This window comes from Caretta caretta, chromosome 1 (assembly GCF_965140235.1).
Source record: "Caretta caretta isolate rCarCar2 chromosome 1, rCarCar1.hap1, whole genome shotgun sequence".
Lineage (NCBI taxonomy): Eukaryota > Metazoa > Chordata > Testudines > Cheloniidae > Caretta > Caretta caretta.
Window position 1 is genome coordinate 336,043,179 of NC_134206.1, and position 72,089 is coordinate 336,115,267.

Sequence of the window (72,089 nt, forward strand, 5' to 3'; positions counted from 1 at the left end):
TGTTGTCCAAACAACTAGTTAAACAACTGATGAATCTGTTAAGCAGTGAATAATTAATTGGTGAGGAAATCACCTGAGCAAAGAATAAATTAGTCAATTAAATATGCAGAGAAACAATAGAGCAATACCTCAATAAAGTATGCAGGGTATCAATTAGGCAATTTAAGCAGTCTGCTGTAAAACAGAAAAGAAGCTTGTTAAAAAGAATAGGACTAGGGATTGGTCAAGCAACTCGATATGATTATTCAGCCATTCAAAGTGGAATAGGACAGAACTGAGACCATTACCAGGGAGGAATATCCCAAGGAGAGAGTGAAGTGAACCCAGTAAGCAGAGCTGTAGAAGCTAGGCCCTTTGTTGCATTGATTGCTGGCTGCCCTGCTAGAGGTAGGTCACAGAGGCTGCAGTAGTGCTAAATGGAGACTGTACAGCAGTGCCTAGGGCTGTGCACTGGAGCCTGAGTCAGTACCTGCCAGCAGTAGGGGGCTCTGTGGGGCTGTGTAGGGGCCATGATCTAGTGATTGTGTCAGAGACCACCAGTTGGGCTGAAGAGGGGAACGCATAGCTATGTAGCTCTCTAGCATGATGATGAATAATACGGTTAAAGTCGTATCTCCTTTTTGTCCCTCGACCTCTTTGTTACCCTGCTTGTTCGCGTGTAAGGTTGTAGGAGCACAAGCAGCTTCAAACTTCTACTAATGCTAACTCCACTTCTTCCTACACTTGCCTGGGATCACAGCAGACTAGCATCGCCTGCTGTGCACTGCGGTTTCACCATTAGAGGGATAAGTGGGACATCAAGATTCATGAACTCCCATCCAACTGTGGTAATTTCAGCCACTTTAAGGAGCAGTCCATTTGTGTCTACTTCAGTTGCAAAGGCTACCAGCCAGCCTGTAACACAATCCTAATCTATTACATTTAAGTCATCTGAGTCATCTTTTTGAAGAAAGTCAAATGTAGAGATAGCCATAAGGAAACAATATATGTTTTCCATATACCACATATGTTATATGTCTGCACACATTTTTTTAAAAAAATATGTGACAGTATTACAAAATTGACAACTTTTCACAACCTTTAATTTAGTGCATTTTAAACAGATGGGGGGATGCTGTTCTTTTCAGGGAAGTGGTAAGTGCACTTTGAACATAGCTGACTTATTTTATGTATGTGCACAATACATTTGATTTAAAGAAATACAATATAAAGAAAAGCATCTATTTTCCTATTTGGAGTGGGAAATTAGCTGTCATTGAAAAACATTGGAATGCAGATTTAGCTAGGATCAGTGAGCCTAAAGAGGCAAAACAGAAGGTGCGACATTGTGGTCTGGTGGATTGTGCACTGCACTGGAGATCTGTATATTTTTTTTTCCAGGTTCTGCGACTGACCCTTCAATGTGATGCTGGGCAAGTCACTTCACCTCTCTGTACCTCTGTTTTTCCCCGTCACTTCACCTCTCTGTACCTCTGTTTTCCCCCTTCCCTCCTTTATTTATCGTGTCTATTCAGATAGTCCCTGCCCAAAAGGGTTTACAGTCTCTCATTATGCATAGAGCATAGCATGACGGCATCCCAGAAGAACAGCCAGACTGGGTCAAACCAATGGTCCATGTAGCCCAGTATCTGGCCTTCTGATAGTGGCCAATACCAGGTGCTTCAGAGGGACTGAACAGAACAGGCAATCATTGAGTGATCTGTCTGTCCCTTGTCGTCAACTCTCAGCTTCTGACAATCAGAGGGTAGGGACTCCCAGAGCATGGGGTTGCATCCCTGACCATCTTGGCTAATAGCCATTGATGGACCTGTCCTCCATTCTCAGTGATCCAGTAATAGCAGAATCTATTATTATTTGTATCAGAACTCCATGGTGGATTTCACCTCTGAAGTTCTGCTCTCCCTACATGCACAGATTGGCCATGGCTGGTGATGTTGTGGTGGGATATTTATATAGAGGGGGAGCATTATGTGGGGTTGTGTACTGAAGATAGAGGGGCTGTCAAAGTTTACCTGAGTTTTGGGCAAACATCTAAATGATGATCTCAGTCTCTGGAGATTCAATCATCCTAAGTCAAGATCCATGGCGTAGATATGAGAGGAGAATATTGCCCATAGAATGTATGTTTGACTATCCTCCAATGACAATATTAGAATTTTTTGTTTGTTTTTAGGCTTTGTTTTTGCTCTTGATGGTTGAAAACTACAGGCTACCTTTTGCTTATTCTAGTGGGGATGGAGGTGGGAGAAATCTGCAAGAAATCTACTACACTGGAGAAGAGACTTGAAAGTTGCCTGTTTTCCTTTCTCAAATTCCTATTCCAGTCTGTTTTCTTGGATGTATGCAATGTGTAACTCTCTGCCAAAATCTTTAATGCAGAGTTAAGGCTGACCAGCAATGTCTTGTGCTCTTCCAGAACATTAAATTCACCCATACTTAAACCTGTGAAAATCAGAAAATACAGTATTTAAATACACACCAGCCCCACTCACTATGCATGTGGATTTTATTCCAATCTTATTATTAGAATCAGTTCCTTACTGTGGCAATTTTACTTGTGGGGCCCCTTGATCAAATGACTCCAAATATTCAGTAAGAGGTAACAGCTTGCCCCTGTTTTTGTATACCAATATTCCAGATAATCTCAGTATGCCTGTGGATTTTAGAGCTGTTGAACATTAAGAGAAGCTTTTATTGGAGAGGGAGCTGTATCTGAGGAACCCCTTGAACAAATGACCCCAACTTGCACCACTAAGTCTATCTCTGGCCCTAATGTAGAACAGCAATTTTATGATGGGGCAATAACGCCACCACTGTTAAAGTTGCCCCAGGATTTCCATTTTAACGGGGCAAAAAAGGGCTATAAAATGCAGTCTTTTGTGTTGGAATATCCATTTTAAATGCTTGTTGAATTGTGTGCACTACTTGATTCTTCTATAGCAGGTTGGCAGAGGGAGAGAGAGATCATTTGAGGATTAATCGGACTGTTTTTAAAAGGATCATATGACTAATTTTTCTAGTGCTTGACATTTCCTTCACAACTCTTTTTCATAAAAACTACAGCATGTTGCGGGGTGGACATGATAAATGAGAAGCCTCGGTTTGTGTAGATTAGATGGATTATTCTAGAAAGTTGAGATTTTTCTGTGTTTATTTTCATGATAAACATAAGATTCTGTTTTGACTGACAACAGAATCCTGGTGCCACGTTAGTCAATGTGAAACTTATGCCAGTCCTCAGAATAAGCCTCTCTAATATGGGTCTGTTTCCTGAAGCTCATCAACCCCTCTGATCTTGCTGACACTGATGAGAGTGGCTTGCCTTTTTCTTTGATCACTTTCAGTCGCATTGATGAAGAAATGGAGGAGGAGAATGTGAAATGACTACATTACCCTATGGACAGGTCTCAAGCATGTGGAGTGCCTATAGATAGAGGTGCTAAAGCTTTTAGAGTACAAGAACTTTTGATATATTTTTTAACTGGTCCTTGGTACCATAGATTCATAGATATTTAGGTCAGAAGGGACCATTATGGGACCATGCTCTTTCGAACCCCCCTTCAGGTAGCTAAAGGCTGCTACCAAATCCCCCCTCACTCTTCTCTTCTGCAGACTAGATAAGCCAAGTTCCCTCAGCCTCTTCTCATAAGTCATGTGCCCCAACCCCCTAATCATTTTTGTTACCCTCCACTGGACTTTCTCCAGTTTGTCCACATACTTTCTGTAGTGGGGGGTCCAAAGCTGGACGGAATACTCCAGATATGGCCTCACCAGTGCCGAATAGAGGGGAATAATCACTTCCCTCGATCTGCTGGCAATGCTCCTACTAATGCAGCCCAATATGCCATTAGTCTTCTTGGCAACAACAGCACACTGTTGACTCATATCCAGCTTCTCAACTACTGTAATCCCCAAGTCCTTTTCTGCAGAACTGCTGCTTAGCCAGTCTGTCCCCAGCCTATAGCAGTGCATGGGATTCTTCTATCCTAAGTGCAGGACTCTGCACTTGTCCTTGTTGAACCTCATCAGATTTCTTTTGGCCTAATCCTCCAATTTGTCTTGGTCACTCTGAACGCTATCTCTATCCTCCAGCATATCTACCTCTCCCCTCAGCTTAGTGCCATCCGCGAATTTGCTGAAGGTGCAACCCTCCCACCATCCAGATAATTAATGAAGATGTTGAACCAAACCGGCCCCAGGACCGACCCCTTTGATACCGGCTGCCAACTAGGCATTGAGCCATTGATCACTACCTGTTGAGCACGATGATCTAGCCATCTTTCTATCCATTCATCCAATCCGTACTACTTTCACTTGCTGGCAAGAATGCTGTGGGAGACTGAATCAAAAGCTTTGCTAAAGTCAAGGTATATCACGTTCACCGCTTTCCCCATATCCACAGAGCCAGTTATCTCATCACAGAAGGCAATCAGTTGGTCAGTCATGACTTGCCCTTGGTGATTCCATGTTGACTGTTCCTGATCATCTTCCTCTCCTCCAACTGCTTCAAAATGGATTCCTTGAGGACCTGCTCCATGATTTTTCCAGGGACTGAGGTGAAACTGACCAGCCTGTAGTTCCCTGGATTCTCCTTCTTCTGTCTTTTAATGATGGACACTATATTTGCCTTTTTCCAATCATCCAGGACCTCCTCCAGTGACCACGAGTTTTCAGAGATAATGGCCAATGGCTCTGCAATCACATCAGCCAACTCCCTCAGCACCCTCAGATGCATTGCATCCGGCCCCATGTACTTGTGCATGTCCAGATTTTCCAAATAGTCCTTAACCTGTTCTTTCACCACTGAGGGCTGCTCACCTCCTGCCCAGTGCAGCAGTCTGGGAGCTGACCTTGTCTGTGAAGACTGAGGCAAATTAAATCGAGTCCTTCAGCTTTTTCCACATCATCTGTCACTAGGTTGCCTCCCCATTCAATAGGGGCCCCACACTTCCCCTGACCACCTCCTTGTTGCTTACGTACCTGTAGAAACCCTTTTTGTTACCCCTTTTGTTACCAAATGGCCCTAAACTCACATCACTAGCACTACCTCCAACCCATATGTGGCATAGCAATTTTCAAAACCATCCGAGTATACACATAGCTTTTAGAGCACTTTGAATATTGGCTCTTAAACCAAAAGTTTGCTCTCAGGGCAAAATTCCCAAAAATAAGCCCCTGCAGAGAGCATTGTCAGGAAGCTGGTAAGGGCAAGACTCTAGTTCGCAATACAAGGGTGTTGCCTGGAGGTCAATGGCAATAGTGTGTTACCTTCAGCCACCTAGTTACTCTGACATCAGGTGACCTGCAAACAGTCTGGCTTGCCATAGCCCTTCTCCTGCTGCACATGTGCAAAAGGCTTTCTCTTGCCTTGGCTTGAGCCATGTTGTAGCTTCAATTAACTTTTTACATTTTGCTTCTGGAAAGGGACACTGAGTGCTAGTTGAGATTAATCCCAAATGGTTAATATTAGTTTGAGGAGGATCAGAGTGATAGTTTGAGTCCCAGGGAAAACTAAAAAATTATCAGAACCAAGTTTTGAAGGCATGTGGCTTTTTTTGGGAGGGGGTTATACCTTGGAAACCCTTTGCCCAAATGACCTCAGATTTTGATCCCTGCCCTAACCCAGACCCCAGTGAGGAACAGCAGCAGTTTTCAAGACCATCTGAGAAAGCATGTGGATTGTAGATCATTTAGAAAAAAATTGGCCATTAAACAGTAAGCTCATGTCAATCTTAACTTCAGTGGGGCTACTGCCCCGGTATAGTGTAACATGCCTATAGCACTTGCTAGTCATCATGTAGTACAACATATGGTATCTCATGTATCTTACCTGCTGTATAGTGTGTTTAAGTGCCAATATGCCGGCTAGAGATGAGCAATGCTACCAAAAACATTAGGTAAATGATTGGCTCGTAACAATGTCAAGGGCTGCAGTGCAAGGAAGAGGCTTTCATGCTGAGGTTCAGATGAGTTGACATTTGGTAAGGAGGTCAGATTGCGGGGGTTTGTCATTACAGACGTGCAGGAGACTTTGGCAGCTGAAAAGAAGGCTGACTCTGAACTTTCATTGCTTCATCCGCCATAACTCCCTTTCCTGCGCAGAGGCCAACTCTCTACATTAGAAGATGAAGTTAAGGCCCAGAGGCATTTGTTTTAAGAATTATTGGGTGCTTATATTTAGCAATGCAGTCTAGCGTGGTCCAACTCTTGTGAAATCCTATCCAATTTACCGATGGGTCTGCAACAGGGCAACTGCGCATCATTCACTCATTCCTAGAGAGCCATGTGTCTACCTTGCAAAAGCGTAAAGCGTCTTCATATTACCTGCTTTGCCTTACTACTCCTTTTCAAGTTGTAGGGACTCCTCATCCCTGAGTGCAGACTAAATTTCTGGATTCTCTTGGTGCTATGCCAGTCAATGTTTTCTTTCCTCAACAGCACCTATTGTATCATAAATAACATCTAATACATGATGTAATGCCTCAAAGCAAAATATTGCTGCCTTCTGATGTTTTCTCATTGTCAGTACCAGAGAGCTTAATTGTTTCCCTAATTTACATGTTTAATATTTATGTTGGATGGAATTCTCTGTGAAAACATGAAAAATATGCAAAAACAAATGGTAAATTAAATAGTCGACAATACATTAACTGTTGGAAACACAAAAGCACTTTTTATAGTGCAAAAGGAAAAGTTATTGACTCCAGATGCATTTTGCACATTCTTAACACTGAGAACATTTAAGGCACAAATAACAGACTCTCCAGTCCATGTTTAATAACTACTATAAAATGTCTTGGAAAAATAGCAATAACTCTTCAGTGTTTACAAACAATGAAACTTTGAACATGCATTGTATTTTAATGTTTATTCTTCCATTGCTGGCAACTGTAGCTTGTGATCCATTTCAGGAAACACCTGCCTCATTTGGAAGTTCTAAAATGGAGGATATAAATTACAGTCCCTGAAAAGTTTTACGAACCATTTTACTCGAACCAGCTCCTATGCTGTAAACTTTGTGTTCACTGCATCTGCAGCTTTCCAAACTAGTAGATGACCACTGCTGCTATGATTATATGTAAACTACATTTGTCATTGTTTGCCATGAAAGATATTTTGGAGCACTGTGTCTGCTCAATGTGAAGTTAGCATTAACCCCTTTGTGACTGGCCTTCACTGCAAATTCGGTGGCAGCTTTCCTTCTTATGTCTCACCAGTGTTCCATTATCATTTATTATTGGCATTATAGTAGAGCTATGAGGCCCCAGCTGAGACTGGGGACCCTTTATGCTAGGCATTGTACAATACATAAGGTATGCCTACATTTTTGCAGGTCGAACCACATGGCTGCAAATCAGTGCACACCTAAATGCTGCACTGTAACTCCCCTATGTGGACTCTGTGGGTGCAAGCTAAAAGGTTCCTATTTTGCATTAACATCATCCAGGAGAATTAATGTGAAGTAGTAACCTTTTAGTTAGTCCACACAGCAGAGTTACAGTGCAGCCCTTAGGTGCGTGCTGCTATTCACATCCCTGTAGTCTGAATTGTGGGGCAGTGTAGACATGTCATTAGTGAAGGACAGTTCCTGGACTAAAGAACTTAGTTTAAATAGACAAGATAAACAAAAGGATGGGAGAGGAAACTAAGGCACAGAGGTGAGGCAACGTGTACAAGGTCTCACAGCAGGTCAGTCGCGGAGCCTGGACTAGACCTAAATCTTCAGATTCTCATCAGCGCTCTGTCCACTAGAGAACACTGCCTCTCCTTAAGAGTCTGTATTTCCAAGGTGATGTCTGAACATGCAACAAGATTAGAGGACTAATTTGCTCCATGCAGCTGGTACATGAGGCAGCTTTAAAGTGATTTTAAACTTGTGCTGAAAATAAACGATCTTTAAAAGTTAATATGCTTACACACATCCTAACTTCAGACCATTCCTTGCTAATTTTGAAATTCATGTACAAACTGGTCCAAATTTTGGACCAATGTGTGGATTATTTGAAAATTCTCTGACCATGAAATAGAAACCTAAAGTAATATGTATTTTTGCAAGTAACAGGCAATAGTCAAAGAAATAGTCAAATTCTACTATCACCCTGCTGCAATGAATTGCCATGGGTTACACAAGGGTTACTGAGACTAGAATTTGGCACCATTGAATGAATGTGACTGGGGAAAGATTATTCTAGCTTTTATATGCTCTGAAAATTGCATTGCACATTTTGTTTTCTTCTGGTCACAATATTTCACATCCAAATGGCTGGGTCTGTTCTGTCTTTTATGGATGTATGAAGCAGATAATCTAGGCATGGGGGGAGGTGAGGTCAGAAAAGATTAAAGATGCCTGTCTTTCTGCTGGAGATGGACTGAAACTGACTATAACTTTTTCTCTTGTGCCCCCTCTCTTCCCCCTCCCCCCCGCCAAAAAAATCCCCCCCAAAATAGATATCCCTACAGAAAGCTGGGTGTTTAAAATCTGGAGCTGAACAAGGAGTGTTATTTTGCTTATCTTTATTGTAGCTTGAATCAAACACTAAATTCTAGCCTGGCTAACTTTGGGGAAAGGAACTTCAAAATGTGGTCCCATACCATACTCAGACTTCATGGCTCAGTTCTTCCCGAGTAATTATACTTCATCAGAGTCCTCTGCCTGACAGTAGGTTTTGTACTGTTGAGTTTATCATCCAACACTGATGCATTTCTAGAAAGAATATTAACAAAGCCAGCATTTATTTTAATCATATAAAGGTTCCAATTTTGTGTTACAAGAATGTGGTTTTACTTGTCATACAACAGGTAAACAAATGCAGAGACACAATGAGGGACACGCACAGAACAACATGTAAGGACAGAGGTAACATATTCAAAGCAGTATACAAGGATTTAGAAGAGTTTTCACAGTTAGATGCCAATGCATCTCTGAAAATTTACCTGCAAATTACAATCAGCAATTTGATAGTATTAAAATCAATAGCAAAACTCCCATTTACTTCACTGGATCTGGGATTTCACCTGTTATATAGAACATACATAGACACTCAGAAAGACTCAAGACACCAAATTCTGTCTACCAGACCACTTAAGTGAAATCACCTACATAAAAAGCAACAGAGGGTAAAAGAAAAGGAAGTTCAGCATTTAAAATATTTTGCACAATACTTCCATGGGCACAGAAAATTTAATGTTTAATAGTTTGTCTTATTTGAGATTGTAAAGTTACAAGTGACATCTTTTTCATTTCCCTGTTGGTTGAATGGAGAAAGGATAGGTTGGGAGATGGCTGTACCAAAGGGCTTGTCTACAAGGTGACTTAGTGTGTTGCAAGCCAGGGTGTGAAAGTGCACAGCAGACTAGAATATTGTACAAAGTCACCCCATGGATCCCAGTATCACACACTAAAAGTTCTGTAGTTCTTTTGATGTACTGCTATTTCAAACAGAACTAAGCCATGTACTAAGTCTCTGAATAGACAAGTCCAGAATCTTGATGCTACAGATCAAGGCCCTGAAAGTGCTCACACGTGTAGAATCATAGAATCATAGAATATCAGGGTTGGAAGGGACCTCAGGAGGTCATCTAGTCCAACCCCCTGCTCAAAAGCAGGACCCATCCCCAATTAAATCATCCCAGCCAAGGCTTTGTCAAGCCTGACCTTAAAAACTTTTAAGGAAGGAGATTCCACCACCTCCCTAGGCAACACATTCTAGTGTTTCACCACCCTCCTAGTGAAAAAGTTTTTCCTAATATCCAACCTAAACCTCCCCCACTGCAACTTGAGACCATTACTCCTTGTCCTGTCCTCTTCCACCATGAGAATAGTCTAGAACCATCCTCTCTGGTACTACCTCTCAGGTAGTTGAAAGCAGCTATCAAATCCCCCCTCATTCTTCTCTTCTGCAGACTAAACAATCCCAGTTCCCTCAGCCTCTCCTCATAAGTCATGTGTTCCAGTCCCCTAATCATTTTTGTTGCCCTTCGCTGGACTCTCTCCAATTTATCCATATCCTTCTTGTAGTGTGGGGCCCAAAACTGGACACAGTACTCCAGATGAGGCCTCATCAATGTCGAATAGAGGGGGACGATCACGTCCCTCGATCTGCTCGCTATGCCCCTACTTATACATCCCAAAATGCCATTGGCCTTCTTGGCAACAAGGGCACACTGCTGACTCATATCCAGCTTCTCATCCACTGTCACCCCTAGGTCCTTTTCCGCAGAACTGCTGCCTAGCCATTCGGTCCCTAGTCTGTAGCTGTGCATTGGGTTCTTCCGTCCTAAGTGCAGGACCCTGCACTTATCCTTATTGAACCTCATCAGATTTCTTTTGGCCCAATCCTCCAATTTGTCTAGGTCCCTCTGTATCCTATCCCTGCCCTCCAGCGTATCTACCACTCCTCCCAGTTTAGTATCATCCGCAAATTTGCTGAGAGTGCAATCCACACCATCCTCTAGATCATTTATGAAGATATTGAACAAAACCGGCCCCAGGACCGACCCTTGGGGCACTCCACTTGACACCGGCTGCCAACTAGACATGGAGCCATTGATCACTACCCGTTGAGCCCGACAATCTAGCCAACTTTCTACCCACCTTATAGTGCATTCATCCACCCCATACTTCTATAACTTGCTGACAAGAATACTGTGGGAGACCGTGTCAAAAGCTTTGCTAAAGTCAAGATACAATACAGTGTGCTTAACTTTATGCCCAGGGGTAGTCCCACTGAGTAGTAAAGTAAGCAGGATTAGATTTGCCACACGATGATCTATTTTGCAAAGCATATTGCAAACAATAAAGAATTGTATGGAGAGCAGGGAGACCGTTATGGGGGGAGAACACATCACTTGACTAGAAAGTAACTACATGTTTAGATCCAAATAATAGATAGTATGCAAGGGAGGAATTTCTTGGGTTAATTGAAAGTACTAAAATAATTGAGCCCTTATAAGTACTATATTAATTTTTGCTCATTTCAGTTAAATTTGCCCTGGGCTAGCGCATTAGGCAACTTTTGCCAGTTCTTTCATCTGTGATGAAAACTTGCTATATTTCGGAGTGTTCATTACTTTTACTATATGTATCATCATGATTTTCAATATAAAAGCAGCTTTTTAAAAAATTCTTCAATAAGTCTTCCAGTAATTACCTCTTCTTTTCAGAGTTTGTGGTTATTAGCCAAATGCTTAGAGCAATCCATAAAATGACTGAAAATAGCACAAGAAATATAGTTCCTGCTTCCTGTTGTGGTTTGTTTCTTTTGGAGACGTAACATGTGAAGTCTGGTGTTGAGAATTCCATAAACTGGGCAGACAGAAACTAGTCGGGCAGGTATTTGAGTGAAGTTGAATCTGAACTTCAAGGAGGGAGGAGAAAAGGAAGTAAAGTGCACAAAGGATCCCAGAAGTCGCCTACTACAGGAGATTTTCTACTACAAAGAAAATAACAGAAAGCCACTAGCCATCACGTTCAGCCCCCAACTAAAAACTCTCCAGCGCATCATCAAAGGATACAAACTATCCTGAAAAATGATTCCTCACTTTGACAGATTTTGGGAGACAGACCACTCCTCACTTACAGACAGCCCCCCAACCTGAAACAAATACTCTCCAGCAACCACACACCGCACAACAGAAACACTACCCAGGAACCTATCCTTGCAACAAAGCCCGATGCCAACTCTGTCCATGTATCTATTCAAGTGACACCATCATAGGACCTAATCACATTAGCCATGCCATCAAGGGCTCGTTCACCTGCACATCTACCAATGTGATATATGTCATCATGTGCCATCAATGTCCCTCTGCCATGTACATTGGCCAAACCGGACAGTCTCTACGCAAACGAATAAATGGACACAAATCTGACATCAGGAATCATAACTTTCAAAAACCGGTAGAAGAACACTTCAGCCTCTCTGGCCGCTCAGTAAAAGACTAAAGGGTGGCAATTTTGCAACAGAAAAGCTTAAAAAACAGATTCCAGTGAGAAACTGCTGAGTTTGAATTAATATGCAAACTAGATACCATTAACTTGGGTTTGAATAGAGACTGGGAGTGGCTGGGTCATTACATATTGAATCTAGTTCCCCATGTTAAGTATCCTCACACGTTCTTGTCAACTGTCTAAATGGGCCATCTTGATTATCACCACAAAAGTTTTTTTCTCCTGCTGATAACAGCTCATCTTTATTAATTAGCCTCTTATAGTTTGTATGGCAACTTCCACCTTCTCTGTATGTATTTATATATCTTCTTACTATATGTTCCATTCTACGCATCTGATGAAGTGAGCTGTAGCCCATGAAAGCTTATGCTCTAATAAATTTGTTAGTCTCTAAGGTGCCACTAATACGTCTGTTCTTTTTTTTTAAAAGATCTTTTTTCCCTTCCCCAGTGGCTGAACAAATGATTTTTGGAAGCATTCAGAATCAGAATGCCTCCAGAAAAATGATGATCTCTAGTGATGAAATTATTAAGAAAACAGCTTGAGCTGAGAACTCTTACTGTACATTCAAATATCTAATAAAACTAATACATATAATAAATACAAATATCTAAGGCAAATTACAAACTTTAAATGTGACCCGTGTGTTTGACTGTATAATCAAACATTTTAGAAGTGCTCACACCTAATTAGGCACTTAACTGACTCAGTTGTTTTTTCTGTTTTTTTTTTCAACAGGGCTCCAGCATTGTTGTTAATCCCATCGTTTTGAGCAGTTCTGCAAATCTGGCCTTTCATTTAGGTGCTTATAGAAGTTGTGCGGTTTTGAAAATCTTACCTAACATTTACAATCTGTGTATTTGCCAAACACAATTAAAGATCCATCATGATTGCCTCTGAACTGGAGGGGACTCGGATTTATAAATAAGCAATGTAAATAATGATTTTACATACCTCACCACTTTCAGTCTTCAGTGTGCTACAACATTTTGCTTTAATAGGACACTCTCTTTTCTCAGGTGTGGCAAGTATGCTGTGTTACTGTTATCTGAAAGTAACAGTGTATTTAAAAATGACTCTCCCAGTTTTGCTGAGAGCCAGTTTATTATTGTGGGTTAAGATTAAATTGTATCAAAGCCACAACAGTGCAATATGTACAAGGAGGAGCATCATCCACTTTTATCTCAGTCACCATATGTAATTAAAAACATCAAAGGTTGAGATTTTGCAGGGGAAAGAGAGAAAGCGCAGCTGAACTGTACTTTACTAATGTATTTTAAAATGTTCAATAGATATTGTTACATAGGAAAAGAGCTTTCATGAAGTGAGATAACAGTAATTCAGAGAGAATGGGGTTGTTTATTTTTTTTCTCTTAGACACGTTACAGGAGTGTGACCAGATGGAAGCCGGACTAACCCGTGCTCAGAAATATTAGGGACACCATTTCCTGTTTCATTTAGCATGAAACACATACTCAGCTTTTGTCTGTCTTTCTACTTTTCTCCATCCCCATCCCTAAAATTCAACTTTATTCTAAAAGATCGAGCTGTTTTCTAATATTCAGAAAATGAATTATCTCATGACAAACTAAAAAAATCTTCAGTGCCTTCTAGAGGGACTATGCAGTTTTTACAAGGAGAGTTGGTGCACCATCAATCAAACTTCAGTCTGTGAAAGAAAGTGCAGTGTTCAAACCATGAAGCACAGTGATGGAATTCTTACCTATAGCGAATGATTGAAGATAGTCTTGGCAGGTGTCATTTGCTATGTCAGTCACCTTGATGATTCCCTGACTAGGCATGTGGCTTTATTACTGGTAAATTTCAGGCTGCCAGAGCAGACAAATGTGCTGTTTCGTACCTGTCTCTACTGTTCACGCAGTACATACATCCCAATTTACATTTGGCTCTTAGGGGAAAGTCAGTGCCATTACCCATCTGTCCTGTGTTTTCTCCTTTCCCTCTTTATGCTTGCTTCTTGGTTTTATGGGCTACCTCAGCTTTGCCTTTGCACATCTTTTTTATGCTAGAAATCTTGGACTCATTTAGCAACATCAGAAAATATGAGGGACCAGGAATCAGACCTACAAAGTGATGGATTATTCTGCTGTCAGTGGTATGTCCTACATGAAGCGTTAGGTATGATAGTTATGTTCTTTGTGAGGGTGCCATCTAAAAGCAAATTACCTCTCTCTGCAACAGACAGCTCATAAATATGGAAAGAAAGTTGCAAGAAAGTTTTTGGTAGTATCACACTAATTATACAAGCTGTAATATTGTCATTTGCTTTTTCAAATGCCATGGCATATAGCGCTATCGCTCAAGTGAGACCTACCCTTATTTCCTTTTGAAAAACAGGACTTTTCAGTGATTTTGATATGATTGCCATTTCCTATTGAACTGTCATGACGAACATGGAAAGATACCATCCAGGATGCAGGTGTCCAGGTCAAATGAGAAGGGAGGAAGTTCAAAGACATCCCCTCCCACAATTCCTGATATTGTAGCGCCAGCAATGTGTGTCACAGGAAATCTCAAAAAAAAGTACATGTTGGTGAGGATTCAAACAGTGATGATATACAGACTCTATAATAGCTGGCAGTCAAAACTTAACTAACTGTAATCATGGTATCCTCTCGAATGTGATCTAAAGAAAAGATCTATTTGTATTTATTTGAAAGGAATAATTGTAAACAAAACAAAAATATCTTTTAACCCCTCATCCCCGCACCATAACGTAGGCATTGTTTACGTTGATTTTTTATTTATTTTTTTGGTGCTATCCAGTGAATAGGATTATACACTGGATATATCATGGTGATTGCCTTCAGTATTGCATGTAATCGCTGGAAAAGCCTTTTAATTGTATATTTTGGTGTCAGTTACCAAGAACACTAATATTCTTTAAGCTGTACTGGAAAAGTAAATGAATGTCCTCCCCATACCTGCCAATTTCAGTGTGAATATAAAACTTGCTAAGATCCCTTTATGTGTCATGAGGCAAGTCTAAGGAACAACACATGCTGTTCTTAAACAGCTACAGTCACACAAGCAGGCTACTTCCCTATTCTTATCAACAGATGAACTAAATATAAAAATAATCCTTTTTAAAGTGCTATTTAGATTCCGATGTAATGCATATGTCAAGTTACTGAGATATCAGCTTAAATAGAAGCCAGTGTGTCATTGAGTAATTATTGCTATTTAGGCTCTAGGTATTCAGGCTAACATTAGCAAGTGAGTGTTAAGTTTATATAGTGTGAAAGTAAAAACAAAACAAAAAAAAATTGTAAAACAAAATTACATGGCATAAATGCTTAAATAACTACCAGTCATGCAGCTATTATAACTAACAGTTTTATAATTACAATAGAATCTAAATTAGAAGAAATAAAATGGTTTTCTATCTTGTAAAATCAGCCTATTTTCAAAAACACTTTTTATTGCTTTGTGATACTGTAGACAAAATGGGAAAATCAGATTCAGATGCTAAATGTTTTCTTGTAGAGGAAAAATCACTGCAGTTTTGCTAAACCTCATTATTATTTTTTTTAAACCCACAAAGTATCTGTATATGCTTTAAGCTGAACTCAGTGATTGTGCATTTTATGTTCCATTTCCAGAGCAGCATCTTAATGACTGTTGCCTAGATCTGTTGGCTTTCCTTAAATATTCCCTGGAGTAGTGTTTCACTTATAAGGATCATTCTAAATGTAGCCTTCTATAGCACTTTCTTGTGGTCCTCAAACCCTCACCAGGGTTATGTTTTAAAAACATGTAGCCTATGCAGACCACGTGTTAACGGCTAATGATCCTGACAAAAAGCCAGTTATATCAGGATGCTTTCCAAGCAAAGCTGATAAATATGAAAGAGACCGTTCAGAGCAGAGCAGCATCAGGTTGAGCATATATTAGACTCACATGACAAGCGCTGTTTCTCTTGAAAGAACTGAACAAGAAGAGAAGAGAAGGGAAGATTTTAGCATGGTGATTATAAATGTGCATTTTCATTTATAAAACTTAGGATCAGATCAAGAAAGCAGATTTATACATTCCTTCCCCTCCTCACAAAGAATATTGGGTAATAAAAGTATCATGAGCAAACTAAGATTAATCTGTTCAGTAATACTGAAGCTGTCTTCTCTAACTCACCACGCAGGCAACAGTGTCAGCAAAATCATAGAATCATAGAATATAAGGGTTGGAAGGGACCCCAGAAGGTCATCTAGTCCAACCCCCTGCTCGAAGCAGGACCAATTCCCAGTTAAATCATCCCAGCCAGGGCTTTGTCAAGCCTGACCTTAAAAACCTCTAAGGAAGGAGATTCTACCACCTCCCTAGGTAACGCATTCCAGTGTCTCACCACCCTCTTAGTGAAAAAGTTTTTCCTAATATCCAATCTAAACCTCCCCCACTGCAGCTTGAGACCATTACTCCTCGTTCTGTCATCTGATACCATTGAGAACAGTCTAGAGCCATCCTCTTTGGAACCCCCTTTCAGGTAGTTGAAAGCAGCTATCAAATCCCCCCTCATTCTTCTCTTCTGCAGGCTAAACAATCCCAGCTCCCTCAGCCTCTCCTCATAACTCATGTGTTCCAGCCCCCTAATCATTTTTGTTGCCCTTCGCTGGACTCTCTCCAATTTATCCACATCCTTCTTGAAGTGTGGGGCCCAAAACTGGACACAGTACTCCAGATGAGGCCTCACCAATGTCGAATAGAGGGGAACGATCACGTCCCTCGATCTGCTCGCTATGCCCCTACTTATACAATGTAATGGACTGTTTCCAAATCCATTTGAAAATGCTCTCTCTCCAATTATGTAAATATCTTCAGATGATTTAAATATATGGAATGAAAGGAAAGGTGTTAAATATATAAAAAGATGTTAACCCCCATCCCCACCCCACCCCTACTATTCAGAGCAGTGTTTTGTCAGATAAGTAATATAAGTTCCAATGAATGAATATATAAAAAGTTTATATGACTTATCCAGGCCTAGCACTAAGAGCTGCAGAAAGTAGAAGGGGATCATTTGTCCATAGTGAAATTTGAACTATGGAGTCAGCAGGTTTTAAACAAAAGCAAGGGAATTATGTGTGGCTTAGCAAACTGGAGCCATGGCATTGTAACTCTTGCCATGCGGTACATTTTCTTTTGGCTCCAGATACCAATATTGCAATGAATAAGTTGGGTCCACAGGGGAAGAAAGTGTGTATTTGTGCCAACATGTGTTTGATATCCTTATTTTTGTTTAGCACCTCAGAGAACCAATGCTTCTCTCAGAGACTTCTAAATTCAAAGGAAAGATTACACCCAGATGCATAACTCAGGATAATAAAAGGAGAGTGGATTTTTTGTATAATAAGGTGCACTCATCTGTTTTGCTTGTGAATCAGCTACTGTGGTCACCATTATTTTAAGGATAGAGGGGACCTGCAGGATCTCTGATACTATTGTATAGTAACTCTTAACAAATATTTACTTTTTCCTGGCAACCGCTGTGCCTAGCAACTTGTTTTACTTTGAATGTTTTCTACTCAAGCATTAGAAGTCTGAACACTATGGGTGTGTGATTTTCACCTTTTTTCATGTGTTGAGTGTGTACCTTATTCCATGAGTAGTCCAAGTGATGTCTATGAAACAATCTATTAATGTCAAGGGCAATATTTGTGGTAGAAGATACTACTCAAAGTTGGTAACTGTGGCAGAATAGGGCAACCCTTCATGAGAGTGTGTTTCAAAATGTTCCCAAATTGCTGCTGCGGAATAGCTTGCAACTGCTCTGATGAATAAACTTGCTTTGACAATGAAGAGAACAAAGTTTGGTGCCAAGAGACTCTATTTCTATTCATTTCTCTTTATCAGTTCTGTTAAGACCTTCATCACCACAGTATCTAAGTGTCTTCCAGAAGTGGAATGGCTTCTTCCTATTCTGTATTTTCCTTTGCAGCTACTTCCATGTTAAATTTTAAAACATGGATAAATACAAGGAAAATGTGGGTTAGTCTGTAGTATAAAACCCCAGTTCCTTTGACATCATGGGAGTTTTGCGAGAGGTTTCAGTGAGACCACAATCATGGCATATATGTAAAAATATAGAAATAAATGATGTAGCAGTAACTCTGGAAAATGATGCCATAAACTAATCTTCTTTCATATAAAACTATGGGAGAGCTATATTTCTAGTGAAATAAGAGTAAGATAAAAGCAAACATAGTAAAATTACTACAATGAATAAAAAGTGAAACTGCTTTAAATGTTTTAAATGCCCAGTTGTGGCATGAGTGCAGTGGTATTTATTGTGCTAATCACTGATCTATACAGTAAGGCTGTTCAAAAATGTTCCATCAAAACAGTACTTTGATTAAAAGAAAATGGGATTTTCTTTAAAATAGTTAAATAGTTGAACTTCCCACAGGAAAAAAATCCATTCTGTGACCATCTTGACAGTATATTCCAATGACTTTTTTTGGCCAGCACCATTCACCAGACACTTGTAGAGTTTTCAACAGTGCATGATTTTTCTAGAATTTCATTTGATTTCTGTGGATGAAAATAAAAAGGTGGTGAGGTGTTTGGTTATTTATTTATTTATTTATTTATTTATTTATATTTTATATAATATAATGTTCTTTTCTCAATATATATAGCTACCCAGATAGAAAGAAGATTATATTATTAACCATTATGAGGGCTACATTGCTCTCAGACTCTTAAAGTAGAACTGAAAAGGTTTGTAGCTGCAAAGCCTGAGTGCAGGTGTCCAGGTTTCTCATGCAACATCACTGACTCTCACAGCTGCATTCCCTATGCTCTGCTTTAGGTGTTAGTGAAATCATCAACTGTAGCAGAGGAAACACGAAGTCCTGTTTCAGCAGGTAAGCCAGGGAGACCTTTGACATCAAGGATGCTATGCCTGTAATGTACACATGTAAGAACAAAACCTGCATTTATTACTCAGGGAAAACTCAAATTGGCCACAATGGAATTTTTACGTGATTTAATAAAACCTTCAGGAATTGGTCCTTTTTTGATAGCCTGAGTCCTGAGTTCTTCCATTGATTTCAGTGTGGCCATTATTTCACACATTGACTTCAGTAAGTTTAAAACTGAATAAGGATGTCAGTACTTGGCCCTAAATGACTTTGGAGCTAATGGCCCAATCCTGCAACCATGTATATCAGGGTTAGTTCTACAAAGTACAGTAGTAAGCAGTGTGCCTGGTACGAAGTACTTCACAGAATTGGATCCTCAGAGAGCACCAGTGCTTTCTCCTATATGGCTTTATATTTTTGAGACTCATTTCAGCTCCTCTTTAATTACAACAAATACAAGGTATGGATGTCATTTAGCACATCATCTCAATATGGCATTGTCCCATGCTACTAACTGATAGCCATAGAGTATATAACATTCAGTTGTGCTTCAGTGTGACTGGTCCATGAATTCACCAGAATTATGCATAAAACACTTGTCTCCCTTAAAATATCTGTTCAGCCTCATTCTGTGTAGAAATACCCTTTGAAAAAAACCTGCAATATTATATAACAGTGGAATACACATTCTATAGTAGACACAATAAATCAGTATTATGGTTGAGAAGTCATATTTCATGGGAACAGTAACACAGAGACACAGTAAAGTTTAGACTTGTAACTCCCCTATTGTTCTTCTAAATAAAGCTGGACAGGTGTCACTGATGTTTTGGAGCCAATATTCGTGCCCGAGCAGCTACATTCTAAGTCTATTTAAAGAAAAGACAAAAACACTCATTACCTGGAGTTTCCTATTTAATGGATTTAGCCCTTCTGGGGACAGGAGATAAATGAAAGTAAGATGAAACCTTTAGATGTTGTCTTGATCAGTGTTGACATTTTTCCTTGGGGGCTGACAGCTGCTAATGAATTCATTTTAAACATAACACACAAGATCAACAAAAATGCTTTTCTTTTTCTGTATGTTGAATAAGGATATGAAGTAGAATTTATCATAAGGGGAAAAACCAATTAGGACTAATTTGTGATCAGATAAAGACCATAGTCTGATCAGTAAAGAACTCTTCTCATCTCTCTCTCAATTATACTCCATTGGTTTTTCCTGTTGAATTCTGGGTTTTTTAGCTGTTAATAGGAAATTGTTATAGCTATTATCATGCCAAAGCAGATGCTGCCAGAACCTGAACTTCAATGAATGTAATAAATCTACTCAATAGAGCTCACTAATTAAGACAATCTTCCTCCTCTATTCATCAGGGAAAGGTGCTTTTATTCTAGTCTATACTGCTTTTACAAACCCCGTTGACCTTGTTTGTTGATAGATGGCTCAAAAGTTATGGCTGGTTTAAAATTTTTCTGTCAACTGTTTTTGGAAAGAAAGTTGGATTTTTCAACGAAACAAAATTTTCTGTAGAAAATTTAGATGAAAATAATTTTCATTTGTATCAATTTTCCACAGGATTTTTTTTACCAGCACTGTTAATAGTAATTTACATAATTGTACTTGTTTTAATACTGTGATGTCTTCTATATTATTAGCACTTTTGTCACTGGCAAGTGGATTTTAGGCAAGCAGGCAATTTCAGGAAGCCCTTGATTGTGGCTTCTGACCAATACCTGTATGAGTAGATAGGATACTGATGCATTTAGCTATCAATTGTGTTTGAACTAATGCTGCAAGTAACATCTAATCTGGACTGTACATGAAAAAGAGGCTAGTTCCCAAATTTCAATGAGAGTTGGGATTTAAGGGAACTATTTGAAGAAGGCATGAGTGAAATGCAGATATTTTACCTTGTCTCTGAAGGTAAGTTCCTTGGATCCACATACGTAAACAATACCCAGCTAATATGAATCATAATTTTTATATTCTGAAAGAAGACCAAGCTTAAAGCAAAAAGTTACCCTATTTGCACCATCTGAAGCTCTTGCTCTTGGCCTTCATTTCTATCTGCATATCTGAATGTGTAAAGTAATAATTTGTATGTTAGTGCAAAAAATCATTAACATACAAGTATACGCAAAATCCCATCTGCACATGTAAGTATTTTGTATATGCAAAGTTGCATGGATTTAAACTAAGACCATATTGGTGATCCTTTTGGAAATCTGTCCTTAAATGCTGAAGACCTGATCAGAGAAACAAGATGGGTGAGGCAATATCTTTTATGGAAGCAGCTTCTGTTGGTGAGAGAGATGAGCTTTTGAGCTTACACAGAGCTCTTCTTCAGCTCTGTGTCACCTCAAAAGCTTCTCTCTCTCTCACCAACAGAAGCTGCTTCCATAAAAGACGTTGCCTCACCCATCTTTTCTCTCCAGTATGCTGGGACTGACCCGCCTACAACAAAACTGCAGAAGACAAGATCAGGTAGATGAAAGGGAGGGAAGTGATGACCCTCTGAGTTTTGGAATTGTCTTTGTAGTACTGATTCCAGAAAACTCAATGCCACTATCTCAACAATCACATTCTACATTGTGGAGGTGAGGGGAGCATATGGAGGAGAACTCCACATGTCTGCCCTGCAACTCTCTTGAGGAGGAACAGACCTGGTGCTGGTTAGCATCACTAACATGTCTATGGTAGAATTATATTCAAACCTGGCAAAAATATGATTAAAAAGATGTCTGAAGACAGACACTCAGACCCAATCTAATTTGTTCTTGCCAAAACTATGATCAACTATCAAGAAGTTTGTCTGCTTCAGGTAGAGCACATGGGACTTTAAGATCCAATCTGTGCAAATAAATCCATTCTAGGATGTATGATGAGGAAAATTTGAGCATGACAAGTATAGCTGGAACTAAAAAAAAAAAAAAAGAGAGAGAGAGAAGAAAAAGCCAGTATAGAAGCAATTTCAGGTGCTTTGCAATGTAAAGCAGATGAATTTTTCTTTATTTAGCATAAATATGTGTTGTAATACAAAAGGAGCAGGAGTTAGGCCCTTTTCACATCAGAAATAAAGATAGAAAAATATCTTTCTACCTTCAACTATAATATGAACAGTTTGAGCTAAGGTAATGTCCAGAGAAGTTGGGCAGAGAGAAGATCAGACACATTGAAGTGTACATGGCAATCAGGTGGTTTTCAAACAAAAAAGTCAAGGGATTCATTCAAACCAGGTGGAAAATCTCTGCTGTTTCATATGGTAAATGCTTCTAACAGACTTCTTCATAGGCCACTAGGAGAACCTTGGTGATATCAAACCCATTAATCTCATTCAGTCATTACCAAGTCAGGAGCCAATTTGTGAGGAAAAAACTCCAGATTACTGTAGGCTTATTGAAGCCCTCAGGTCTTGATGATGACTGAGGTGGTGCATTAAAGTCCTGGAGTGAAGGAGTCATCCTTAATGGAGTTAGGAGGGTTCAGTTCTTTGCTCAGACATAACTTTGCTGGGGATTGCACCCGTGTATCTGAGGACAGAACTGAACCCAATGAACTGCCCCCACCTATTATCTCCACCCCTTCTTCCTCCCCCGCTGCCTGGAGCAATGAAAACACTTGGTAACCATTTATAATCCCAGCAGCTTTTCCCTGTGCATTCAACTCCATATGTATGTGGCTGAGGGAGAGGATGATTAAAGAAGACCCACATCACCCCAGTCAATATTAAAAGCCTCACAAGATCATTGCTCTTTAATGGACTTGCCAGCTAGGACGTGCTTTATGGGATGCTTGTGAAACAGCTGAAAACTGGTTGCTATGTGAAGGGAATGTACTATCCAAAGGACATCTTTGTCAAAAATGGGTACCTAAAGCGAGACACCTAAATTAAAGGTGCCTGTTCTTTTGAGGTGCAATTTGAGGCTGCTAAAAATTGTTTGAACCTCCTCTTACAACTGAAGGGTAACACACTCAAGCAGATTTTATACTTGGAGTTAATCGGGTTAGCTTGAGACAGAGGATACATCTCTAATGATGATGTAGAGGGATATCTAAACACATCTAATCAGGGCACTGCTCCAAGCCACTAAAGCACTTTTAGCTTTTACTGACATTCCTGACCAACGCAGATGGACTAAACAGATATAGATTTGGAACATCATCTATTAAAGACATGGGAACTTGTATATTATAATACATATTAAGAACAATAATAGGAGGAAACTTATGACTCCTAATAAATGGTAACAATAGAAATGAGACAGAGGTAAATGTCCAAAATAGATCCCAATAAAATTGGGATCTATTTGGGAAAAGGCTTGTCTTACATACTTTCTTTTTGAATGTGCTCGCATGTTCTGTGTTGAGATACTGTGGTGATGAGTGCCATAAAAATGCCTATAAATAAACAAAATTATGCTTTCATTAAGATTCCCAAGTGATTAGCACAGAATAAGATTACAATTAGCCCACAAGAATTTCAGCAAATTCAAAACATGTGTTGGCTCTTTTTGAGGCATGATCACACATTCCTTGTACGTTCTTCCCATGGAGGAATTTTGAGTGCAAAAAGTCGTGTAGGCAGAATCAGGTCCTTTTTATGGTAGTTCCTCCATGTCCATTTAAATATCTCCTCTAATACCTGTTCCCCAATGATAAAAATCAGAGGGAGATGAATGAAGTAACATCTTGAGCAGCATTAATTCTGCCACTGAAAATTGCTCCCAGTCGTCTTCTCGTGCATTTGTTGCATTCAGCTGCTCTTCTACAAGGGATCTGTGTGTAGGAAAAGAAGGGAGCCAAGGTGGCAGGTTTCCACTCTTCTCAAAGAAAAGGTTTATTTTTGGTCACCTTAAATCCTTTGATTCCGGGATATTCCTTGTTCTGCTGAACTTCCCAGCAGAAATATAGAGCTCTCCCAGTTTCTGAATCAGTTGACTCAGTAGAGCCTGCTATAAATTTGATTCTCAAAGGCACTATTTAATACAACAATGTTCCAAGGGGATATTTTCCTCAGATTACTCTTCCTATGTGCAGATACTGTTTTTATAAGACTGTATCACCTCCTTATCCCCAGCTCTGAAACCTGTCCAGTTTGCCTGCAATTTTTTGCCATCATTGGAAAGTAGCTGCATATTCTTTTTAAGCAGGCACATTTGATGTAAAAACACTGTGCTCAGCTGCTGCATTTGAAGGAGATTATGTTTGTCCCCTTTTTTATTGTCAGCAGAGATTCAATGTAATAGCAGCCATTGTTTAAACAGAATGGAACATAAAATAAACTTTTATTGCTGCAGAAATAGCCCTGTGTTCCTTACCTTTCCATAATGATACAGGAGATTTCTGTATGCTTTGGCACCAGAAATCACATAGAACATTTATTTTTTTTGCAAACACCAGGCATTTATCTGTCCTTTTATGCTTATATCTGCAGAATCATAGACAGTTTAAAACTAAGCAGTTTAACTGTTTAAACTCTCAGTTCCAGTCTCTGCAGGACAACTATATGCGTCTTGTCCGCTCGCAAATAATGGTAAAACCACTTGGTTTACTGCAAAAACGTTTAAGGGCTAGATCATGCCTGTTAGGCACAGCCCTGTGTTGGATGTGGCTTGGAATTGTACTGCCCCAGGAAGGGAAGCGCCAGGAGAAAAGGCAGAATCTAGACATGTGAATTTGTCAAGAGACGCGATTTCTATGTAGAATTAAGCCTCGCTCATGATCTCACAATAGAACTCTCAAAGCTCAGTAGTTTCGGGTCAGCCCGGGCAGCAGGGCTCCGGTTGTCAGCCCTGATGGTGGGGCTCTGGCTGCCAGCCCTGGGCAGTAAGGCTCCGGCTGTCAGGGGGTTCTGGGAGGAGGGTGGTTGTAGAAGCTCATGGAGGAAAGTTAGCTGTAGTTGTCACTAGGGCCCTTTTTGATGGAGGAGAGGGGGAAAGTGGGCAGTTTTTCTGCATCTCAGAAGTGGCAACCCTAACTGATGTCAATGGGAACTGAGGGAGATCAGCCCCTGCAATATTGGGTACTTGTTTGCTTAGAGTGCTTGTCTCATGAAGCTCATTTCAGTGTCGCCAGCTCTTGGGATTTAACCTTGAGCCTTATGATAGCAGGTATTTTTCTTAGGGCTCCAACTGCTGATATTGCTTGAAAAATCTCAGCTTTCATTAAAGAAAAAACATTTCCAGCCTGTGTGGTTGCAGAGAGATTGGGGTCCCATTATGTTTGACTCTGTACAGACAGCCCTTGTCCCAAAGACTGACACAAGGTAGAGGGGAAAAGTATAAGGCACAAGCAGAGGGAACAGTTGGATGGTAGAAAGTCTTAGGTTAGTGGTGTGATATTTTAGAGTAGTTAGTCTGTATTCGCAGACAGAAAAGGAGTACTTGTGGCACCTTAGAGACTAAGAGCTGTAGCACACGAAAGCTTATGCTCAAATAAATTGGTTAGTCTCTAAGATGCCACAAGTCCTCCTTTTCTTTTTGGTGTGATATTGTTGGTTTTGTTTGGCTAAATCCTTTTCGGTGGGGTTAGATTAGGAGGGGATTAGCTAGGTGGAAGGAGTAAGGGAGAGAGGGGGCAAAAGAGAGTTGGAGACAATGAGGGAGGGAGTGGGAGTGGTTGGAGCAAACAGCAGGTAGGTGAGACTGCCCATCTCCAGCAGGAAACTTGCAGAAAGCAGCCTGATAACATCATCCATGTCTAGAGGTGCCCGCTGGAGCTGTTCCTGTGCCAGCCTCGATCTCTGGCTGGCTCCTCTATTCAGCTTCTTTCCCAAAGGCTGACCCACATGTCTGGGTCAGAGGGGGCTCTTGGGAGCAGGGTAGGGTAATTACCTGAACAGTTTTAGGTCCAGGAGACACCTTTCTGGGCCCCATTTTACCCCTTCCTTTCTCCCACTGGTATCTGTTTGAAGTGCTTTCTGCAGGTGCTATGTGGGCTTCGGTCTGTGGCTGGCTCCTCTCTGCACTTTCCTGCCACCTCACAGACTTGTTTCACCTTTCAGGTGCTTAGTAAAAGGCAGGTGCTAATTCTTTGCCCCAGAGACCTGGACGTCTGCAAATGGTTGTGCAAGCCATCCGCCTTTTCCACACTGTGAGCCACACCGATCCTCAGCAAATTCTAATGTTTACACCTTCAAAAAGAAATGTGATCGCCCATGGATTAAAGAGAGAGGCATCTCCTGTGTGAGAGCCATGAAAGAAAAACATTTTGGGGACAGGGAGAGCTAAAAGTTCATTCACAGGTTAGGCTCAGAATGCAATGTGAGATCCTAAGCAGTATTCTTTTATTGCCCAAACTGTATCTTTGTTCTGACATCAGTTGTGTGTTCCTGTTGCCTGTATAAATCTTTAATCTTGAAAACTGCAATTTCCTCTTGTGCACAGATCTTGTCATTTAGCTCTTTTCAGCTCAGTGACCTGTATCCACAGCGTTGGGTTTATGATAGACTTTGAGACTCATTCTGGTCTCATTTCGTTCGGGGGAGAAAAGTCAGGAGTAATTCCCCTGAAGTCAGTGGAGTTACACTGGTGTAAAACCAGGCTAAACAAGATGAGAATCTGGCCCTTTATCTTGTGCGTACACTTGCAGCAATGTTCCCAAATGCAAAGCAACAAGGGTGACATTAAGAACAAGGGACTTCTTGATTACACCGAGGATGTGATTTTGATTTCTTGAATGGATTATTTAATTTTCATTTTGGCTCTGCTGTCAGAGAGGGGGAAATCGCAAAAAAAAAAAAAAAATCAGTGAGACATCTGACTGCTGTTGAGTGCTGGTTGTCTGCTCTTTCCCAGTGAGATGACTGCTGCTACTAGATTGTTTGTTTAATCATGTCTGGCTTTCTGATATTTGTTGTTGTTGTTTTTTCTCCAGCATCTATTGAGAAATTAGAAACAGAGATTGATGAAAGGCAATGGGCCAAATTCATCCCCGGGGAAGTGCCACTAAAGTATGTTAGTTCTGCTCTCACAAGACCCTGGTAATTGGTGGTTAGTTATATTTGACAGATTTCAGAGCAACCGTGTTAGTCTGTATCCGCAAAAAGAAAAGGAGTACTTGTGGCACCTTAGAGACTAACAAATTTATTTGAGCAAAAGCTTTCGTGAGCTACAGCTCACTTCATCGGATGCAGGTAGTGAAAAATACAGTGGGGAGATTTTACATACAAAGAGAACATGAAACAATGGGTGTTACCAAAAAGACTGTAACAAGAGTGATCACGTAAGGTGAGCTATTACAAGCAGGAGAGTGGAGGGGGCGGGAGGGGAGGGGAACCTTTTGTAGTGATGATCAAGGTGGCTATTTTCCAGCAGTTGACAAGAACGTGTGAGGAACAGTGGGTGTGTGGGTGGGGGGAGAAATAAACATGGGGAAATAGTTTGACTTTGTGTAATGACACATCCACTCCCAGTCTTTATTCAAGCCTAAGTTAATTGTATCCAGTTTGCAAATTAATTCCAATTCAGCAGTCTCTCGTTGGAGTATGGTCTTCAAGTTTTCTTGTTGAAGAGATGAGAACAGAGGAAGCGTTGTTCTAAGTCAGCCATAAAAATATTGGCATACTATGGGGCCATGCAGGTACCCATAGCAGTGCCACTAATTTGAAGATATACATTGACCTCAGCTCTTGTCCCCTTATGCCCCTACTCTACTTGCGGTATATTGATGACATCTTCATCATCTGGACCCATGGAAAAGAAGCCCTTGCGGAATTCCACCATGATTTCAACAATTTCCATCCTACCATCAACCTCAGCCTGGACCAGTCCAGACAAGAGATCCACTTCCTGGACACGACGGTGCTAATAAGCGATGGTCACATAAACACCACCCTATACCGGAAACCTACTGACTGCTATGCTTACCTACATGCCTCCAGCTTTCATCCAGACCATACCACACGATCCATTGTCTACAGCCAAGCTCTACGATACAACCGCATTTGCTCCAACCCCCAGACAGAAACAAACACCTACAAGATCTCTATCAAGCATTCTTAGAACTACAATACCCACCTGCTGAAGTGAAGAAACAGATTGACAGAGCCAGTAGAGGACAGGCCCAACAAAGAAAATAACAGATCGCCACTAGCCATCACCTTCATCAGCCACTAGCCATCAGCCCCCAACTAAAACCTCTCCAGCACATCATCAAGGATCTGCAACCTATCCTGAAGGACGACCCATCACGCTCACAGATCTTGGGAGACAGCCCAGTCCTTGCTTACAGACAGCCCCCCAGCCTGAAGCAAATACTCACCACCAACCACACACCACACAACAGAACCACTAACCCAGGGACCTATCCTTGCAACAAAGCCCGTTGCCAACTATGTCCACATATCTATTCAGGGGACACCATCATAGGGCCTAATCACATCAGACACACTATCAGAGGCTCGTTCACCTGCACATCTACCAATGTGATATATGCCATCATGTGCCAGCAATGCCCCTCTGCCATGTACATTGGCCAAACTGGACAGTTTCTACGTAAAAGAATAAATGGACACAAATCAGATGTCAAGAATTATAACATTCAAAAACCAGTCAGAGAACACTTCAATCTCTCTGGTCACTCGATTACAGACCTAAAAGTGGCAATTCTTCAACAAAAACATCTTCAAAACCAGACTCCAACAAGTCTGAATTGGAATTAATTTGCAAACTGGATACAATTAACTTAGGCTTGAATAAAGACTGGGAGTGGATGTGTCATTACACAAAGTAAAACTATTTCTCCATGTTTATTTCACCCCACCCTACTGTTCCTCACAGTTCTTGTCAACTGCTGGAAATGGCCCACCTTGATTATCACTAAAAAAGGGTTTTTTCCCCCTCCCCTCTCTCCTGCTGGTAATAGCTCACCTTACCTGATCAGTCGTGTTACAGTCTTTATGGTAACACCCATTGTTTCATGTTCTCTGTGTATATAAAATCTCCCCACTGTATTTTCCACTACATGCATCTGATGAAGTGAGCTGTAGCTCACGAAAGCTTATGCTCAGATAAATTTGTTTGTCTCTAAAGTGCCACTAGTACTTCTTTTCTTTTTAGTTATATTCGAGGCAGTCAGGAGATTTGAGTTCTTTCCAATGCCATCAGAGACTTCCTGTGTGACCTTGGGGCCTTATACAGACATGTACTGTTAGGGAAAGGGCACAGTGAGGACTCTTTCTCCCTCCTTGGCAAACAGTTGAGGCAGTCGCCATGATCAGGGGAGCACAGGAACTGCCCAGTCATTACTTCCTAAGGAAGCAGAAGGATATGACAGGTTTCAGAGTAGCAGCCGTGTTAGTCTGTGTTTGCAAAAAGAAAAGGAGTACTTGTGGCACCTTGGAGACTAAGCAATTTATTTGAGCATAAGCTTTCATGAGCTACAGCTCTCCCTGTAGCTTGAGGTCTCCCTTAGGGCCACCTCAAACTCAGGATTGTACCTAACAGGCAAGATCTAGTCCAACCTCTCTGTGCTTCAGTTTCCCATCTGTAAAATTAGGATAATATTACACCCCTCTCTCAGAGGAGTGTTGTGAGGATGAATGAACTAATTCATTGGAGGTGCTCAAATACTATAGTGATGAAGGCCATAGAAATACCTATAAATAAGTTATGCCATCTATTCAGCCCCTTATACTGTGTGTTTGTGGGCCACAGCTGAATATCTGCCCCATGGAATTTAACAGAGAATATTCTTCCTTTAGTTTTTGTTTTTAACCATCCTATAGTATGGCTAAACGCTTCCCCTCAGTTGTTCCAGAGAGGATGGTTCTAGACTATTCTCAGTGGTGGAAGAGGACAGGACAAGGAGTAATGGTCTCAAGTTGCAGTGGGGGAGGTTTAGGTTGGATATTAGGAAAAACTTTTTCACTAGGAGGGTGGTGAAACACTGGAATGCGTTGCCTAGGGAGGTGGTGGAATCTCCTTCCTTAGAAGTTTTTAAGGTCAGGCTTGACAAAGCCCTGGCTGGGATGATTTAATTGGGTATGGGTCCTGCTTTTGAGCAGGGGGTTGGACTAGATGACCTCCTGAGGTCCCTTCCAACCCTGATATTATATGATTTTATGATTCTATGATTCATCTCCAAAACAGAGATAAACAAGTGATGGATGCTACAGTAAACTTGGAAGTGGAGTTCAGGTTATGTTAGGAAAGTAACCAAATCTCTGTGCCTCGGTTTCTCCATCTGTAGAAGAAGCGGCAGTGCTTCTTTGTGAAGACATTTGACATCTTGGAATAAAAGGTGCTATATAAGTGCAAAGCCCCATTATGGTCCAGACCATGATCCCTCTTGATCATGCTGAATGGTTACTCGCATGAGGACAGCCAGTGAAGCTACTTGTATGAGTAACTGCTCATAAGTGTGAGTGTAGGAGTAATCATCTGGCTTTAAATTTGATTTAAATATTTCCATTGCTAATGTAGGAATAGTAGCTTAATGTTGTTTTCTCATCTATTTTTTAAATATTTGTCACTTTTACATTGTTGTAATATATAGTCCCCTTTTTTAAAAGGAAAAAAAAAACTACAGTATTCTCTTGTAATGGCACAAATTTTCAGAGGGACAGGACTGCAAGCTGCGTTATATCGTCACTGTGGAATTGTGTTGTATTTTTATAAAGGTGGCTGTTAACAGATTTTATTCAATGCTTACTCTGCTCTGTTTACTTACAGCGGTCAGCAAAGAATGTCTATGTTCTAAGAAGCCCTTTACTGACCTGCTTGGAGCACAAGTGAAACCACAGACCACCTCTCTGCCAATTAAAAAATACATTTAAGGGCAATGTTTTTTGGTTGGTTGGGTTGTTGTTTTTTTTGGGGGGGGGGGGCGTGGAATTACACCAATCTACAGCATTTAACATGTGGTTTTGTAACTGTGATATGCTGGGAAGGTTCACAGCGTTCAGTGGCCTTTTAGCCTGCACTTCCACCTGCGTGGTGGTGTGGCCAAGTGTTAATGACCTGGATTGTGATTTAAATCATGTAGGTATGTAACCTGGCTGAAGATTTGCTGATATGTCTTTTTGTCTCTTCACTCTCTGTGTTTCTTTGACTACAGTAGTTACAACTTTTCTTTTCCCATAATTTACAAGCTGATATGGTCCAAGTGTGATAGGCCAATTCACAACCTTGGTTCCCTACCTGTTAAAACTAGATAATTCTTTGTTCTTTCTGTCTTGCTACTGTTAGGATATAGATATTCAGGCCTGTCTGCAAAGGCCTGTATTTTAAGAATTTAGGTGTATTCTTATCACTTGGCTAGTTATAGAGATATAAAAGAATCAAAATCACTGTCTGCCGGTGTAAGGGCCTTCTCTTACTGTGACAGTCTGAGGCTCTGAGCTTAGCCTAAGGCCTTTGGCTAAGCAGCAGAGGCAGCCATAAGCTGGGAAGTGACCAGTCACATCCTCACATTCCAAACTAGTCACATTGAAAGAAGGTGCTATCAGGCTCTTAGGAATACAATCCTGTCCTGATAGTGCCTATCACCTCCAGAGAAAGGGAATTGCCTAGAAAATGTAAAAGGAAACTTAGTTTGATAGCATCCTGTCTGGCAAGAACTCACTTATCAATAGCTGGGATGTGAAATCCTCACTTCTGTATTGTTTTGTCATTATAGTTCCCACTTTTCTTTTTGCGAATACAGACTAACACGGCTGCTACTCTGAAACCTGTCACTTTGCTATTGTTTGTCTGTATAATCTCTGTCTGGTTCTGTGATTGTTTCTGTCTGCTGTATAATTAATTTTGCTGGGTGTAAACTAATTAAGGTGGTGGGATATAATTGGTTACATAGTCATGTTACAATACGTTAGGATTGGTTAGTTAAATTTCAGGAAAATGATTGGTTAAGGTATAGCTAAGCGGAACTCAAGTTTTACTATATAGTCTGTAGTCAATCAGGAAGTGGGGGGTGGGGAGAAGATGGGAATAGGGAATGGGGGTAAGGAAATTGGAATCATGTTTTGCTAAAGGGGGAGATGGGAACAGGGACACCGGTGTAAGGCTCTGTTGTGTCAGAGCTGGGAAGGAGGATACTAAGGAAGGAAACTGGAAGTTCACCCCAATAAACATCGAATTGTTTGCACCTTTGGACTTCGGGTATTGTTGCTCTCTGTTCATGCGAGAAGGACCAGGGAAGTAAGTGGGTGAAGGAATAAGCCCCCTAACAGCTACATGCTACAAAGAGCTTACAATGTGTTTATATAGTACCTAGTATAATGAGGACCTGATTTTGGTTTGGTTTGGCCTTTAAGCACTACTTTAATGCAAATAATAAATAGCAATAATAATCCCTTTGCATTTCTTATAGAACTAATTTACCATAGTAATCAATTAGAAAACTCCTGGTCTATATGGGATGTTAGTTAATCTAGGTCTGAAAAGAGTAACATCCCTAATAAATACAGGTATGGTCCATGTGGGAAATCTAGATCCAGATACAGGTAGAATATAATCTTCCTCAGATTGTGAGGGTTTTCAAACATGTGTTCTCTCATAATAAGGAACAGTTGAGTGGCATGTAAAAACAGGGGAAAATGTAGCCTAGTGCAGTATATAGGGCCCTAGACTTGAGGACCTGGTTTCTCCTGTCCTGATAACTCTCCCTAACTTTCTCCTTGAAATACTCAGACCTTATGACTTATTCAGAATCTCTTCCTGTTATAGTTTATCTAGTCAGGGAAAAGAAACAATATCATGTGACTTCAGTGACAAAGCATGCAGCTCATTGGACATTGGATTGCAAATACAGAATCCTCTCAGAATTAGCAGCAAGCAAAGATGGCCAATTGTGCAGTCTGTGGCAACCGAGAGCTATATTTGAACAATTTGCGGGCAGACAAATTGCTGGTCAAACTCTCTGGGACACCATGGCAAGGGTGGGGACATGTATATAAAAATGGTGTATATTGCTGGAAGAACATGAATGCGCTAGGAATCTTAACAATCATTCTCTTTCTCACTCTTCTACATTCATCTTAATGCTGATTTGGTTGTGGATGTTTGGTACAGCTACTAAATACAGAGCCTACGCATTTTCACTTAGGTAGGTTTATTATTAGTTAATTGTTTTCCAGTAGCACAGTACTACTGTATTACGGTAAGCTTGTCAACACAAGTTGAATAGACAAGAGGAAGGAAGTATTAGATCTTTTTTCAGATGGCGAACTGACATGCAGAGAATAAAGAAATCGATGGTAGAGCTGGCAACCAAACCTGGAATGCCTGAGTCCCAGTCCAATGCATTATTCCTTTCTCAGGTTACCATTATACATTCTGATTGTATGTACTGGCATCCAACCTCGCTCAACTTTTTTGGTCTAGTCCCTCTCTACGCTTTGGAACTGCAGCCAAGCTCTATAGTAGCTGACCCTCTCATGCATAAAAATACAAGTTCCTGAGTGACATAAAGGCACAATTGTAAAGGGAAGTTTCAGAATTAACCATTTTAGAGCTCTGAATGTATTTTTTAAAATTTTCTGAGCTAATTTTTCCCTAAAATCCCTAAATTAATTCTCCTCGGAGGTTGCCATCCAAATCTACATGCTCATTTCTTTGTTATGGTGACTTAGTGGCATGAATTGTATTGCTGAAAATTCCATTTGTTCTTTGCTTGGACCACAACTCTTTCATCACTGACTACTTTGTGTCCTTTATTACTCTGCATAGGGAAGATATGTAACATGACTTAAGGGAACAAACTTGTCCTTTCATTGCAAAGTGCAAAAATATGGCAGTTTTGTGGGCCAACATGCAAGTGATCACTTAAACTATTTTTAAATTATCAAGTTAGTATGTTGGAAGAAACAAATACACAAAGAATTCTGTCCTACAGTAGATAAACCCTCTGGAAAATCAGTTTACTTGATCCTTCTCCTTTTAACCCTGGTTACCTTAGATCTTAATAAAGTCAGTTCTCACCACATATGGTCTGACAAATTTGTTAGTCCCTAGGCGCTCTGCAGTAAAATCCGGTCCTGCACCAACCAGCTGTTGGACTCCACCTGCTTTCCTGTGGTCCTGTGAAAGCTGTCCTTGCCAGGGACTTTGTTCTTTGTAACCCTGTTCACATGTTGTATGCAGTGTCAGGTTGGCTTTTTTAACCCTTTATACTGAACTAATTTTCATAGCAGCCTCAGAAGACTTTGTTGTCTTGAAACTATTAAATGAGAATACCATATGCCAAGGCTCAAACTGTGTGCTGCTTTTAGTTCACACCCAAATCTCTGCTACCAGTGCCAGGCTGTTTCTTGCAGCCTGCTAGCTTCTTTGTTCTCAACTATTCTTCTTAGGAATAATTGAGGATTTTAAAGTATTCCAGTGCACTTTACCAATGCAATGTAATGAAGACCCAGATCCACCTATTCAGTGGGCAATATTATGCTCCTTTTACACATGGGTAAATTGAAGCACAGAATTTATGAAATGCCGAAAGTCCTGTAGTAGAGAGTTAGGAATAAAAACTGGAGGTTTCGTTCCCTTCCCACTGGACCATCCCACCTTCTCATATTGCAGTTCATACGTAAACAGAATGGACTTCCCCTTTAGCACCACATCACTGCAGGATTCCCTCTCAATATCAAACTGTGTTGCTGAGTTTGTGCTGTATACCCTCTCAGTGACCCCTTCATTTGTCAAAAACATCATTTCCCTGTCAGTCACACTTCCATCTTGGGCCTCAATTCCACAGGGAAATCCTCACTGACTTCAGTCGGGCTCCACACAATTGCAGGACTGGGGGCTTGGTTTGTTAAATTACCCCCACCCACATTCAGACACACAGACTATATTGGTACTTACGTGGCTGCCATTACTAAAGTATCTGGGCACCTATGAGAACAGTTTTCCTCAATGAAAGCATTTTAAATTGACACATTTGAAATGTACTGTACATGAATCTTGTAAAAGAAAGAGTCTTTTATTGATAAAGTTTAATATTGCATGATATCAAAGGAAAACAATTAGGTATGCAGAATTATTAAATCAAAGGGAATAGATTTGCTATCACAGTTAGAAGTATCCAACTTGCATATCGAATTAAGACAGCTCAGGTTCTCTGTATGTTTGTGTCACACAGCAATATGGCATGTGTGCCTATCCTAGACAGGGCTGGCTGGAAAACAAGAATTCTGTTTTGTAGAAAATGTTGAAATTTGGGCATTTGTTTTCGCACATCATTGAAACTAAACTGAGACCTTTCACAATTTTCATGAAGAACAGAGACCTCCCTGTTGTGCCACAAAGGCAATTGATTAAGGCGCTCACTCTGAATCAGGCAGAGCAAGGACTAGAACCTGGTTCTTCCCCACGGGAGGGCCCCCAACACAGAGCTAAGGTAGGGTCACTCTCTCTCATATGTGCACTTTTTGTTGAAAAATTCCTGACAAGCTTTAGTCCTGGAGAGGAGGAAAGATATATTTTAATCTTTGAAACATTTATGTTTGATCATTCACATATGAAATTACTTCTTTCCTGCTTAGATAATATTGTTTTAGTAATTCCACCCAGGAAAAGAGACATGAACTTTCCTCAATTTTTGAACTTAGAAATTGATCCCTGTTGGAAATCAAACAACTTTTTGTCTGCCCCCCGCACCGCCCCCTCCGAACAAGCGAGGAGGAAAAGAATGAAGCATTTACTGCCCAGTACTGTAATGTGCTGAGTATCCTCAGCCAACACAGGGCCATATCTTGAGCTGATGTAAATCATCGTGGCTACACTAAAGTCAAATAGAAATCAGAAATGCCTGAATTATCAGATCAGCTCCTTTGCTGTTGCCATATATTAGATGAGACTTTAAATTGCTCTTCCTTTTAGGAGTGAGTATTGTAAGCATCCCATGAGGGAGGCAGTGTTGCCCAGTGGAGCAAGCACTGGGCTAGAATGCGGGAAACCTGGGTTCTATTCCCAGATTTGTCTCCAATATGGTGGGTAATTCTGGACAAGATGTATAAATACTGAAGAATGTGGGGAATAACCACTGAGTCCCATCCACTGTTCCTTCCCCATAAACCTGTGATAGGTCAACACTTTGGCGGGGGAGATTTAGTGTTCCTTTGTATGTCTTCAGTGGAGGTAGAATGAATTACACCAGTTGGGGATCTGGTCCATTGGATGTAATGCAATTTGAGGAGGCTCAGCACCACTCAGGATCAAGCTCTTAAAGTAATGTGGGGGAAGATGAAGTACTTTATTTCCCTCCCTCTTTACACTGTATTTTTCTGAAAACCTCTTTTTTTTAACTCAAAACCTTAAACTTCCTTGTAGCCCATCAGTTTTGGTTTTGTCACTTTGACTTGCACAAATAATCTGTCACTGTTTAAAAACAGAAGCATAGGGAAACACCTGCCTGCTAGAGACACTATTATTATTCCTGATTAGGTTACCATCTCCTTGAGAGTATTCGAGTCTGGTGGCTAGCCGTAGATTTTAAACTTGGCAATAGTGTCCATTGTGAAAGACTGACCTATGGATGATTAATGAAGAAAAATTGTTGATATTCTCATCCACTCACTTTCTGACATCTTTCTTCCTTTAGCAAACCATTTATCACAGCAAGGAGCTCATGAATGGTCAACTCTGCTTTGTTTTGAATGCTAATGGTGTAATGGATACACTTTTTCCTTCAGCTTTTCAATATACAGAACTTGAGCCTGATTCAGATCTGTTTCACCCTAGAGTAAGCCAGGAGTAACTTCATTGAAGTCAGTGAAATTCCACTGATTTTAAACCTAAGTGAGAGAAGATTCCGCCCCATTGCCCCCAGCCAGGGACAATATGTTGCTTAATAAATCATCACATTAGCAACTGCAGTTCACTTGGGAACAGCTCAACAACTGATGCTGCTGTCCAGAAATCCACTGAGGTTATTGATCAGGCTTAGCTGTTAAGGTTTTTGCAGCTCTGCAGCACAGGATCAGAAGAAATGGGAGTGCATGTGGTTTCCATGAATTTACACACACATCTACAAAATATATTATTAAATCTTTTGAAAATACTTTCATTAACATTTTCAAGTGGGTGTCTTAAACTTATGCGGCCTGTGTTTGCAAACAAGTCCACTTGTGCATGCAAAACACCCCATTTGCACACATAGGCACATCTTTTCATATGCTAGTGGGTGGTTAGATGGGGCATTTATTCAACGTTCAGGAGCTATTTCCCAGTTTGCATATGACAAATATAGGATTTGTGCATGCAAAGCAGATGAACTTGGAAATATTGAAGCTACAGTGAAGGGGACCTGTTAATGAGTTAGACCTTGGTTGAGTGATATGCTATGCAATAACCAAAATAAAAGGGACTAGGGTCATGAGATTGTTGTCCTTCTAAGAGACACATGTAGAGTAGATCCCTGACCACAATACCCTAAAGAAGTGGTTCAGCTTTGATTTAAAGAAAATCTAAATTTGCACTGAAATCAACTATAGTGTAAACATAAAATAAACTTGAACCAAAACTGAAATAGTACATGATGATCCTTGTAGACTTCAGCAAGTCCCATAGTTCAAGTAGACTAGAGTCATAATGGTTCAATTAGACCGCTTAAGAGATTAAATATAATTATCAATAAAGCAATGAGTTTATCACTTTAACATCCCCTAGAGCATACCAAATAGGTATTTTGGGAAAAGATTGAACTAACTTGGTCAGAAAATAGATCAAGGGAAAACTCATTTTCCAATCTGGCGAAACTTATGTGTTCTGAAAATTGTCTTCACCTGTATATTAAAGTGGTAGGAGACCAGAGGGCTTGAGGGAAAGGATACTCATCACTGAGAGAAGATCTTTGAATGTCCTGAAAACAGAAATTTATTTTGTTCTACAGAAGCACGGATCAGAGGAGAATCCTCACTCCGTTCTGTTACTATTGAGCTCACTGAGACAGTGTATGTAATAACACCAGTCTTTACAGTGAATTTGTCCTCCCACTTCCTTCCTCCCATTTGCCTGTTTAACCACCTGTTTCATGTTGTTTAAAATCCTAGATTCAAGTTCTATGGGACAGGGACTGTTTTTTGTACCTAGTACAATAGGCCCCTAAACAGAGATTTGAGAGAGGTGAGAAGAACTTAAATTAAATACATTTTGTTCAAGATTTTCCAAGAAAAGAAAAACAAAGAAACAAGCATCCTTTATGCTACAAAGAAACTACCAGAATTATTCCCTATTTCATGTTTTATCTTAGAATCATAGAATATCAGGGTTGGAAGGGACCTCAGGAGGTCATCTAGTCCAACCCCCTGCTCAAAGCAGGACCAATCCCCAATTAAAGCATCCCAGCCAGGGCTTCATCAAGCCTGACCTTAAAAACTTCTAAGGAAGGAGATTCTACCACCTCCCTAGGTAACGCATTCCAGTGTTTCACCACCCTCTTAGTGCAAAAGATTTTCCTAATATCCAACCTAAACCTCCCCCACTGCAACTTGAGACCATTACTCCTTGTCCTGTCCTCTTCTACCACTGAGAATAGTCTAGAACCATCCTCTCTGGAACCACCTCTCAGGTAGTTGAAAGCAGCTATCAAATCCCCCCTCATTCTTCTCTTCTGCAGACTAAACAATCCCAGTTCCTTCAGCCTCTCCTCATAAGTCATGTGTTCCAGACCCCTAATCATTTTTGTTGCCCTTCGCTGGACTCTCTCCAATTTATCCACATCCTTCTTGTAGTGTGGGGCCCAAAACTGGACACAGTACTCCAGATGAGGCCTCACCAATGTCGAATAGAGGGGGATCTTGCTAGACTGTGGCTCAAGCAGAAATGGGAAAAACCGTATCTGTCCTCCTCATCTGAAATTTCACACTTCCTGACACTCCATTTGCTTATTAGTAATGGAACCAGGTAGCTTATTCCATGTGTTTGGTCAGCAACCCCCAAAGTTTTCCTACGACAGAGCCATTGCTAATTAAAATGAGCCACTGTCAAAACCAATTATATGTCAAAAACTCAGAATAATGACATTCTAATTGCAGACTTTCAGGAATTCTGGAGGGAGTAAAGGAAAATCACCTAAACCATGTCAATATGCACTGACCATCTAGATACTCAATATAAAATCCTGCCTTGTTCTGACCTTGCACCCTAGAGGTTGTACCAAATGGATACAGAACGCTGCTTGGGAGAATGCAGTATAACAAGTGATTTTTAAATAAATGTGTTTGGAGCAGCCTAGCATGCAGCTGTTCTGGCAAAGTGGTCTGTATGCATTCCCAGGAGATCCTAAACTCACAAGTACTTGGTCCTCTTATGGATCAACAATAAAACTCCTCACAAAATTAATGACTGAGTTCCCTATTTCTGACAGCCCTAATTAACTTTTCAAGAAGCTGGCACAGTCCATATATTCCAACCATTGGTTCAATGATTTCTGGGCAAAGGGAGAAAACTAGATATGGTTAGTCAAAACAATGATAAAATCATACAAGATTGTAGCACTATGACTCCATTCATGATATAGGGTTACTCAAAACAATGTAGAGCCCCAAGCATAAGCCTTATTCTAAAGCCAAAGCACCATGCTAAACTAGTAGATATTTACATACATGGGAGAAGAACATACCTTAATTCAAAGCACCCTATGTTGTATAGTCGGTTTTGCGTATATCTGTTACAATATCCTGCATCTACAGAAATATATAAAAATAGTATTTAACAACCAAAATTATAATGATCGTCCCTTCTAAACTCTGAAAATGGCCTTCCAAAAATTAAAGTGAAGTAAATCAGAGTCCAATAGTTGGCTTACCCTGTCATATAGATGTTACTAGTGATTTTTGTCATCTCTCTTCCTTTTCTCTCTTTCCCCGCTCCTCACTCCCTTCTGTTAGCATTGTATTAGAGATTTGCTCTGGGGGGCAGAGCTCAGCTCACGTGGGATGAGGATTGGGACACTAAGGTTGGATTAAAGGACAAACCAGGACGAGGGTTCAACATTGTGAGCTATTGTCATGAAACGAAAAAGTTGCCTGTGAGACTGACATGTTCTCTTGCAGCTCCTCATCGGTGTGTATTCCTCATGCAGCAAGAATTGTAAAAGGACAATTAAATGTACTTATTTTAATCATAGAATCATAGAAGATCAGGGTTGGAAGAGACCTCAGGAGGTCATCTAGTCCACTGCCCTGCTCAAACCAGGACCAACACCAACTAAATCATCCAAGCCAGGGCTTTGTCAAGCTGGGCCTTAAAAGCCACTAAGGACAGAAATTCCACCACCTCCCTAGGTAACCTATTCCAGTACTTCACCACCCTCCTAGTGAAATAGTTTTTCCTAATATCCAACTTACACCTTGCCCACTGTAACTTGAGACCATTGCTCCTTGTTCTGTCATCTGCCACCGCTGAGAACAGCCATTCTCCATCCTCTTTAGAATCCCCCTTCAGATAGTTGAAGGCTGCTATCAAATCCCCCCTCACTCTTCTCTTCTGCAGACTAAGTAAGCCCAGTTCCCTCAGCCTCTCTTCATAAGTCATGTGCCCCAGCCCCCTAATCATTTTTGTTACCCTCAACTGGACTTTCTCCAGTTTGTCCACATACTTTCTGTAGTGGGGGGGTCCAAAGCTGGACGAAATACTCCAGGCCTCACTAGTGCCGAATAGAGGGGAATAATCACTTCCCTCAATCTGCTGGCAATGCTCCTTCTAATGCAGCCCAATATGCCATTAGCCTTCTTGGCAACAACAGCACATTGACTCATATCCAGCTTCTCAGCCACTGTAATCCCCAAGTCCTTTTCTGCAGAACTGCTGCTTAGCCAGTTGGTCCCCAGCCTTTAGCAGTGCATGGGATTCTTCTGTCCTAAGTGCAGGACTCTGCACTTGTCCTTGTTGAACCTCATCAGATTTCTTTTGGCCTAATCCTCCAATTTGTCTCGGTCACTCTGAACCCTATCCCTATCCTCCAGAGTATCTACCTCTCCCCTCAGCTTAGTGCCATCCATGAATTTGCTGAGGGTGCAATCCATCCCATCATCCATATCATTCATGAAGATGTTGAACAAAACTGGCCACAGGACCAATCCCTGGGACACTTCGCTTGATATTGGCTGCCAACTAGACATCGAGTCGTTGATCGCTACCCATTGAGCCCAATGATCTAGCCAGCTTTCTGTCCACCTTATAGTTAATTCATCCAATCCATACTTCTTTCACTTGCTGGCAAGAATACTGTGGGAGACCGTATCAAAAGCTTTGATAAAGTCAAGGTATATCACGTTCATCGCTTTCCCCATATGCACAGAGCCAGTTATCTCATCACAGAAGGCAATCAGTTTGGTTAGGCATGACTTGCCCTTGGTGAATCCATGTTGACTGTTCCTGATCATCTTCCTCTTCTCCAAGTGCTTCAAAATGGTTTCCTTGAGGACCTACTCCATGATTTTTCCAGGGACTGAGGTGAGACTGACCGGTTTGTAGTTCCCTGGATTATCCTTCTTCCCTTTTTTAAAGATGGGCACTATATTTGCCTTTTTCCAATCATCCGGGACCTCCCACAATCCCCACAAGTTTTCAGAGGAAATGGCCAATGGCTCTGGAATCACATCAGCCAACTCCCTCAGCACCTTCATGTTGCGGTTCAATACAAGACAGGACACGGCTTTGGGCAAGCAAGCAGGCTGGTTTGCTGACGGGACTGCTCCTGTCAGCTTTTCCACCTCTCTTTTATTTCTCTCCCCCCTGTGCATTACATACTCCAACCGCAAAAGGCATCAACAAAGGAAAAATTATGACTTTGATTAATATTCTTATTTACCAGCCTCTGTTTACTACAATCCTTGTTCTTAGGCCTTGAGCCCAGTTCAAGGAAGCTTCCCACGGTTCATGTCCTCTGAGTGACTTCCCATGGTCCATGTCCTTGGACGGAGCAGTGTGTGCACTACTCCTACACAACAGTCAGGGTGTGCCCTGAATGTTTCCAAGTGCATGAACTCTACATGAACCCTTCATCCCCCCCTTTTTTGTTTATTTGTGCTCGGCCATCTCATGGTAGCCATCAATTTGCTTTTGCAAGCGATTTAACTCCCGGACAGAAAAGGACATAACTTGGGGAGCCTGCCAGAGCAGGTCTCTACAAAGCCTTAACAAAGAGAGAATACATTGTACACAGCAGCAGCAAAAAATAAGCCCAGCAATCACAAATACAGCATAACCAAAAAGTTGTCGCAGCCACCCTAGAGAGGGCAGCCAACCTGTAAGCCAATTCCAAAAGCCCTCAAACCCCAGATCTTGGCGTATGTGTGCCGTAAGATTGGCCAATTCGGCCAGTCTAGTTTCTATGGAACGACTATTATCAGTTAAATTAAAACAACACATATGCCGAAACGTTGAACAGCCTAAATGATGTTTCAAGAGCAGAAAATCAATGGCTGCTCTGTTATCCAAAATTGCATTCCTTAATTCGTGTTGCTCTGTATTAAGTAGGGCAATGGCCTGGGATGTTGTATTAATTGCCTTTGCCGCAAAACACGCCAGGGCATTTAAAGTTCTTGCTGTATAAGTGGCAAGCCCAGGGACCCCAACAATAGAGGCCGCTAAGGCGGTATACTCAGAGCGGCTGAGAAGATTGACATCTGCAACACAATCTTCTGAAAGGGGTGTAGCCTTTTTACTGCGCTTTTGACCGGCAAAAGGCAAAATGAGTGTCATTCTACTGAGGCAGCAAAGGGTGCCATCGCTTAAATTCGTGGGAATATAACTAAAGGTGCGTGAGCCACAGGTAAAAAACCACCCGGATGGTAGGATGATATGGCCATAATTGTACGAAACATTCATGGCGTGGGAACAATTTAAAAAGGGTTGAGAAATTTGCTGCCTAAGGGCACCTTTGTACTAGTGCAGTTGACCACACGCGCACAGGTGACATTGTTGGCCCCGGCCAGATACGGTGTGTGGAGGGATATGGCCGTGTGAGGCAAAGTATAGTTGGCCGGGCCCCAATTAGCCATGCCAGAGTACTGGGAAGAGAGATTCGAGTAAGCAGCGAGCATCATCTCATTCCCTATTTCCTCAGGGTGATGACATACTGGAATAAGGCATGTACCTAACAGCTCCCCGGCTGCTACAGAATCAGATAAACAAAAGTGGGTAACATTTGCTATTGAAGCCAATCTTTCCCATAGGTTATATGTCATTCGGGCCTGTAACGGAGAAAGCGCTCCCGAGCCAACCCCTACAGGAAATAGCAGGCACAAAAGGCATACAATCAATACAGAATTAGCAGTAATTTGGGCAAGAATTGCCACAAACAAAGTCTCAGGAGTCTCTGGCTGTTGGTTTGCTGCCAGTCTTCGTTGAGCCGCGGCGACCAATGCTTTTACTGCTCCCCATGTCATGGGCTGGCTTGGGACGCTACGCCTCCTCCATTTCCATCCCACCGTTGTCGACCCGGGAGGCACCGCGCTCTCTTCCAGGGTCAGCTGAAACTCCGGTATGGGGTTTGATAGCTGCTGGTGCCACGCCACGCTGTTTCAGTGCCGGTCGCACACACCGGGCCGGAACCCACAACGGTCTTGCAGGGAGAGACACAGCAGCATATCCCCAACCCCAAGTGATTAGAGGTACTGGGCCCAACCATTGCGGATTGGGCAGCTGACGGTAATAGACATGCAGTCTTTCCAGTACCTCGGATTTGTGAAAATGCCGATCCGCGGGGGTCTGCTGATCTGCGTTTAGCGTTAAATTATTTAAAGTGAACAAAAGGATATGCAATTGTTGCTGAATGTCTCCTAAGGTTCGGAGATGCAGTTCCCCTTGTTTTAATTGTTTGTCGAGCAAGGTTTTTAGCGTGCGATTTGCACGTTCATCAATGGCTTGGCCCGTGGAATTATAAGGGATCCCGTGTTTGAGACGGACATCCCATTGGGCACAAAAGGTGGAGAGGGCTGTGGAGCAATAGGCTGGGGCATTATCCGTTTTTATCTGGCTCGGGCGACCCATAAAAGCAAAACAGACTAGCAAATGGTGAATAACTTTGGAAGTGGCTTCCCCACGCTGTGGGGTCGCCCAGAGGAATCCCGAATAGGTATCAATGGAAACATGTAAAAACGAATAGGGGCGGAATTGTGGCACGTGAGTGACATCCATTTGCCACAGCTGATTCGCCGCGGTGCCTCTGGGGTTAACGGCATAAGAAAAGGTAGGGACAGCAGTGGCACAGTGGGGGCAGGAACGCACAATAGAACGTGCGTGATCAGCAGGAATGTGAAACTGTCGGGCCAAAACAAAGGCAGACTGATGAAAAAAGGAACGGCTTTCAATGGGGTCAGAAAAAAGGGAATTTACCTGACCACGTAACGCGCGATCGGCACGTGCATTGCCCTCAGTGAGTAGCCCAGGCAGAGGGGTATGACTGCGAATATGAGCAACAAAATAAGGGAAATTACGAGTGGTGATGAGATACTGTAAGGACAAAAACAGGCAAAGAAGGTCCGCATCGACTTGAGGGGTAATGAGGGCAAGGGGTAAATGATCAATTACCTGATAAACATAATGTGTGTCCACAGTCAAATTAAAGGGACAATCAGCGAAAAGTTGAAAGGCCAAAATAACAGCAGCCAGTTCCGAGCGCTGCGCGGAACGCTGAGGCAGCGTAAAACGAGAATGCCAATGAGGGGGCTCACCAAATTGATAGGTGACAACACCTCGACTTGGAGAGCCATCAGTAAAAAGAGTGATAGCTGAAACAATAGGTCGAGAGCGGCTAAGACGATGTACAATTAGGGGCACCTGTTGGGTAATCACCAATTGGGGATCTTTTGGGGGATTATAAGAGATGTCTCCCACATAATCACAAAGAGCAACCTGCCAGGCCAAGGAGGTGTGGTACAAGGAATCAAATTCACTACGTGATAAGGGGAACACAATGGCAACTAGATCAGTGCCCGTGAGTTGCACCGCACGGTGGTGGGCTTTACGAACAAGGTCGGACAGGGCGTCTAAATAAGGATAAATGTTCCGAGGAGGAGTGGAAGACAAATATATCCACTCTATGATAGAGACGGCTGTGTCTGTACGAGGTACAAACAGAGCCGCAGTGGGCGTATGAGGGGTGGCAAGGAGAACCAACCGCAGGTGACGGACCTCAGTGAGTCTATCCACAAACTGCTGACTCAACACTGCATTGATGTGTCGAATGCAGGCAATGTGCTCCTCAGTGATGGCAATAACTGCGCCCGGTGCCCAAGCTCCACGTAGGAGCTCGAACAACGGCTGCAGCATTGATGTGGGGAGACGGAAGTAGGGTCGAATCCAATTTAAATGACCCAAAATCTGTTGTAATTTAACAAGGGTCAGGGGTTGGGGTTAGTTCCGGGCGAACAGGGGCAGCATAGGTTTGTAAAACCTTATGCCCGAGGTATTGGTAGGGATAAGAGCGTTGGATTTTTTCTGGTGCCACTAACAGGCCATTTTGGCCGAAAATCTGGGACAAATATTCAAGCTGTTGTTCCGTGACTTGGGGACCACTAAGCAAAATGTCATCCATATAATGGTAGACTTTTAGTGTGGGGTATCGGGCACGAAAAGGGGCGAGGGCCCGATCCACAAAAAGTTGACACAAGGTTGGACTATTTTGCATTCCCTGGGGCAAGACCTTCCACTGATACCTTTGAGAGGGTCGCTGATTATTATATTCTGGCACCGTAAACACGAATTTTTCGCGATCCTGTGGGCAAAGGGGGATGGTGAAGAAACAATCTTTTAAATCTAACACACAAAGCTGATCGGTTTGAGGAATTAAATTGGGGTTTGGTAACCCAAACTGCAAGGGGCCCATGGGTTGGATGCGTTTATTTATTTCCCTTAAATCATGTAACAGCCGCCATGCACCAGATTTTTTCTTAATAACGAACACCGGGGTGTTCCAAGGACTGGTGGAGCGTTCCAAGCGCTGTGCATGCAAATGTTGTTGCACAAGTGAATGAAGCGCTTTCAGCTTTTCTAGAGGGAGAGGCCACTGGTCAATCTATACAGGCTCTAAGGATTATCATACCAATGGTAATGCGGAGGGCAAGGTGGGTGAGGGAGGGCTTTGGGCCATTATATATTAATATCGAGGGTGGTGTCCAGCTTTGTAAGTAAGTCACGGCCCCAAATATTGAGGTGGACAGGGAGCACAAAAGGACAGATCGTAGCAAGGGCACAGCCTCCTGGTTTAGAGACCGTGACCCAAGACAAACTTTGGCACCCGGGTTTGCTACCCCCGATCCCTCACAACTCTTTAGAAGGAACTGTTGGCCAACTGACCGGCCACTCCGGATCATGAATCACCGTAACCTCCAGTGTCCACCAGTCCTGTAAAAGGAACATTATTTAAGAGAAGTGTTAACTGAGGTTTCGAGGGGCGGACCGACATTGTTAGAGCAACAAGTGGAGAGGACATGTTGTGAGACGGCAACTGAGACAGCGTTGATCCAAAGCCGCCTCCGCCCCAGGCTCGATCCTCTGTGGCTGGCACCTGATAGGGGACTAAAATCAATTGCGCAATTGACCGTCCACGCAGGAGCGACTGCGGAAGATGGGTCCATACTTGAACCTTAATAACGCCTGTGTAATCGGCGTCAATAACCCCTGGGATGACAAAAAAACCCTGTTTCCCAGCGTGTGAGCGAGGGAGAACCAGACCCACAAATCCGTCAGGGAGAGGTCCCGTCACCTGGGTAGGTATGGCGCAAACCTCCCCCGGCAACCGAAAATCAGCATCCTCCTGCATAATCAAATCAAGCCCTGCACTTCTGGCAGTCGCTGCCCTCATGGAGTCTATGGATTTTAAAGCAGAGGAGCAGTGGTCTGAGTGGGAAACACCCCCGTTTGGCCCTGGGTTTGGGGGGAACCCGTTGTGTGGTTTCCCGACCCGCTACAACACTGATTAGCCCAGTGATAGCCCTTCCGACACTTGGGGCACTTCTTTGAGGGGCGAGCGGGCGCCGCCGAGGAGTGGCACTCCCGCTGAAAGTGACCCTCCTTACCACAGCGGTAACAACGCTTCCCCTCCTTCCCGCTTTTTCGTAGGGCGGCGGCCAGAACTCCAGCTTTATGTGCTTGGGTGCCGATGTTTTGGCACGCCCGCAGCATGTCTGACAGCTCTAGAATTCCAGAGGCTTGTGCCACCTGGAGAGCACGGCGGCAATCCTCGTTCTCATTTTCAACCACCATCTTTAACAGGATCTCCTGAGCTGCTGCAGGGCTATCCACCTGTCAGAGGATAGCCTCCTGCAATCTGTTGGTAAAATCCATAAAGGACTCTGATGCACCCTGACGGATACTGGCAAAGCTTTTGGTAGGCTTGCCTGAATCCGGGACCTTCCGGAAAGCATGCTGGGCGCAGGTGGAAATAATGGGGAAGATGGCCTGAGGGAGTTGAGACTGCATCTGAACGGTAGCAAACTGGCCCTCCCCTGCCAAGTGCTCATAAATGATACCTTGCTCTCTATATACTTGGGCTTGGCGTTCCGCCATCTGCCGATACTCACTAAGCCAAATAACATACTGACTGGGTGTCAGCATCATGCGCAACAGCGCTTTCCAGTCTTCAGGGACCAGGGTGTACTCAGTACCTAGCCCTTCAATGAGACCACGTACATATGTGCTAGTCAGGCCAAACTCGCGAATCGCTTTCTTTACCTCTCTGATCACCGAGTAAGGCAAACTGACCCAGTTTGCAACCTGGTTGCCCTGGCCATCATCCTGCCAGGTCACCGGACAAACTGAGACCAGATCAGCCAGCTCCTCTGCTGTAATATCGGAGCGAGTCTTCGCTGCGTGAACCGTTTGTTGCACCAGCGAAAGCCCCTGAGCAGACACGGACTACCCTCCGGGGGGCCCCGGAGCATGGGGCCCCACGAGGGGAGAGCGATCACACACCGGCTCCGGTGGGGAAGACAGGGGAGGTGGTGGTAATTGAGGCGCTGGGGGCGAAGCAGGGGAGGGATGGTTGCAGGAGCGGACGGGGGTGGCGAGATCGGCAGCCCCTCTATTGGCGCGGGAGAGGGTCTTTCCGAGGCCACACGCTGTATCGCGTCGCGGCAGAGGTGCCAGCCATGTAAAGCCTGCACGGGCGCCCGAGGCTCTTTGTGCAATGTCTGGCCCAACCGCTCCCAGTCCGCTAGCTTAAGGGTTCCGGCTTCAGGGTACAACGGGCATTGGGCACTCACCTCCTGTAGCAGGAGAGTGAGTTCTCGAGTGGGGCAATCATGCTGAGCCTTACGCAGCAAATACTGTAGCTCACTGCGGTGTTGCACTTGCAAAGCAGAGAGGGAGCTTCCCATACTTACCACAATAAAAAATACTCACCGGGATCCGCGAAGCGGATGAGTGACGCGTCTGAAACCCTTGCCGGGCGAGGTGAGTGCTGAGGGCCCCACATTTGGGTGCCACCTTCAGATGCATTAGATCTGGACCCATGGACTTGTGCATGTCCAGCTTTTCTAAATAGTCCTTAACCTGTTCTTTCACCACTGAGGGCTGTTCACTTCCTGACCGGTGCAGCAGTGTGGGAGCTGACCTTGTCTGTGAAGACTGAGGCAAAAAAATCATTGAGTACTTCAGCTTTTTCCACATCATCTGTCACTAGGTTGCCTCCCACACTTTCCCTGACCACCTTTTTATTGCTAACATACCTGTAGAAACCTTTCTTGTTACTCTTCACATCCCTTGCTAGCTGCAACTCCAACTGTGCTTTGGCCTTCCTGATTACTGCATGTTTACTCCCTGCATACTCCCTCCATGCTTGAGCAGTATTTTTATATTTCTCCCTAGTTATCTGTCCAAGCTTCCACTTCTTGTTAGCTTCCTTTTTGTGTTTAAGCTCACAGAAGATTTCTCTGTTAAGCCAAGCTGGTTGCCTGCCATATTTGCTATTCTTTCTACACATTGAGATGGTTTGTTCCTGTGCCCTCAATCAGGCTTCTTTAAAATACAGCCGGCTCTCCTGGACTCCTTTCCCCCTCAGAGTAGCCTCCCAAGGGACCCTGCCCATCAGTCCCCTGAGGGCGTTAAAGTCTGCTTTTCTGAAGTTTAAGTCCGTATTGTGCTGCTCTCCTTTCTTCCTTTTGTCAGGATCCTGAACTTGACTATCTTATGCTCACTGCTGCCCAGGTTGCACCCACTTCTACTTCTCCTACCAATTCTTCCTTGTTTGTGAGCAGCAAGTCAAGAGGAGCCCGGCCCCTAGTTGGTTCCTCCAGCACTTGCATCAGGAAGTTGTCCCCAGTGCTCTCCAAAAACTTCCTGGATTGTCTGTACATTGCTGTATTGCTTTCCCAGCAGATGTCAGGGTGATTGAAGTCTCCCATGAGAACCAGGGCCTGTGATCTGGAAAGTTCTGTTAGTTGTCCGAAGAAAGCCTCGTCTACGTCATCCTCCTGGTCTGGTGGTCTATAGCACGTGCCCACCACGACATCACCCTTATTGGTCTCACCTCTAAACTTAACCCAAAGACTCTCAACAGGCTTGTCTCCAGTTTCATACTGAAGCCACGAGCAATATTACTGTTTTCTTACATACAGTGCAACTCCTCCACCTTTTCTCCCCAACCTGTCCTTCCTGAACAGTTTATACCATCCATGACAGTGCTCCAGTCATGTGAGTTACCCCACCAAGTCTCTGTTATTCCAATCACATCACAGTTCCTTGACTGTCTCAGGACTTACTTCCACTTCTTCCTGCTTGTTTCCCAGGCTTCTTGCGTTTGTGTATAATGTATAATATTTCATTTGTAGGTTGATTTTTCCCCCAATTGGTGATGGTTCTGCTGTTTGTATGCAGGTATAACTTCTATTAAAATTACTGGGAGTCGTGTGCAGGCTCCGATGTTAGCCAAATGGATGCCTGAAAATGTAGCGTTAAGCAAAGAAAACACTGAACTAGTACTGGTATTTTTCTTCTGCATAGTATTGCTTTGGCTTTTTCTCTTATTTTCTGGGGAGAAAAAAAGTGTCCTTGGCACTGAATGCTTTGGGTTACAAAAGCAAACTGTCGGGTTTGGGTTTTTTGTTTCTTTTTTAACAAGGGTTCTGCTCCATCTTTATATAGTTCCATTATATGCCTGCAAAAATGTAGAGTGCTTGTCAGTATAGGATTTTCACATTCCATTTTCTAAATAATGTATAGTTCAAGCTAACATACAGTATGGAAACCCAGATGCCGCTGTCAGCCTGTCCTTCAGCAATGGGCTAGACAGTTCGAGAAAACAAGGCCTGTTTCAAATTAATATTTGTGATGTGGGAGGAAAGGTGATGGTCAGAGATGATGTGGAGGGATAAGATTGATAGATAAGAAACATGAGAAAATCACAAGCATGACAAAACAATCCGTATAACTCCTTATTAATTTGTATGGAGGGGAAAAAAATGTTCCTCTGCCTAAAACTGGGAATGTGATGTACAAAACAAGCAACAGATACAAGGGAATACTCCCTTTTACACAATTTGGGGCCAAATTCAGACCTGGTCTAATTAGCTGCATGTAACACCAGATCTGAATTTGCCCCTTTTTCTTTAATAGAACTGCAGTACTTTTGCTGACATGCAGAGATGTAATCTGTAACCTAATGTACGTAGGGTATAGTGTGACCCGGTTATAGTGAATGCAGATATAGTGAAAATCGAGTTAGACTGTGTCCCAGAGTATTTTTAATGCATGGAAGTGTGCAAACTGCAATTCTGGCTATCGTCAATTTCCTCATACAAGGTCTGATCCCAAAGCCTATGGAACCCTATTGAATGGAAACTCTTCCATGGATGTCAATAAACTACAAGCAGGACCGTAGTGAAGTTAGTCTGTCAAGTATATGTTATGAATTTAAACTGAAGGACCAGCTGTACTAACTCTTAAACCAAATAAATTAATCCCTGCTTCTTATAGTGTTCTATCCATGGGTTGTACTGTAAAACATCTCATGCTATTGTTGTGATCTTTATATAATTTATTGTTTAACCACTGATACAAAAAAGAAATTGTTTTGTTCATAATTATAGTCTCATAATGATGTTCTAGGAATAAATTTAAACTTGTCACGAAGACGTCAGCAATGTGGTTTCCCATCTGTCAGTTAAATCAAATCAACTGAAAGACAGACTTCTTGAGTAATTTCCCTTTAAGTCAACTGCACTCTCTGATTTAACATTCCTATAATGACCACTTTAAAAAACAACAACAAAGCCCTTCGGCGGTTCTAGCATGAAAATCCCAGCATTTTAAAGTATCACCAACGCCACAATGGATATAGTTGCTCTCTTCCAATGACCTCTGAAGTCATTTGAACTTACAAATAATAGCAATGTGTGCCAAGCAGTGGTATATGTTAGCCTTCTGCAGGCTGTGAGAAAATAGAACAAGGATAAGTTTAAGAGATGACAAAGTAGGAGGTAGAAACCAGAGAAGGGGGAAGAGAGGACAGAATGGGTATGGGAGAATGTGAGAAGTGGATCTGTATTGCACATGATAAATTTTAGACTGCATTCCAACCCCTTCTTTAGATCTCGTGCAAGATTTTTTCAGTAGATTGGTTTATACTGTAGGTGGGTCTGATCCTGGCAACCCTCACACGAGTAATTTCCTTTGGTGCTACTTTCCTTTGTTTTAAGCACTTCGAGACTAACAACTAAGTGCCATAAGGGCTTAGTTCTTGAGGTGCTTAGCACTTCTGCAAGATGAATGCTGAGTGGAGATCAGTTGGAGCTGAGAAAATTCAGCAACTCGAGGAGTGCACAGCACCTTGCAGTTTCGAGCCCTATGGATCTGATTCATAGCCCAGTGAACTCAATGGAAAGACACCCATTTGCTTTGGATCAGGCTGTATAAGACATAAATAGTTAGAAGTAGTATTATTCAGTTGAATACGGATATTCTATTGTCATGTAGATGATGTTGCAATCCTGTGTTGGCTTCAGAAACCTTTATATTTGGTCACATCTCCTTACTTGTGTATTGTCTTTACATAGGGGCAGCTGCTGAGTCAGTACTATTTAATTATAATAGAAGAGAATATTATCTTTTTATTTTGTTATATGGACTGGAAGGTTAGAATTCATAGCACCTCATCCTCCATATGCCTGCCGTAGGCATTATTTCTGGACCATTTTATTCACAGAAGAACCTGAGTGGTAAAACAGACAGCATAGCTAAGAGTGAGGTCAAATTTATGACCTTGTTCAGAACCCAGGCAAGAGCAATGAGTGGAATGAAATAAAATCTGTTTCACGGTAATATATGCATGATTTAGGAATTCTTATTGGAACTGAAGGGTATTACCAAGAACTGAACAACTTTGATTTAATTGACTAAAAGAGGAGAACAATAATACTAACAGGTTTCAGAGGAACAGCCGTGTTAGTCTGTATTCGCAAAAAGAAAAGGAGTACTTGTGGCACCTTAGAGACTAACCAATTTATTTGAGCATGAGCTTTCGTGAGCCACAGCTCACTTCATCAGATGTGTACCGTGGAAACTGCAGCAGACTTTATATACACACAGAGAATATGAAACAATACCTCCTCCCACCCCACTGTCCTGCTGGTAATAGCTTATCTAAAGTGATCAACAGGTGGGCCATTTCCAGCACAAATCCAGGTTTTCTCACCCTCCACCCCCCCACACAAATTCACTCTCCTGCTGGTGCTAGCCCATCCAAAGTGACAACTCTTTACATAATCAAGTCGGGCTATTTCCTGCATAGATCCAGGTTTTCTCACTTCCCCCCCACCCCCATACACACACAAACTCACTCTCCTGCTGGTAATAGCTCATCTAAACTGACCACTCTCCAAGTTTAAATCCAAGTTAAACCAGAGAGTGGTCAGCTTAGATGAGCTATTACCAGCAGGAGAGTGAGTTTGTGTGTGTATGGGGGTGGGGGGTAAGTGAGAAAACCTGGATCTATGCAGGAAATAGCCCGACTTGATTATGTAAAGAGTTGTCACTTTGGATGGGCTAGCACCAGCAGGAGAGTGAATTTGTGTGGGGGGGTGGAGGGTGAGAAAACCTGGATTTGTGCTGGAAATGGCCCACCTGTTGATCACTTTAGATAAGCTATTACCAGCAGGACAGTGGGGTGGGAGGAGGTATTGTTTCATATTCTCTGTGTGTATATAAAGTCTGCTGCAGTTTCCACGGTACACATCTGATGAAGTGAGCTGTGGCTCACGAAAGCTCATGCTCAAATAAATTGGTTAGTCTCTAAGGTGCCACAAGTACTCCTTTTCTTTTTGCGAATAATACTAACATTTTTACTGGCAAATCTAAATAAATCCCTAGAATATATTCTGAAGCAGGGGTGGAAGGGGAGAGACAATTTTTTGTGTATTATGGGGTTAAAGCAATAAATTAACTTAAGATAATAAAAATGGAAAGGGAAGTGTTGTAGCATGTACCATGGATAGAGCAATGTGAAGAAGGCTTTTGTTGTTGTTCTTGGATTTTTTTTTTCGGGGGGGGGGGGGTAGGAGTTGGAGCTATTACAGCTGGTCCCTCGGCTTTAATTCATAACACTAACGGAAATGTCTTTACAACATTAAAATACATGAGGCATTAGGTTTTAAATGTATTCATTTTCAGGACCAGGCAGGGCTTCATAAATGAGTGCCCTGTATGTCCTTGCTTCCCTCCACCCTGTTTTTCACTAGGAAATCCTGAACCCTTTCATCACAAGTGTATGCTCTTGCAACCCCTTTTCAGACATATAAAACAGGAGAACACACTTGGGGGAAAGAGGAATTTCTTTAGATTCCCTTGTGTTTCACAGATTGGATTTCTTTGGCTTTTTTAACTTCCTTTTCTGGGAAACAAGGTGCCAAGTAAATGGGATGCTTTAACTCTGAATTTATCTGACAAGAATGTAATCTGTGTGGCAAATGGCTAATGACTAATAATGGTTTATTCCAAGATGTTGTCTCGACTAGACTGGCCAATATAGGCAAAATGTGACCTGAATATTGCAGCATGAGCTGTAGCTCACGAAAGCTTATGCTCAAATAAATTTGTTAGTCTCTAAGGTGCCACAAGTACTCCTGTTCTATTGTACCAGGATCAGTTTAGGTTCACTATATATTTCATGGACATATATCTAATTAGGGAGGCTGGCACCTAAGAATGGATCTTCTGAGTAGTGTTTTTGTTTGTTTGTTTTTGTGAAGAGGCAAATCTTTAGACACCTATTTGTCTTTAATTTCAAATTCCCTCCAAATTGTTCTAACATACCATCTCCCGTTGCTTTTCTGTTGAGGGGAAAATCAGATTAAAATCAATGTAAAGATACTTTGAGCACATTTTATGCTCTAGATAAGTAACTTGAAATCAAGGTGTTGATTGACTGAGGTATTGATCCTCCTGGACTCAATGGGAATTTAAGTGCAATTAGCACTGTTGAGAGTTTGGCTCCCAGTTGAACATTTTAACTCATGCCGAGGGACCTGAATAAGATGGCATACCCTCTGAAAATATCTTTTTAATCAGTAAAATGTGTAGCATAGGACTTCAGTTAAAGGTTTTGAAACATCAAAATCGGAATTGTGACAAACTAGTAAGCAATAGCATATGCACGTTGGCTGGCCAAGATACGCAAATATATGGTCTGGTGGTGGTGTCTTAATGCACCCAAAGTGTACATATGTTGGCCGTAAAATGTACACCCCAGAGTTAATGCACCTATAAAATGTTTTATTGGAAGTGGGAAATATACATATATTTTAAAATAATAAAATGCATTAAAAATAATACATTCTTCAAAAAACATTGCATTGGAAATGAGCAAATTGTTCTTCAGTGAGTGACCAGGAGGAACTGAGAGCTATTTCTATGCTTCATACCTCCCCTGTGTATGTCTCTTCTCCCTCCTTACCCCTAATTAGCTGGTGCTTCATAGTCTAACACTCTCCACCCGCTTTTGCATCCCTTTTCACTCTCTTGCCTCCCATCTCTTGTCAGAGAAGGGGTGAGGCCAGCATAGAGATGCTTAATAGAGATGCAGCTGCTCTCCATGCCAGTAGGGATTGAACTGATAAATCCAGACACTCTGATTTAGCTGTAGGAAAAGCCCACCTCAGTGAACTGGAGGAAGACTACCCCATTCTCACCCTGTCTCCTCGATGGCACCTCAAAACTGCTTGATGTTTTAAAATGGATTTCTCTAGCCCTAACATCCCATGTGACCATCTATTCCCCACACAGGGTAATGAAGGGGAAGTAATTCATGTTTAAAACTAATAAATAATATTTAATATTTTTTACCCTTTAGGACAAATCCTGTGCTTAGTTATTTACTTCAGAAGGAATTGCACCCATATAACTAAGTTTTGAATGGGGAACCAGACTACAAGTTAAGAATATTGGGTATTCGTCCATGCTGCACTAGTTATGATTTCTGCCAATCACTTAAGTTCACTCCTTAACCTCTATTAGTTTCATGCATGTAACTAAAAGCAGAATTTGGGTCTTTATTATTTTATATGAATTGAGCTGTAAATGGTTGGATATTGTCCAGTGATCTGCCTACTAGAGTGCATTTATAGTTTTGATATTTAAATACATGGTTGCTTCCGTGAAAGTTTTGCACAATCGATATGTGGATTCTAACCCTCGGCTCTCTGGCTCCATTCTAAACTGTTTTATAAATGTAGATACCCAATTTCCAACTCCTCATATGCTAAATAATTAATTTCTGTATCACATCATCTCTCACAATTTCCTGAGTTTGGTGGGCATAGCGGCACGGGGTAGTGCTAATAATTAAGATTACCCGACATGTTCCATTATAACACCCTGTTTTCAGTTGCTTATAACTTTTCCAGATTTAAACCACTCATGCTATTATTTCCCATGTTAGGTTGAAGTTTTCTTTGAAAGTTTCAACAAAAATAGTTAAGCCTTAAGTTAGGAAAAAATATAATTTTGCTCATCTTAAAACATTTGTACTGACATTTCATGGAGAAGGTCTGGTACCACCATACTTTGGAGCAGGGACTTGAAATTTGGCAGGGGAAGGAGTCACCCAGGTGTTAGGGATGTCCTTTTGCTGTTCCCATGGGAAAAAAAAATATGAAATTTCTCATGTCACACATGCTCAGTAGAGACTTGTTAGACTTTGACTGCTAAATTCTCTAAAGATTCTGTGTGCACTGAGCATGCTCTATCCCTTTGCAGCTCCTCCAGGCCAACCAGCCTGCGTATACACCATCCCCATATAGCCACCAAGCCTACTCCATCACAAGGCTTCAGGGGATGGAGCAGGACCCTCCCTGCAATTGATTCTCCTAGTGGCTGTGGGCCACTGTGGTGCCAGGTAATGGAAGTAAGAAAAAAGAGGTTGATCTCCTGTGTTCTCAATGCTCCCACAACTGACAGTGTGGAGGAGAAGGAACCTTTCTGATTCAAATGCAGAAGCTTGAGGATTGGAAGGAATGGAAGAGGGGAAAGAGGCAGGAGCTTAGGAGGGGGCAGAAAAGGGAGTGGGAAGAGGCAGGACCTGTGGATGGGGAAGGTTAGGAGTGGGAAGGGCAAGAGCCATGGACAGGCAGAAGAGGACAGGAGCGGAGTTGGAGGGGACAGGAACAGGAATTGGGAAGCATTGTGGGAAGAAAGGAATACTTGGGGGACAGGAACGGGAGTGGAGGATGAGTAGGAACCAAGGAGGATAGCACTAGCAGTGTGTGTGGGCGGGAGGAATATGTTATGGATTTAAAGATCTCAGACCTTCTGATGTCACACATGGAGTTTCAACATGCCAGAATTTTTGTTTTTTCATTTTTTTTTAAATTTGGAAATTATACAAAACACTACATTAAAAGAACGCTAAGGTTGCAAAGTTAATTCATATCCTTTGTAAGGACCCATGTCTTCTGACTCATAGTCCCTGGGTCCATCTTTTTTCCCTCATGAGTGCTGCCTTCTTCCACATTTACACAGAAGCTTAATGATAAAAAATGCTACTTATTGTATTGTATAAAAGTCCTAAAAAGTCTCCTGGTCCAAAAAAACCTTACTGCTACTTACCACCTTTGAGCTTCCACAAAAAGCCACAAAGCATTTGAGATCCTCTACCAGACTCTGATCTCAGGTAGCTTGGTGTGAACTCAAAACAATTCAGCTAGAGTTAATGTGAAATTCATTTGTGTAACTGAAGTCAGAGGGACATAATCTCATTGAAGTCAATGTCACTACACTGATTTACACCATCTGAGGATGTGGTCCCAAATCTGTATCTAAAGCAGAAGAGTTCAAAAATCGCTGCATATATATATATATATATATATATCAAAGAAATACTGCAGAACACTCTTATTATTTTTGGAATAACGAATCTCTCAGTGGGGAATTCTGCCTAAATAAATAGTCAGTCTGTTGTTGAATACAATCCAGTTAGCAGATTGACTACAAAGATACTATCACTTTGAATCAGGAGGATGCTTTTACAAGTTGCAAATGTCTTCTGATTTTTTTCTGCCTCATTTAAGCTTTTGTGAATCTTTCCAGATGTTTTTGATGGGGGGGAGAGTCAAATGCATATGGAAAGGTGACAAAAGGAAAATGGGCAGGACAGAAATGTTGAAATTTGTACAGTATTTTAGAATTATCTTTTGTTTGGGACATATCTTTGATAAGGCATCCTGTAAATTAGCATTCAAAAGCACTTCTAGCTAGCCAGAGTGCCAAAAATATGAGCTGCCATTTTATTCTGCAGTTTGCAGTCATTCTTATACTTTGTGTGGGGCTACATGGCCTACCGTCAAATTATAAGCATGATAAATACAGACCTGAAACACAGTAATCCTAGATTTTATCCCCAAATTCTGGAATATTTATTAGGAAATATAACTCTTGGAAAAGCTGGTATGATCACTAGATATCACAGAATTTCACAGATAACCCTGTGAGATTGCACAAAGTAATTGTAATGAATATATGTCTCTAGTGTAGCACTCTAGTTACAGTCATACATATAATTAAATCAATGACCATTTACAGCCCATTTAATACATTTAATCTTTCTATAAAACATGAAGATCTCTTATTATGTTTCCTATACAATAGAAAAGCACTTGGAAGCTCCACAGGCCTTCTGGGCTGTGCAGACCAATCATCTTCTTCATTCTCCCATAGAAAAGGCTACAGTACTGACAGTGTGGTGATTACCTCTTTGCCGCCTCCTGCCAACTTTGCAATGTACTTTGCAAGGAAGCATAAGAGTTCAATTGAACTGTGTTTTTTTTTATTGGAAACATGTCCCTTTGAATAATTTTTGCTGTTTGGGACAGGTGAAGTGCTGCTTCATCACAGTCTTCCTCGCGTGCTTTTTGGAGGGCATATCCAATATCCTGGTTGAAGGCAAGGAGCACATCACATCCTTTTTTGTGTGCTTGGAGATCTGGAATGTGTGAAAGGATGCAAGATTTTAGTTCAGTGCTGTGAATGCACCCAGCCACTGTTGTCCCCAGCTCTTCTAGTCTAACTGTACAGAGCCTTGTGAGGTAAAGACCGGAGATGCATCTTCATTCAGTCTAGTCTCTTCAATGTATGCTAGCAAAGGCAACCCCATGTAACATCCTCTCTGTGTTGTTTTGCTCAGTTTTCTTCTCCTGGACTCTGTTGTAGAGAGACACTAGCATGATACTTTGCCTCTTAAAACATTAAGTCCCCAGCACTTAGTTTTGCAAGCAAACACTGGTCTTGCAGCTGAAGTGCACGCTTTTGGACTTAACTATCTATGCCAAGGGTAGAAGCTTCATAGACGTCTTCTGATAGTATATTCATTTCACAAATAAAGAACACTTCTTTTTCTGGAGGGTCCTTTGTGTTGGTCACTTAAATGTATGTATTTCCTCTGCAGTTGTTCAGGATGACTATAACTTATGATCATTTTTCCCCCTCAACTCTTTTAGGTTTGGTCCTGTTAAACTTGATGTAGCAGGATTTGTACCAATGACCATTGTTCTTGTTGAAAGTATTTTCAATATCATCATCATCTAATCTACACATGTCTATGAATATGGGAAGTGCATTCGGCTTATGGAAATGTCTGATATTTTCTGCTAGAGTCCGATAGCCAGATCCAACTTGCTCTTCTTGAGTCTGCTGATTAATCACCTTTGTACCTGAGTCTTCCTGACAAATGGCATGACACTTAACTCCAGTCAGTAAACAAATGGGATCTCTCTCTTGATGGACCTAGCTCTTAAATGAGCTTGTATCTTTTTGATGTGTTTGAAGCACTAATAATAGCCAATAGTAATCTAATATATTTTGCTACTGTGTACAGTTAATATTACCCAATCACCAAGAAGCTTTCATGCAACCAAAGAAACATCTGAAAGCAAAAGAGAAATGTGATTAAATTCTTCCAAGAACACACTGACCATCAATATTAATATATAATGTGTCCTTTCTCCAATTTTAAGGTCACACAGAAGCAAAGCCAAGAACACACCCCTTCTATGACCAACTGTAAAAAGATATTATCTGCTGGTTATGACAGTGCTGTTTAAAATGCTTGCCATGGCCCACATGGTATGAGTTGGCGATGGCCCCATATCTGAAAATCGTATTAGCTCATGTCTTAAGACTGTGGTGAATTTCATGCTTTTTATCATAAAACCCACAATTCCTCCCCCCCCCCCCCCAAAGTGGACCGGCTATTCTGTGGGAAGCGTTTTGTCAGGTTCTCAAATGCTTCTTTTTTTGTCCATTTCAAATCTGCCCTTCTGAGGTAAATCTACTTATTAAAACAAGATGTTCAAAAACAACAAGGACTCCTCGTTGTTTTTGCTGATACGGACTAACACGGCTACCACTCTGAAACCTGTCAAGATGTTCAAAGTGTATCGTGCAATTCTATGGGGAAAGGTGAGGAGAAAGTAGTGGACTGATAGTGAGATGATGTGCTACTTTAACCTTCCAGCCAATCAGTTTAGAGGATTTGTTGTATAATTTGTTTCATATGTATAGCATTCTCAAACAAGAGCCGAAAGTATTACAACTGAGTGCTGGGTAATTAGGGTTTTAGCTGTTGGAAAAGCTTTATGTAATAATGTGAGTTTGGATTGTAACTATTAAACACAAACTTTTGATTGCTGAGAGAGTAGCTAAACAGACTGGGACAGACATAATTACAATCCATCTTATAGTCAGTATTTGAATACTATGTAGCATTAATTACAGAACATATGTTAATATAGTTTTATGAAAAAAAATGTTCAAAACATCCGTGGTACAGAGCTTCTATTTTAGAACCTAAGCCTAAGGCAGTTTTTTCATATATCCAGGGCTTAAATTCTCAGAGTATTTCCTGGAGCCCCAAACACCACACCCCAAACTTTATGAAAACTCCAGGGGGTTGAAAATATTTACCGGAGTTCTGCTCTGGACAGCTCCAGCTGAATTTAAGTCCTGTATATATAATTCTAAATAATACATTTCTGAGGGTTTCTTTCAGTAATTTTTCAACTTTGATGTTATTTTAACATAAATTCTCCCATATTGAAATGCCGTGGGCTTATTGGCTAGGATGTAGATGTGCTGTGACTGCTACCTGTTATACAGCTATGATCATTTCACGGTTATTTTGTGCCCCTCCGGCCTTGTTTGTTTATTCTCCATGGCTTAGATTCTAAGTTGCATCTCTGAGAAGTACACCACAGAATTCCGAGCACAATCAATCCTGACCAAGATCCTGGGCAAGGTAATGGAAAGGCTGATACAGGACTGGATTAATAAAGAATGAAAGGAAGGTAAAATAAATAATGCCAATCAACAAGGGTTTATGGAAAATGGCTCCTGTCAAACTAACTTGATACCAGTGATTACTAGTTGGATTGATAAGGTAATGGTGCTGATGTAATAGACTTAGATTTCTGTAAGGTGTTTGACTTGGTTAAAACACAAGAATGACATAAAATGAACACAGCACACATTAAATGAATTAAAAGTTGGCTAACTCATCTCAAAATGTAATTGTAAAAGGGGAATCATCGAGCATGCGTATTTCTAATGGTATCCCACAGGGATCAGCTCTTGGCCCTTCACTATTTAACATTTTGTTTTAGTGACCTGAAAGAAACAAAATGTAGGTGACACAAAAATTGGAGGAGTAGTGAATAATGAAGAGGACAGGTCCCTGACTCAGTGATCTGAATAGTTTGGTAAGCTGGGTGCAAGCCAACCATATGTGTTTCAGTATTGCTAAATTATGCAACAGGAACAAAGAATGTAAGCCATACTTATAGGATGGGGGACTGTATTCTGGGAATCAGTGACTCTGAAAAAGATTTGAGGGTCATGATGGATAATCATCTGAACAAGAGCTTCCAGTGGGACACTGTGGCCAAAAGAGCTATTGCAATCCCTGGATGCATGAACAGGGGACTCTTGAGCAGGAGTAGTGTGGCTACCACTGGAACACTGTGTCCATCTCTGTGTCCGCAATTCAAGAGAGAGGGTGATAAATTGGAATGTGTTTAAAGAAGCACCACGAGAATGAGGAAAGGATTTTAAAAACTGCCTTGTAGCGACAGGCTCCGGGAGTTCAATCTATTTAGCCTAACCAAGATAAGGTTAAAGGGTGATTTGATTACAGTTTATAAGTTCCTGCATAGGGAACAAATGTTTGATAGTGGCCTTACCAATCTAACAGAGAAAGTGAAAACACGAAGCAATGGCTGGAACTTGACGCTGGGCACATTCAGACTGGACATAAGGGACACATTTTGAACAGTGAGGGTAATAAACCATTGGAACAACTTATCAAGTGTCAACTTATGAGGGATTCCCCATCGTGGGCAATTTTTAAATCAAGGTTGGATTTTTTTTTCTAAAAGATATACTCTAGGCATTATTTTTTAGGGGGGTTCTCTGCCCTGTGCTGTATAGGAGTTCAGACTAGATGATAACAGTTGTCCCTTCTGGCCTTGGAATCTATGAAGGGGATTGTGGGGGTGGGGATGGCTATGGTGACTTTAAGCAACTGTGCACCTTTCTGATGCAGGGCTGTTCCAGGGCCTTCAGAATTCTGAGGGTCTGTATAAAAGTGTGTCTACACAGAAAAGCTGTGTGCAGGCTAGCCTACACCACCCAGCTTGAATCCAGCTAGCATATAATAATAGCAGTGAAGAGAGTGCAATCAGAGCTAAGAGCCCAGTACGTACCCAGGGAATATGCTGGGCTTGTATTACCAGGTGCTAAAGCCTATGCTGCCCTGTCTTCACTGCTATTATTATTCACTGCTGTTGTTACTTACTTTAGCTGGATCATGCTTCCTCAAGCAAGCTAGTCTGTACTCAGATTTTGCTGTGTAGATATAGCCTAAGTTACAGGAGTCTCCCAGGGCCATCCTGTGAGCCACAGCATTGTCCATGATCAGTGTAGTGTTGCAGGCTGCTTCAACACCCTATCATGCATCCCCCCCGACAGCCACTACCCAGCCATGACCTGTCTGCCAGCCAGGGCTCGCAAGATGGTCCTTAGAAGGAAACTTTGTCATTTTACTTGGCGTAAAGGGGCCAGTGCAGGAATCTCTTGTCCTATTCCAAAATTGTAAACTGCGGCAGGGATTGTTTTTTTGTTTTTTGTTTTTTTTTAATTACATTTGAGCAGTGTCTAGAACAATGGGGCCTTTAGTATAATACAAATACATGACACTAATACACAAACTTATCTTATTGTCATAGGCATGGGCCAGCTGTTGAGGCCCATACTTGATTTTGACTAGGATTGTATTGGACTTAGTGGGAACTTGCCAGACTCAGCCAACAGACAATGTGTCAAAAGGATGCCAAAATTTGGTCTTATATTTTTGTCGGTCTTGTTAATTAGAACCAAAGTACTGCTTTCACCACAGGTTTGCAATATACTGTTCTGGAGGGTTTGAAATGAATTTCTCACCCATGAGGCCTGTGCCTTCACCTAATAGTAACCTTTATTCTCTATGCCCTGGTCTACACTACGAGTTTAGGTCGAATTTAGCAGCGTTAGATCGATTTAACCCTGCACCCGTCCACACAATGAAGCCATTTTTGTTGACTTACTGGGCTCTTAAAATTGATTTCTGAACTCCTCCCCGACGAGGAGATTAGCGCTTAAATCAACATCGTCAGGTCAAATTTGGGGTAGTGAGGATGCAATTCAACGGTATTGGCCTACGAGAGCTATCCCAGAGTGCTCCATTGTGACTGCTCTGGACAGCACTCTGAACTCGGATGCACTGGCCAGGTAGACAGGAAAAGCCCCGCAAACTTTTGAATTTCATTTCCTGTTTGGCCAGCGTGGCAAGCTGATCAGCACAGGTGACTGTGCAGATCTCATCAGCAGAGGTGACTCTGGAGTCCCAGAATCGCAAAAGAGCTCCAGCATGGACTGAACGGGAGATATTGGATCTGATTGCAGTATGGGGAGAAGAATCTGTGCTATCAGAACTCCGTTTCAAAAGATGAAATGCCAAAATAGTTGAAAAAATCTCCAAGGGCATGAAGGACAGAGGCTATAATAGGGACCCGTAGCAGTGCTGCATGAAACTTAAGGAGCTCAGGCACACCTACCAAAGAGGCAAACGCCTGATCGGGGTCAAACCCGCAGACATTCCACTTCTGTGATGAGCTACATGCAATTCTAGGGAGTGCCCCTACAACTACCCCACCCCTGTTTGTGGACTTCTGCAAGGGAGTCTCACGCAACGGGATGAGGATTTTGGGGACGAGGAAGATAGCACACACCAGGCAAGGGGAGAAACCCTTCTCCCCGACAGCCAGGAACTGTTGATCACCATGGAGACAGTACCCTCCCAACCCAGGCTCCCAGACCTTGAAGGTGGAGAAGGCACCTCTGGTGAGTGTACCTTTGTAAATATAATACACTGTTTAAAAGCAAGCATGTTTAATGATTAATTTTCCCTGAAAACTTGGGATGCATTCACGGCCAGTACAGCTACTGGAAAAGTCTCTTAACGTGTCTGGGGATGGAGCGGAAATCCTCCAGGGACATCTCAATGAAGCTTTCCTGGAGGTACTCCCAAAGCCTTTGCAAAAGGTTTCTGGGGAGAGCAGCCTTATTGCGTCCTGCATGGTAGGACACTTTACCACCCCAGGCCAGTAGCACATAGTCTGGAATCATTGCATAAGAAAGCATGGCAATGTATGGTCCCGGTGTTTGCTGGCATTCAAGCAACTTCTGTTCTTTATTTCTTTGTGTTATGCTCAGGAGAGTGATATCATTAATGGTCATCTGGTTGAAATAGGGGAATTTTATTAAGGAGATATTCAGAGGTGGCTGTTCGTGCTGGGCTGTTTCCCTGTGACTGAAAAGAAATTAACCCCGCTGTTAGCCACACGGTGGGGGGAGGGGTGAAGCGATCATCCCAGAGAATTGTGTGTGTGTGTGTAGGGGGGTTAGTTGGGTTTGTGCTGCATGTTAACCCAAAAACATCAGCCCCTCCTTTTAAATGGCCACTGTGTCTTTTTAAATACTACTCTCCTTTTTTTCCTCCTGCAGCTGCAAATGTTTCAACGCTGCCACTATCATCTCTGTCCCAGAGGCTAGCGCAGATAGGAAGGCAAAAAAAACGCACTCGCAATGAAATGTTCTCTGAGCTCATGCAGTCCTCCCGTACTGAAAGAACCCAGCAGAATGCGTGGAGGCAGACAATGTCAGAGTCCAGGAAAGCCCAAAATGAACGTGAGGACAGATGGCTGGAGCAACAGGAGAGGAGGCGGCAGAATGATGAGAGGAGGCAGGATGCAATGCTGAGGCTACTGGAGGATCAAACTGATATGCTCCAGCGTATGGTTGAGGTACAGGAAAGGCACAGACCGCCACTTCAGCCCCTGTGTAATCAACCATCCTCTTCCCCAAATTCCATAGCTTCCTCACCCAGATGTGCAAGAACGCGGTGCAGGGACACCCAACCACTCCACCCCAGAGGACTGCCCAAGCAACAGAAGGTTGGCATTCAATAAGATTTGAAGTGCAGTGTGGCCTTGTCCTTCCTTCCTCCCCCACCCCACCAAGTGCTTCCCTCCTCCCGCACCCCTCCTGGGCTACCTTGGCCGTTATCCCCCTATTTGTGTGACGAATTAATAAAGAATGTATGAATTTGAAACAACAATTACTTTATTGCCTCTGCAAGCAGTGATCGAAGGGGGGAGGGGAGGGCAGTTGGCTTACAGGGAAGTAGAGTGAACCAAGGGAGTGGGTTTTCATCAAGGAGAAACAAACAGAACTGTCACACCATAGCCTGGCCAGGCATGAAACTGATTTTCAAAGCTTCTCTGATGCGCAGCGCGCCCTGCTGTGCTCTTCTAACCACCCTGGTGTCTGGCTGCACGTAATCAGCGGCCAGGCGATTTGCCTCAACCTCCCACCCCACCATAAACGTCTCCTCCTTACTCTCACAGATATTGTGGAGCACACAACAAGCAGTAATAACAACAGGAATATTGGTTTAGCTGAGGTCTAACTGAGTCAGTAAACTGCGCCAGCATGCTTTTAAATGTCCAAATGCACATTCTACCACCATTCTGCACTTGCTCAGTCTATAGTTGAACAGCTCCTGACTACTGTCCAGGCTGCCTGTGTATGGTTTCATGAGCCATGGCATTAAGGGGTAGGCTAGGTCCCCAAGGATACATATAGGCATTTCAACATCCCCAACAGTTATTTTCTGGTCTGGGAATAAAGTCCCTTCCTGCAGCTTTTGAAACAGACCAGAGTTCCTGAAGATGCGAGCGTCATGTACCTTTCCCGGCCATCCCACGTTGATGTTGGTGAAACGTCCCTTGTGATCCACCAGAGCTTGCAGCACTATTGAAAAGTACCCCTTGCGGTTTATGTACTCGCCGGCTTGGTGCTCCGGTGCCAAGATAGCGATATGGGTTCCGTCTATGGCCCCACTACACTTAGGGAATCCCATTGCAGCAAAGCCATCCACTATGACCTGCACATTTCCCAGGGTCACTACCCTTGATATCAGCAGATCTTTGATTGCGTTGGCTACTTGGATCACAGCAGCCCCCACAGTAGATTTGCCCACTCCAAATTGATTCCTGACTGACTGGTAGCTGTCTGGTGTTGCAAGCTTCCCCAGGGCTATCGCCACTCACTTCTGAACTATGAGGGCTGCTCTCATCTTGGTATTCTGGCGCTTCAGGGCAGGGGAAAGCAAGTCACAAAGTTCCATGAAAGTGCCCTTACGCATGCGAAAGTTTCGCAGTCACTGGGAATCATCCCAGACCTGCAATACTATGCAGTCCCACCAGTCTGTGTTTGTTTCCCGGGCCCAGAATCGGCATTCCATACCATGAACCTGCCCCATTAGCACCATGATGCCCCCATTGCCAGGGCCTGTGCTTTGAGAGAAGTCTGTGTCCATGTCCTCATTGCTCTCGTCACCGTGCTGCTGTCACCTCCTCACCTGTTTTTGCAGGTTCTGGTTCTGCATTTCCTGCATGATAATGTGTGAGGTGTTTACAATGCTCATAACTGCCGTAGTGATCTGAGCGGGCTGCACGCTTGCCGTGGCATGGCGTCTGCAGGAAAGCAGAGTTGCAGGGGAAGCGGTGGTTGCATGACCAGTTTTGCAGACCTACTGCACCTTCTGCTGCCAGGACACAACAGCTGAGCGGGCTGCAGGCTTGTCATGTTATGCAGGAGAGCAGAATTTCAGCGGAAGCGGTGGATGACAATAGTCATATATAGGACCTGCGAGACCAGCAGGAGAGCAGAGTGGCAGCGGAAGCGGTGGTTGGAAGACCAGTTTTTCCAACCTATTGCACTGTCTGCTGCCAGAGCAGGAGAGCAGAGTGGCAGCAGAAGTGGTTGTTCGATTATGATGGTTAGCAGTCCTACTGCACCGTCTGCTTTAAGCAGTATGGCGCCCACACAGAAAAAAGGTGCCAAACTATTGTCTGCCGTTGCTTTCACGGAGGGAAGGGTGACTGATGACATGTACCCAAAACCACCCGTGACAACTTTTGCCCCATCAGGCATTGGGAGCTCAAACCAGAATTCCAATGGGCAGCAGAGACTGTGGGAACTGTGAGATAACTACCCACAGTGCAACGCTCTGAAAGTTGATGCTAGCCTTGGTACTGTGGACACACTCTGCTGACTTAATGCACTTAGTGGGGACACACACAATTGACTGCATAAAATCGCTTTGTAAAAAAATTACTTCTATAAATTTGACCTAATTTCATAATGTAGACATACTCTGTGAGTCAAAGACCAGGCTGAATAGAAAAGAAAAAAGATATTCCTAGCTTTATTGGAGTTAAATCCAACCTCTGATCAGAGTGAAGGGATTCTAAACCCAAACCTGAGGCCAACTATACTAAGTAATATGTTTCAATGCACAACTCTGTTCCTTTGTTGATCACCAGTGCAAGCATCTTATCAAGTACTGTGCTCTTATCACGTTTTCCAGATGCATGTTTAAACAAGTTTGAGGAGAAGGAATTTGCTGGGGGATAGCCTCTTTGCCAGCATTCTAAAGAATTGGTCCTTTGTTAGTACATGCCAGTGCATTGGCTTTCCTTGCAGAAATTGTTTCTGTGGATATTTTTTTTTAACAGGGCTGAATGAGAGGGAGACTTCTTAGGTCTGAGCAGATGTCAAAACTGTCTGATGACTGCATTCCATGTTTCAATAATCACAAAACACTACTTGTGTGGTATGGAAAAAAGGGGTTTCAATCACACATAATGTCAGAACAAAATTGAGGGTTGGTTATTTTTATGACAGAATTATGGCTTTTTTTCCCTCTACTCTTTCTCGGTTATCTTGCCTTTTAATTTCATTTTATGGGTATTTTTTATGTTTATACATCAGAGCGATCAGAAACTCAGGCATTTACAACTTTCCCTCTTGCTAGAGATGGTTGAATAGTGAATAGCAACCCCATTTCATCAATATTTTCCAAGTGGACTTTGCTATGAGTCATGTGTGTATATTATCTTTATTTCTAAGTATTTGGCTGATCCAAAGGTATCGATAAATATGGTCTTGAATTCCAAACGTTTCACAGATTTTATCATGGAAATGAATTCATATGATGATTTCATCCCATGTTGCTGCTGTTGATTATTATTTCTATTATGAAATTGCATACTGGCCTCATTTCAGATTGGCACCTCTTGTGCTTTGTATTGTATAAATACATAGAGGGAGAGAGTCTCTTTCCCAAAGAGTTCATAATTTAAATAGATAAGACAAAGGTAGTATTCTTATCCTTATGGTACAGATGGGGAACCAAGGCAGAGAGTGATCAAATGACTTGCTCAAGGTCATTCAGGAATGGATTTAAGATCTTTTGGACTAGATTTTGGCTGCTCCTAGATGAGTACTTGGAGAGAGGTTGAACGGAGCTCTAAAAACTGAATCATTGTAAACAAATGCCTTTTACAATTACAACTCAAAGATGGGATGCCATTATTCCTCTAGTCTAGCCCAGCACAGATAGTTGAGTTAGAATGGAGCTGTGTAACTATTCTGATTGCTGCATATTCACAGGATCCTGTTAAAAGCAGTGGGTGGAAAAGTTTAATTTTTATTTTTTAGGGGTAGTCATCCCAAACAACGGCTCTCTGGAAATTAAGCCACATTTTTTTTTCCGCCTAGTTTATTTCAGCCGATTAAAGTGAGAGGATTCTAGTCTTGGAGGAGTCAATCATTTAAAGGGATATAAATGGGAGCTGATACACTGAGCTAGAGAACTTGTATTTAATGGTTCCACTGCAGTACCTTCATCAAAATTACTCTAGAGAAAAGGTCCAGGGAATCAGAAGGCTAAAGAGTCTATTACTTTGGAATGAAAAAGAGCACTAACATCTACTGTAGTAAGCATTATTGTACTGGCAATGTGCTGTGAAAATTGCCCTAATAAATACAAAAGACTTATACTTGCTAGCTAGTTTTGGTACTAAGAATGTGCACTTCATTTCATTTGAAAGTTAGTTTGGTTTCTAAAATGGAATTGCTGGATTTATTGCAAGGCAATACAGGCCAAATCACTAAATGCTATGACAAGGCAATTTGTAACCAAACAACATTATTTGGCTCTTCGTCTGTTTATGTTTATGAGGCTTCCTTCTTTACACAAAATAGCTTCCAGGCAAATGCAGACGGTCGACTTGCTACACAGTAATGTTGTACATTTGAAAGTGAAATTTATAACAGAATCATAGGACCTGATTCTATGTTTAGTTACACAAGTTTTAAAGCACTATACTTCACAGGAATTACTCCTGATTCACACCAGTGCAAGAGGAAAATCAGCACCATAAAATTTATAGAAGGCTAAGATCTATTAGATGAATGTTTAAAATCTATTAGTTACTGTGACCTGTGGGCCCACAGTCTGACCCACAGAATTCTGAAATGTGGTTCTTGGACTGAAGCCTCCCCACTACCCCAGTCTTTAGTATGGATGTGTGGGTCATACTGACTAAAAGTTCCAATGTGCCGTGCTCACCTGGGACCAAGAGGGATCACTGGAGAGAGAGTATCATCAGTGGATTGCCCTGCCATGTTAAAGATAAGTCAGTTCCATTATATACAAATTAAATAGTCTTCAGTTTTTCCAAAAGCTGATACCATGGTCCTCACTTGGGCATCATCAAGTTCAACCCCTACCGTAACAGGATTATTTCATAGAATATATTCTACTAGTATTCTGTCCAGACTATCTGTGATCATTTCCTATGCTGCATTTTATTGTAACACATCTAAACAGTTAACAGTGATAGTGCAAAACAGGTTCTTTTGTGTTTTCTGTAAATGTGCTACTGGAAAACAACCGGAACCCATACTTTCCTGGTGTCTTCTGCTATTCCCACATCTCATTCCCGAGCCTGGATGTAAGAAAGGGCAATCTTTTTCTGGACGAGTTTGTCCACAGTGACCTTTAGGAAGGCCCAGCAATTGAAAGGAGACATATGAAATTGAATGAGATGGATTTATAGTGTTTCTGGCAGTACAGGTTAAGCTAATACTGAACAAACTCAAAACAGAGCTGTCCAGACTCTGCAGTTTAACACTTCAGCCCTGTACAACAACTCATGGGGATCGTAAGAGGTGTATTTACTTATTCTGATAACTATGAATCATGCGAAGAGATACTGAATAGCGAAAGGCTGGATAAGTGTGCTTGTAATGAGTGTCCCATTGCAAGCCCAGGTCAGGTTCAGTATTTTGACAGAGACATTCAGTCTGTTCAGTGTAACCATTTCACATCATTATCCGATAACTTTGCCTAAACAGAAACAGAGATACGGGGGAAGAATTAGGGAGCTCTGTAAATCCATATTTTTACTATAAAACCAGCATCTTAATAGTAATTAGTCAGGCCAAGATGATGGTATTCAGATATGTATCTGGACTAGGGGGGTTAAAATCTGGGTTTGCTGCAAAACTTAGTCTATAAATCAGATTTGGGTTCTAGGTCACTGAAATCTTGTGAGCTGTTCTAGAGATCTCTGCCTAAACTTGCAGAAATTTCTCAAAACCAGTTTTTCTCATAAGATTTCAGTCCATGCTCAGCCATGTCAAAATACATCTGGAAAATATGTAGTTTCTACTTTTGGATCCAACTCAGAACTCAAATCATAAGGTAGTTTCATATTCTGGAATTCAGTCTGAACTGTGCTGCACAGGTGTATGCTCATGTGGATCAGATCTGAGGCTCCAATTTGGAACCACTTCTAAAAACTGAGGATATAATAATTTCAAAAAAATAGATAGTATCTTAAGAGTCTATGTCCCAAAAAGGTTCACACACACAGGGAGCCACCTCCCTGTTACAATACCTCTAACTAATAGTTTAGGGCAGGAACTGAAGAATTCTATAGCTACTGAAGATGGCAGGAGTAATTTTAGGTAGCAAAATGTCATTTCCTAAATGAAAATTTAGCCAGGACATCGGGGACCGTGGTTTTATTCTTCCCAAAAGTGCTATAGGATACTGAGCACACGTGATGAGGATTTCAATATCTTCAGAAAGATGAACATTATGAAGCTCCTTCTGATAACTAAAACACTCAGATTACCTTGTGCACATTACAGGTGTTGACTGTCAGAAAACAGCTGGGGAAAACTGCAGCTAAATAAACTAACACATGTAATATTAAAAGGCAAACTGCCTCATAATGACAAAAATCTCGGCATGAAACTGTTGCTTTTATTTACTCTAGAACCTAGAAGCAGGGACAAAAAGTGTTTACATTTTCTGGCAGTAGATCAGTCAGTGTAAGTGGCATGTGCTCAGCCTTTTGTGCCAGTGGCATATTTGTGACTAAAGGTCAAACACAAAGCTTCTCAGAGAAGAACCCCATGTTAGTGTTGAACATTTTCTCATCCTATTTCAGCCACTTTCTGAGCTGTAACTGTATCTCACATGATGGGAGGCAATGTTATAGGCTAACACAAGCTTCTTATTTCAGTGCATGTTTTGCTGGAGTTTCAGGGGATTCTCTCACGGGTAGACTGAGAGTCTATGTACAGTCCTGAGCCGGAAGTGGTGCATAAATTGCACCACCCCAGCAGAAGCTCCTAGAGGCATCATGACTTCTAAGACAGATATTTTGGTCACAGTTCCACTCCTGCTTACTCCTTTCTCTGTGGATGGGTAGTACGTTTCTGTTGGGGTAGTGACTGCTGCTAGCCTGTTCCAGCAATGAATTACACCACTTGCAATGCCAGTTCAGCTGTGATTGAGGATGCAGGGGGGAGAGTGGGTGAAGCAAAAGATTCATCCATTTCCTTCCTTGTTCAACCCACCTGCTTCAGGGGGAAAGAAACAGTCATGGAACATCTTCTTACATCTGCTTTCCCAGACTCTATCTCCAGGTAGTCTGCATGTGGAATGGAGAGTATCAGGGGAACTAGGAATTTATTTTAACTAACATAGTGTTGTTTTATTTCACAAAAAAATGGCCTTTGGATTGAAATTAAACTTTTTTGGCAAAAAATGTGCATTTGGATTGAAGTTTTTCAATTTGTCAACCAGTTTTCAACCAAAAACTGAAAGCTGAAAAATCTATAGTTTTTTCCATTTTTGGTTTTCTCCCCTTAATGATGATGAATTTACTAAACTCTATATCCTAGTAAAGAAGGTAGGAAAGATGTTCTTAATGGGCAAACCTGTGATTAAATGAGGATATTGATATTCGGCATCATGGGAACTTGGTGGAATAAAGATAATCAAATGGGACACAGTCATACCAAGGTACAAAATGTATAGAAATGATAAGAATAGGTTGTGCTGTTGCCAAAGTGGCATTATATGTGAAAGA